General features: G+C 35.8%; 1 long non-coding RNA gene across 1 annotated transcript; it reads left to right on the top strand.

Moving 5' to 3' along the window:
* The first annotated feature begins 23,965 nt into the window (after positions 1–23,965).
* On the top strand, positions 23,966–35,242 carry LOC122689899. Its single transcript, XR_006339942.1, has 2 exons — positions 23,966–24,015; positions 35,106–35,242. It is a non-coding gene; the product is annotated as an uncharacterized LOC122689899 (long non-coding RNA).
* Positions 35,243–72,089: the final 36,847 nt, after the last annotated feature.

Here is a 72,089-nt window from a genome sequence, read left to right as displayed (position 1 = left end):
TGTACATCTGTGTCTCTTTTTCTGTTTTGCATATAGGGTTATCATTACCATCTTTCTAAATTCCATGTATATGCATTAGTATACTGTATTGATGTTTTTCTTTCTGGCTTACTTCACTCTGTATAATGGGCTCTAGTTTCATCCATCTCGTTGGAACTGATTCAAATAAATTCTTTTTAATGGCTGAGTAATATTCCATGGTGTATATGTACCACAGCTTCCTTATCCATTCATCTGCTGATGGGCATCTAGGTTGCTTCCATGTCCTGGCTATTATAAACAGTGCTGCGATGAACATTGGGGTGCACGTGTCTCTTTCAGATCTGGTTTCCTTGGTGTGTATGCCCAGGAGTGGGATTGTTGGGTCATATGGCCATTCTATTTCCAGTGTTTTAAGGAATCTCCACACTGTTTTCCATAGTGACTGTACTAGTTTGCATTTCCACCAACAGTGTAAGAGGGTTCCCTTTTCTCCACACCCTCTCCAGCATTTATTGCTTGTGGACTTTTGGATAGCAGCCATCCTGACTGGTGTGTAATGGTACCTCATTGAGGTTTTGATTTACATTTCTCTGATAATGAGTGATGTTGAGCATCTTTTCATGTGTTTGTTAGCCATTTGTATGTCTTCTTTGGAGAGATGTCTGTTTAGTTCTTCGGCCCATTTTTTGATTGGGTCATTTATTCTTCTGGAATTGAGCTGCAGGTGTTGCTTGTATATTTTTGAGATTAATCCTTTGTCTGTTGCTTCATTTGCTATTATGTTCTCCCAATCTGACGGCTGTCTTTTCACCTTGCTTATAGTTTCCTTTGTTGTGCAAAAGCTTTTAAGTTTCATTAGGTCCCATTTGTTTATTTTTGCTTTTGTTTCTAATATTCTGGGATGTGGGTCTTAGACTTCATCTCCAATTTTTTGGAATAGTTTGAGAAGGATAGGTGTTAACTCTTCTCTAGATGTTTGGTATAATTCACTTGTGAAGCCACAGAGAGAACACTCTTTGATATAAATTTCAGCAAGATCTTTTTTATCCACCTCTGAGAGTAATGAAAATAAAAACAAAAATAAATTGGACCAAATTAAACTTAAAAACTTTTGTACAGCAGATGAAACCATCAACAAAATGAAAATAAAGCACATAAAGTAGCAGAAAATAATTGCAAATGAAGTGACCAACAAGGGATTAATTTTCAAAATACACAAACAGTGCATGCAGCTCAATATAAAAAAAAATCCAATCAAAAAATAGGCAGAAGATCTAACTAGACATTTCTCCAAGGAAGCCATTCAGATGGCCAAGAGGTCATTGAAAATATGTTCAACATCATTAATGATTATAAAAATGGAAATCAAAACTAAAATGAGGTATAACCTTATGTTAGCTAGAATGGCTGGCATCAAAAAAATCTACAATGAATGTCAGAGAGGGTGTAGATAAAGGGAACCTTTCTATACTGTTAGTGGGAATATACTTTGGTATAGCCACTATGGAGAACAGTATGAGGATTCCTCAAAAAACTAAAAATAGATTTACAATATTTCCTAGAAACCCCTCTCCTGGGCATATACCCAGAGAAAACCATAATTAGAAAGGATATATGCACCCAAATGTTTACTGCAGAACTGTTTACAATAGCCAGGACATGGAAGCAACCTAAATGTCCATCAATGGAAGAATGGATAAAGAAGATATGGTACATATATACAACGTAATATTACTCAGCTATAAAAAAAGAGAATAAAATAATGCCATTTGCAGAGACATGGACGGCCTTAGAGATTGTCATACTAAGTTAAGTAAGTCAGAGAGAGAATGATAGGTATCATGTGATATTGCTTATATGTGTAATCTAAAAAAAATCATAAAAATGAAATTACTATAATAATAAAACAGAAATTAAGTCACAAATCTAGAAAACAAACTTACATACACAAAAGGGGAAAGGGAAGGAGGGATAAATTGCGAGATTGTGATTGATATATACACACCACTGTATATAAAATAGATAAATATTAAGTACCTACTGTGTAGCACAAGAAACTCTATTCAATATTCTATAATGACTTGTAGGGAAATAGAATCTAAAAAAGAGTGTTTATATATGTATATGTATACGTATATATATATATATATATATTTATAGCTGACTCACTTTTCTATACAACAAAAATTAGCACTATATTGTAAATCAACTATAGTCCAAATTAAAAATTAATTTAAAAATAATCTGATCAAAAAAACTATGCAAAATACCCAAGTAGTCATGACAGTTTCCCAAAGAAAACATACAGATGACCAACAAGCGCAAGAAAACATGCTCAAAATCTGTAGTCATGATAGAAAAGCAAATCAATACCACAATGAGACGTAATGTCACAAATGTCAGAATAATTGTCATCAAAAAGACTAGAGACAACAAATGTTGGTGAGGATGTGGAGAAAAAGGAACACTTTGTACACTGTTGGAGGGAACATACATTGGTGTAGCCACTGTGGAAAACAGTATAGAGGTTCCTCAAAAAACTAAAAACAGAACTATTGTATGATCTAGGCACAGTATATAGCCAAAGAAAATGAAAACACTAATTCGAAATGTTACATGCTTCCCAATGTTCACAGCAGAATATTTACAATTGCCAAGATATGGAAGCAACCATAGTGTTTAGCAACAGATGAATGGATAAAGAAAATGAAAAACATGTACACACACGTACAGATACACATTCAGTGGACTATCACTCAGCACACACACACAAAAAAAAAAGGAATGAAATTTTGCCATTTGCAACAACATGGGTGAACTTGAAGGGTATTATGCTTAGTGAAATAAATCAGACAGAGAAAGACAAATACTCTTATGTTTTCACTTATATGTGAAATCTAAAATATAAAACAAACTAATGAATATAACAAAAATAAATAGGCTCACAGATATAGAAAACTAACTAGCAGTTACCAGTGAGGAGAGGGAGGGGCAAGATAGTGGTAGAGGATTAAGAGGTGCAAGCTATTATGGGTAAAATAAATAAGCTACAAGTATGCACTGTAGAGCACAAGAAATATAGTCAATATTTTTAATAACTATAAAAGGAGTTTAATCCATAAAGAAATGTGAATCACTGTATTGTATGTATGAAATATATACTATTTAAAATCAATAACTTGGAGAGTTCTCTATATATTACTTAAGTGAAATTAATAGTTAAAAGCCTTTCCACATAGAAAACTCCATGCCCAGATAGCTTTTTTGTTGGATACTATAAAATATTCATAGAAGAAATAATAGCAATTCTATACAAAATCTCCAAGAAAAATGAGGAAGACTTTATGCTTCCAACTCATTCAACAAGGCCAGCATTATCCTGATATCAGAAACGGTCAAAGACATCACAAGAAAACAGAACTTTGGACTAGTATTCCTTTTGAAAACAGATACAAAATTCTCAAAATTTATCAAACCAAATCCAACAATATATAAAAATGGTAATATATTATGACCAATGGGGCTCATCCAAGGAAAGCATAGATGGCTTAACATTAAAAAATCAATATAATTTGTCATATTAATATATGTTTTAAAAGAACATAAGATCATTTCAATAGATGCAGACAAATCACTAGACAAAATTTAGTATCTATTCCTGATTTAAAAAAAAATAAAAGCTCTCAGGAAGGTAGAAGGAACTTCTTCAACCTATAAAAAAAATCTAAACTAACATCAATTTAATGGTAAAAGAGATTTCTTTCCCCACAAAACCATTGCACTACTGTTATATTCACCAGTATACTAAAATTATTACCCTGTTCAATCAAAATAGAAAAAAAATAGTAAGAGGCATTCAATTTGGAAATGATGGAATACAACTGCCTTTATTTGTGTACGATATTCATCTATGAAGAAAATTTGATAAAATTCACACATAAAAGAGAGTAGAACTAATAAATTTAACACAAGATGCAGGATGCTAGAGTAATATATAAATTCAATTATATTTCTATAAAGTAGAAACAAGCAATCAAAAATTGAAATAAAACATTGCAATTTAATATAGCATTAAACAGTCAAAATATTTATCATTAAAATATGAAAAAAATACATCAAAACTGTGAAACACATGCCGATAATTGCAAAATATCAGAGATATTTTGAAAAAGACCTAAACAAGAGAATGTACTGGCCATATAAACACCCTCTTCCTACAACAAAAGAAGCAAATCTATACATGGACAAAACCAGATGGTCAATACCAAAATCAGGTTGATTATATTCTTTGCAGCCAAAGAAGGAGAAGCTCTATACAGTCAGCAAAAACAAGACCGGGAGCTGACTGTAGATCAGATCATGAACTCCTTATTGTGAAATTCAGACTTAATTTGAAGGAAATAGAGAAAACCACTAGATCATTCAGGTATGACCTAAATCACCTCCCTTACAGTGGAAGTGACAAATAGATTCAAGAGATTAGATCTGATAGTCAGAGTGCCTGAAGAACTTTGGGCAGAGGTTTCTGACATTGTGTAGGAGGCAGTGATCAAGAACATCCTCAAAAAAAAGAAATGCACAAAGGCAAAATGGCTGCTGATGAGGCCTTACAAAAAGCTGAGAAGAGAAGCTAAAGGCAAAGGAGAAAAGGAAAGATATACCCATCTGAATGCAGAGTTCCAGAAAATAGCAAGGAGAGATAAGAAAGCCTTCCTCAGTGATCAGTGCAAAGAAATAGAGTAAAACAATAGAATGGGAAAGACTAGAGATATCGTCAAGAAAATCAGAGATACCAAAGGAACATTTCATGAAAAGATGGGCACAATAAAGGACAAAAATGGTATGGACCTAACAGAAACAGAAGATATTAAGAAAAGGTGGCAAGAATACATGCAAGAACTATACATAAAAGATCTTAATGATGCAGATAACCACGATGGTGTGATAACTCACCTAGAGCCAGACATCCTAGAGTGCAAGGTCAAGTGGGCCTTAGGTATGTGCTGTGCTGTGATTGTCGTTCAGCCATGGCCAACTCTTTGTGATCCCATGGACTGTAGCCCATCAGTCTTCTCTGTACTTGGGGATTCTCCAGGCAAGAATATTGGAGTGGGTTGCCATGCCCTCCTCCAGGGGATTGTCTCAACACATGCTTTCCACAGTGCAGGCAGATTTTTTACCCACTGAGCCACCAGGGATTTCCAATATTATGAACTAAAACATATGAATAGAACATGTAAATCAAGAGAGAATTCTGGGGTGAGGCTCTGTGAAAGTAAGAGTCTCAAAAGCACCCGTGTATACCAGTTAGGATGGCTACTGGAAAAGAAAGTAAGTGTTGCCAAGTGTGTGGAGAAGCTCAAAACCTCTGTGTATTGCTGGGAGTCTAAAATGGTGAACTTGTTGTGGAAAATAGTATGATAGCACCTCAAATAAGTAAACAGTAATGGTATGATTCAGCGATTTTGATTCTATGTATATATCCAACTTTTTAAGTAGGAATTTGAACAGATATTTGTACACCAGTGCTCACAGTAACATTATTCACAATAGCCGAACAGTGGAACCATCCAAACATCCATTGACAGATGAATGGATACATACAATGTATTCTATACATAGAATAAAATGTTATTCAGCCTTAAACGGGAATAAAATTATGATAAATACTACAACATGGATGAACCTTGAAGTCATTACACTAAGTAAAACAAGCCACACAAAAAAAGGACAAATATTGAACCATTTCACTTATACAGCAAGGAGAGTTAACTTCATAGAGACAGAAAGTAGCCTCATTGGTACCAGGGGCTGGAGAAGGGAGTAATGAGTTGTTTACTTGGTTGTCATTGTTGTTCAGTCACTCAGTCATGTCTGACTCTTTGTGACCCCATGGACTGCAGCACACAAGACTTCCCTGTCCTTCTCAATCTCCTGGAGCTTGTTCAAATTCATGTCCATTGAGTCAGTGATGCCATCCAACCATCTCATCTTCTGCTGTCCCCTTCTTCTCCTGCCTTCAAACATTCCCAGCATCAGGGTCTTTTCCAATAAGTAGGCTCTTCACATCAGGTGGCCAAAATACTGGAGCTTCAGCTTCAGCACCAGTCCTCCCAATGAATATGTAGGGTTGATTTCCTTTAGGATTGACTGGTTTGATCTCCTTGCAATCCAAGGTACTCTCAAGAGTTTTCTCCAACACCACAGTTGAAAAGCATCAATTCTTCAGTGCTTAGCCTTCTTTATGGTCCAAGACTCACATCCATACATGGCTCCTGGAAAAACCATAGCTTTGCCTAGATGGACGTTTGTTGGCAAAATAATATCTCTGCTTTTTAATATGCTGTCTATGTTGGTCATAGCTTTTCTTCCAAGGAGCAAGAGCTTTTTAATCATAGATTCAAGGGATTAGATCTGATAGAAAGAGTGCCTGAAGAACTATGGACAGAGGTTCATAACATTGTACAAGAGGCAGTGATCAAAATCATCCTCAAGAAAAAGAAATTCAAAAAGGAAAATGGTGGCCAGAGGAGGTCTTATAAACAGCAGAGAAAAGAAGAGATGCAACAAAGGCATACCCATCTGAATGCAGAGTTCCAAAGAATAGCAAGAAAAGATAAGGAAACCTTCATAAGTGTACTTCGTAGAGAGTTTTAGTTTTGGATGATGAAAATGTTCTGGAGATGGATAGCAGTGATGGCCACACAACAATGAGAATGTACTTGATGCCACTGAACTTTACACTTAAAAAGGATTAAAACTGTAAATTTTATGTTCTGTACATTTTAACACAATAAAAATTTAAAAACATCAGTTAGCAGTGCATCAGATACTAAAGCAAAAGGGAAAACATTCAGAGAAAAACAAGTCACAGAAGATTATGTGCATTCATACATTACACTTCAACTTATTTAAAATTTAAGAATTGGTAATAATAAAAATGTTCTATATAGAAACAAATACATCATGGGTTCAACTATAAAGAAAACCAAGATAAAAATTAATAAGAAAAATAAGGCAGTTAACTCTGGAGAAAGGGAATGCAACGCAATTGAAGTACATAAGAACTTTGTTTCTAAGGAAAAATTAAAATATTGTTTCTAAACCTATGTGTTAAATAGACAAATATTTGTTTTTCATTATTCTTAAACTGTACATGTGTGTCTGATTCATACTATTATGATATAGTTCACAAGAAAGAGATGAGGAGAAACGTTGAGGAACAACATTAGTTCTGCAATGTGTAGGGAAGATTTTCCATCTAAAATCACCCAACATTGCCTAGTACAGGAAGAAAATGCTTATTGAGAGACCATCTCTAACATAAAACACTGACACTTTCTTCAATTTCTCTTTAGTTAATATCTTACTTTGGAATTAATTAAAAAAAGGCTGTGCCTCAAAACCTAGCTAACACAGGACTCACTTTATGTACATTCCAAAATCAGTAATAGTGAGCTCAATTTTCTACTAAAAAAATACTTATTACACTTAGGTCAGATCTTCTACAACAAGCGCTTTAGTCACTGATACTAGATTTGGTTTTTGTCATCTGAAACATTCAGAATTCTTTTTTCACTAAATGGAAAAAATGTAGAAAATATAGCTGGTGGGGGAGAGCAGAAAGAAAAAAATTTAGATTTCTGTCATTAACACTGCTTTGGACTTTATTTGTAATACAAGCTGTTGTTGTTATTTTTCAGTTGCTAAGTCATGTCTGACTCTGTGACCTCATGAACTGCAGCATTCCAGGCTTACCTGTCCTTCACTATCTCCCGGAGTTTGCTCATGCTTATGTCCATTGAGTCAGTGATGCCATCCAACCACCTCATCCTATGTCTATCCCTTTTCCTTTTGCCTTCAATCTTTCCCAACATGAGGATCTTTTTCAATGAGTCGGCTCTTCACATCAGCTGGCCAAAGTATTGAAGCTTCAGCTTCAACATCAGCCCTTCCAATGAATATTCAAGGTTGATTTCCTTTAGGATTGACTGGTTTGATCACCCTGTTGTCCAAGAGACTCTCAGCCTTTTCCAGCACCACAGATTGAAAGCCTCAATTCTTTGGCACTCAGCCTCTTGATGGTCCAACTTTCACATCCAAACATAACTACTGGAAAAACCATAGCTTTGACTAGATGGACCTTTGTTGGAAAGTGATATCATTGATTTTTAATATGCTGTCTAAGTTTGCCATAGCTTTTCTTCCAAGGAGCAAGTGTCTTTTAACTTAATGGCTGCAGTCACCCCCCACAGTGATTTTGGAGCCCAAGAAAATAAAATTTGGCACTGTTTCCACTTTTTCCCCATCTATTTGCCATGAAGTGATTGGACCAGATGCCATGATCTTCATTTTTTGAATTTTGAGTTTTAAGTCAGCTTTTTCACTCTCCTGTTTCACTTTCATCAAGAGGTTCTTTAGTTCCTCTTCACTTTCTGCCATTAAAACAGTATAATCTGTATATCTGAGGTTGTTGATATTTCTCCTGGCAGTCTTGATTCCAGGATGTGATTTGAAAATAAGTCTGATAGCAATTCTCTACTTCCATAAATACTGAATGACTTAATAAATAATCGTGAAGGAGTTTTATGTCCAATGTGTCTCTATTAATATATTAATACTGATGTTCTACATAATACAAACTCTTAGTTTTTGTGCCATTTTCTATAATCACCATAGTCTTACCACCAACTGGGAAATGAATTGATAATTTATTCTTTTAAAACATACCTATTTCTTTTAAAACATAACTGACCTCACTTAGCATCATTTTATAAAGTTCAAAGGAAAAACAAATTATGTTAAATCATAGCTATATAATCCTAGCTAAGTTTCAGTAGATGTTTCTGAGTCTGCAAAGTAGGAAGGAATGACAGAAATAATAGTAGAATTTTCACAGAATCTTTTAAATAAGATCCATACCTTTTAATTATGTATAATAGCTTTCTTCTAGAATATAGAAATCTAAATTCATATACTGAAAGAATGAGGCAGCTGAGAAATAATGTGTGATGGTCCTCAGTTAAACAAACGAGTTAACAGCAATAAACAAAAATTGAAAAAATGCTCAAATTTTATAAGATTTCAAAAACATATAAATCTAGAGACAAATTCCATGTCTCAATTTAACAGAGGAAAATACTTCATATTTGTAGAGCACTTTACATACAAACTACTTCCACATACTTATCTTACTCTATACTCATAACAATCTTATAAGTTAATGTATTTCACAGCTTATAAAACATCTCAGAGAGGTTTGTGGCTTATCTGATATCACACAGCTAATGAATCAGAACACCATATTTCAGGCCAGATCTTTTTGACCTTAATAGTTTATTATCAGATTCCACACCTTGAAGGGAACAACAAGTCCAGATACTTCATATAGGAGAGAAACCATTCATTCATTCAGAAAAAAGTGTTGTGATGAGGACCCAGTTTGATTAGCCAGATGGTTACTAACACCGCTAGATATAATTTAACAGTGATTGCTTTTGAATTCATTGAATGACTAGATTTTTCAGAAAAGGATCTTGGTTTTGTAACCAAATTTTAATGAAAAATTTAGAGAGGCAACTATTAGCAACCTAATAATATGCAAAGGGAAAAATAATTAAAAATGATTGAACCATTTCTTCTCTTCTCTTCTTATAGGATTAACTACCTGTCTTATAATAAAAGAACATTTAGTATGTGAGAGCATGCACAATCATGTATGTGTGTGTGTGTGTGTTTGTATAAGGCAGAGATACTTTGTATACAGTATTAACATGTCATTTTATGATGCATTCTAACTATCGTCTATCTATCCATCCTTGGCAAGAATGATAAATATCTTTAAACAAATAATACAACTTTCTAATCATATATTCCCATTCTGAGTAATAATATCCAATACCTATATTATAGCCTATGTGCTGGGAAAAGCACACTTCAAAATGGTATGTACTTAGGGATCAATCAATTAGAAATACCCGAATTTTTCATGTATCTTTCAGTTTGAGCCTTCAAAGAATTGCTTCCCAGGAACAATTACATCCAATAATTCAACATCAGTAGTAGTCCAGAATTAAAGCTTCTAATTTTATTTAAATAACTTTGACTATGGTTGAGAGTACAAATATTATTCTATTTGACTAACATAAAATACCTAAATGTCTTTTTAATCCTTTGTTTTTGTGTTTTTTTCCCTTTGGCTGTGGTGTTTCCTTGGGAATACTGAATGAAAGTCAAGAGAAACATTCTCATATGGACATGGGGAAGTGATCAGAAGGGGACATTATTGCTCAAAGGCAGTAAGAAATGTATGTGTGCACATACACATGCATTTTCACAAAAAATGCTTACAGTTTAGAAGTAAATATATGGGATTTGGAAGAATGAAATGAGAGCTTATCTTTTCATGGAAAAGACAATGGTTGTTAAGAGTACACTGGCCCAGTTTCCCGTTCCGCACATGAGAAGATTAGAAGTCATCACTTCATCCTAACAACAAGTAAAAAGCTTAATGGACTAATAAATCCAGCAATTATTTTTGGACCCTAAGACAAAGGAGGATATCAGGCAAACCAGTACCGTCAATATCAGAGAGACCTAAAGCAAATACAGGGAGTCACCATGTACCAGAGCAGACTTAGTAGTGGAAACCACCACAAGAACCCATGCTTGGTAGGAAAACCTTAGGTGTAATTGATGAATCTCTGGAGGCTCAGTGTTCACAATTCATAGAGGTAAAATTTCTAAGGCAGTTCAGTCGTAAGAGGTCACCTATAATATCATGTTTACCTCTGTACGTTTGACCAGGTCTTTACACTAAATATTGGATAAAAATCTCCCTTTGCTTCTGGAAGAGGAAGGGAAAGAGAATCACTTTGAAATATACCAGAATACTCTATTCTTATTAACAAAAAAAGATAGTAAATATCTAATCAGACCTTAATGGAAAAGGCAATGGCAACCTACTACAGTACTCTTGCCTGGAGAATCCCATGGATGGAGGAGCCTGGTAGGCTTCAGTCCATGGGGTCACTGAGAGTCGGACACGACTGAACGACTTCACTTTTCACTTTCATTCATTGGAGAAGGAAATGGCAACCCACTCCAGTGTTCTTGCCTGGAGAAGCCCAGAAACGGGGGAGCCTAGTGGGCTGCCTTCTATGGGGTCGCACAGAGTTGAACACGACTGAAGCGACTTAGCAGCAGCAGCAGCAGACTCTAAACAGCTGGGGTGTTGTCAGAGACTAAGTGGGGAAAGGGAAACATTCAGTTCTTGTTACCTCTATCCTTACATTTGGCCAAAGGGAACTATCTACCTCCAGTTCACTTTGTTCATGTTAATGTCCTACTTGCTGTTAAGATATGTCTGGTAATGATTCTTGCTATATTCCTTCAAATTGTGTGTGTGTGTTTTGTCTTTTGGTAGGCTTTGTTGACTGAGACCTAATCATAGGGCTACAAGATGTTTTATCTTCCCTACTGACACACATTAATACATTAGTGAGGTACATTTATGGCAGTTCCTTTTACCAGTGTATTATGTACTGCTATCAAGAAAAAAATTACAAAGCCTACCAAAAGACAAAACACACACACACACACACAATTTGAAGGAATATAGCAAGAATCATGACCAGACATATCAGGATACTGGAACTATCTGTCAGGGAATTTAAAGCAACTATTATTAATATGCTAGGAGCTCTAACAGATAAAGTAGAATGCAAGAACAGATAGGCAATATTAGCTGGAATATGGAAATCCTAAGAAAGAACCAAAAAAAAAAAAAATTCTAGAGACAAAAAGCACTGTAATGTAAATGAAGAATGCCTTTGATATGCTAATTAACAGACTTGACATAATTGAGAAAAGACTTTCTGAGCTTGAGAATGCCCCAATAGAAACCTCCAAAACTGAAAAGCAAAGAGAACAAACACTGAGTTTGCTGAATGAAGGTAGTTGAATGAAATATTTAAAAGGAAAGAAAAAGCACCAACCTCGAAGTCTGTAGTCTGTGAAATTATCCTCCAAGGATGAAAGAGAAATAAAGACTTTCTTAGACAAACAAAAAAATTAAGCATTTTTTTGCCAGTAGACATGCTTTTAAAGAAAATGTTAAAAGAAGTTCTTTAGAGAGATGGAAATTATAGGTCAGAAATTGATCTATATAAAGTAAGGAAGAGCATCAAAGAAGGAATAAGTTAAGGTAAAATAAAAACATTCATTTTTCTTATTTTAACTAACCTAAGAGATAACATTTGTTCAAGGTAATAATGCCAACAATGGATTCAATTATGCATGATTGTATATGGTTATGTACACTTAACTGTAAGTGGAATAAATGATAGCATTAATACAAGGGACAGGAAGAAGGAATTAGGAAATATTGTTATTATAAGGTACTTGTGCTACCATGGAATGGTATAAGATTATTTGAAAGTAGACTGGCATTAGCTGTAACTATATATTTAATATATATTGCAAACTCTAGGAAAACCACTAAAAAATAAATATAACTGATATGCTCAGAAAGGAGAGAAATGGGAATCACAAAATATGCAATTAAAACTGAAAAAAGAATAGAGATGAACACAGGAGGAAAGAAGAGGGGCAACAAATAAAGCAATAATTATAGCAACAATTTCAATGGTTACTGTAAACATTAATGGTCTAACTGTGACAATTAAAAAGCAGCAATTGTCAAGGTAGATAGACAAAAAAGCAAGACCCAACTATAGGTTGTCTACAGGAAATCCACTTTAAATATAAAGGCACACTTAGATCAAAGTAAATAGAGGGCAAAAATATACCATGGTAACATTTATCAAAATTAAGTGGAAGTAGGCATATCAATTTCAGACCAAGCATACACAAAGCTAGGAAAATTATCAATGAGACATAAAGGTATTGAATGAGAATAAAGGGGTCACTTCTACAGGAAGATATAATAATCTTTCATTTATACACACCTAACAATAGCATATCAAATTACATGAGGCAAAAAGTAATAGCATTTCAAACATAATATATGACTCCACTCTTATAATTGGAGATATCAACTATAACATATATAAGATATCTTTATATAAGATATAAAGAGACTGCTTTATAGAAATGGACAGATCAAGCAGGAGGAGAATCAGTAGGGGTATAGCTGAATTCAACAACATGAATCACTGGATGTAATCTCTACCTATATACTACTTTATCCAACAAGACCAGAATACATGAATACACATTCTTTTCAATTCCACATGTAACATTCACCAAGATAGATTGCATTTCGGGTCACAAAACAAATTCAGAAATTTTAATATGATAGAAATCATACAAAGTCTGTCCTCAGACTACGATGGAATTAAACTAGAAATTAATAACATAAAGATAACTGGAAAATTGCCAAATGCATACAGGGATTAAATAATATCCTTCTAAATAGCACATGGAGCAAAGAAGAAATCTCAAGAAAAATTTAAAAATATTTTTAACTGAATGAAAATTAAAACACAATTTATCAAATGTGTGAGATGTAGTAAAAAACAGTACTTAGCAGGAAAATAATAGCATTTAATGCATATATTAGAAAAGAAGAAACATCTAAAATCAATAATCTAATTTTGCATTTTAGGAAATTAGACAAAGAAGAGCAAATAAATTCAAGTTAAGCAGAAGAAAATAAGTAAGTATTGTATTAGAAATCAATGAAAACAAAATAGGAATTCAATAGAGAAATCAATGAAACCAAAAGCTGGTTATCTGCGATTAATTGCTACATCTCTATTCAGGATAATAATAAAAAGAGAGAGAACACAAATTACTAGTATCAGAAATAAAAGAGGAGATGGTATTATGGACATTGAAAGGGTGGTGGTGTTTTAGTTGCTAAGTCATATCTGACTCTTGCGACCCCACAGACTACAGTCCGCCAGGTTCCTCTGTTCATGGGAATTCTCCAAGCAAAAATATTGGAGTGGGTTCCCATGCCCTCCTCCAAGGGATCTTCCCAACATAGGGATCAAACCCAGGTCTCTGCATTGCAGGCGTATACTTTACCGTCTGAGTCACAAAGAAGCCCATGAATTCAGGAGTGGATAGCCTATCCCTTCTCCAGCAGATCTTTACAATATTGTAAAGCAATCATCCTCCAACTAAAAATAAATACATTTATTTAAAAAAAAAGAAAAGAAAGTCATTGACTTTTGTATATCAAACTTCTATTCTGCAACCTTGCATCATGGAGAAGAGAATGACTACTCTGGTAGCTTAGTTGGTAAAGAATCCACCAGCAATGCAGGAGACCTCAGTTTGATTCCTAGGTCAGTAATATCCGCTGGAAAAGGGATAAGCTACCCACTCCAGTATTCATGGGCTTCCTTGTGCCTCATATGGTAAAGAATATGCCTGCAATGTGGAGACCTGGGTTCGATCCCTGGGTTTGGAAGATCCCCTGGAGAAGGGCATGGCAACCCATTCCACTTGCTCCTTGAAAGAAAAGCTATGACCAACCTAGACAGCAGATTAAAAAGCAGAGACATTACTTTGCCAACAAAGGTCCACCTAGTCAAAGCTATGGTTTTTCCAGTAGTCATCTATGGATGTCAGATTTGGACTATAAAGAAAGCTGAGCGCCGAAGAATTGATGCTTTTGAGCTGTGGTGTTGAAGAAGACTGTTGAGAGTCCACTGAACTGAAAGGAGATCCAACCAGTCCATCCTAAAGGAGATCAGTCCTGAATATGCATTGGAAGTACTGATGCTGAAGCTGAAACTCCAATACTTTGGCCACCTGATGCAAAAAGCTGACTTGTTGGAAAAGACTCTGATGCTGGGAAAGATTGAAGGCGGGAAGAGAAGGGGACAACAGAAGATGAGATGGTTGGATGGAATCACCAACTCGATGGACACGAGTTTGAACAAACTTCAGGAGTTGGGGATGAACAAGGAAGCCTGGCATGCTGCAGTCCATGGAGTCCCAAAGAGTCAGACACGGCTGAGTGGCTGAACTGAACTGAACTGTATTGTGTTCGTTTCTGCCATACATCAACATGAGTCAGCCATAGGACATATGTCCCCTCCCCTGCCTCTTGGACCTCCCTCCCACATCCCATTCCATCTCATCCCTCTAGATTGTCACAGAGCACTGGGTTTGAACTTCTTGCATCATACAGCAAATTCCCACAGACCATCTATTTTACATGTGGTAAATATAGCATAATTTATGAAACATAATTACATATGTTTCAATGTTACTCTCTCAATTCAAACCTCCCTTTCCATCCCCCGCTGTGTCCACAAGCCTGTTCTCTATGTCTGTATCTCCACTGCCACCTTGAAAATAGTACCATCTTTCTAGATTCCATATATATACATTAATATATGATATTTGTTTTTCTCTTTCTGACTTACTTTGTATAATAGGCTCTAGGTTCATCTATCATATTAGAACTGACTCAAATGTGTTTTTTTATGGCTGAGTAATATTCCATTCTTTATATGTACCACACTTCTTTATCCATTCATCTCTCAATGGGCATAAGGTTACTTCCACGTTCTATCTATGGTAAATACTGCTGCAATGAAGATGTGTTCTTCTCAATTATGGTTTCCTTAGAATATATGCCCAGTAATGGCATTGTTGGGTCATATGGTAGTTTTATTCTTAGTTTTTTAAAGGAATCTCCATACTGTTCTCCATAGTGGCTGTATCAATTTACAATTCCACCAACAGTCCAAGAGGGTTTCCTTTTCTCCACACCCTCTCCAGTATTTACTGTTTGTAGATTTTTTGATGATGGCCATTCTGACTGGTGTGAGGTGATACCTCTTTGCAGTTTTGATTTGTATGTCTCTAATAATGAGCAATGTTAAACATCTTTTAATGTGTTTATTAGCCATCTGTATGTCTTCTTTGGAGAAATGCCTATTTAGGTCTTCTACCCACTTTTTTATTGGGTTGTTTGTTTTTCTGGCATTGAGCTGCATAAGCTGCTTGTACATTTTGGAGGTTAATCCTTTGCCAGTTGTTCCTTTTGCGATTATATTCTCCCATTCTGAGGGCTGTCTTTTCACCTTGTTTATGGTTTCCTTTGTTGTGCACAAACTTTTAAATTTAATTAGGTCCCACTTGTTTATTTTTATTTCCATTTTTCTAAGAGGTATGCCATAGAGGCTCTTGTTGTGATTTATGTCAGAGTGTACTACCTATGTTTTCCTCTAGAAGCTTTATAGTTTTTGGCCTTACATTTAAGTCTTTAATTAATTTTAACTTTATTTTGGTGTGTGGTGTTAGGTGTTCTAGTTTAATTCTTTTACACATAGCTGTCCAGTTTTCCCAGAACCACTTATTGAAGAGGCTGTCTTTTCTCCATCGGATATTCTTGCCTCTTTTGCCAAAGATAAAGTGCCCATAGTTGTGTGGGTTTATCTGTGGGCTTTCTATCTTGTTCTATTGGTCTATATTTTAGTTTTTATGCCAGTACCATACTGTCTTAATGACTATAGCTTTAATAAATAATTAAGTCAGAGTTTGATTCCTCCAGCTCCATTTTTTCTTTCTCAAGATTGCTTTGGCTATTCGAGGTCTTTTGTGTTTCCACACAAATTTTGAAAATTTTTGTTCTAGTTCTGTCAATGATACCATTGATAGCTTGATAGGGATTGCATTGAATCTATAGATTGTTTTGCGTAGTATAGTCATTTTCACAACATTGATTCTTCCAATCCATGTACATGGTATACCTCTCCATATGTTTGTGTTCTCTTTGATTTCTTTCATCAGTGTCTTATAGTTTTCTGCATATAGGTCTTTTTGTCTCTTTAGGTAGATTTATTCCTATATATTCTGTTCTTTATGTTGCAATGGTGAATGGGATTGTTTCCTTAATTTCTCATTATAATTTTTTATTGTTAGTGTATAGGAATGAAAGTTATTTCTGTGTATTAATTTTATATCCTTCACCTTTACTATATTCACTGATTAGCTCTAGCAATTTTCTGGTGGCATCTTTAGGGTTTTCTATGTATAGAATCATGCAATCTGCAAACAGTGAGAGTTTTACTTATTTTTTCAGTCTGGATTCCTTTTATTTCTTTTTCTTCTCTGATTGTTGTGTCAAAAACTTCCAAAGCTATGTTGAATAATAGTGGCAAGAGTGGACACCTTTGTCTTCTTCCTGATCTTAGAGGAAATGCTTTTAGTTTTTCACTTTGAGAATTAATCACTTTCTTATATACTATCAGTTAACTAGCAGAATTTGCAATTAAAAGTAGAATATGATTTATATTAGTACCCCCAAAATAAAATACTTAAGTATAAACATTTTTAATGTACATAGTATATAAGAAGAACACTATCATACTCAGATGAATAGAGTCAAATAAGAACTAAATCAATGGAAAGACATTCTATGTACATGAATAAGAATACTCAGCGTTATATCAAAATATCAGCCCTTCCCAACTTGCAATCTGATTTGAAATCCCAGGAAGTCGCTTAGTAAGTATGGACAAAGTGATTCTAAAATGTTTATGGAGAGGCAAAAGAAAGAATGTCCAACAAATGAAGGAGAAGAAAAAGTTAAAGGACTGACCCCACTTGATTTCACTATAAAGATGCAGTGATCAACATAATGTTACATTGGTGAAAGAATAGACAAGTAGATAAATGGAAACAAATGGATAGCCTACAAATAAAGCCACATAAATATAGGCAACTAATCTTTGACCAAAGGCAATACAGTGGAGACAAGACAGTCTTTTCATAATTGTTGCTGAAAGAACTAGACATACACATGCAAAAGAATGAATCTAAATATAAATCTTTCCCTTTCACATATGTTAACTCAAATGAATTATAGACCTATAATTAAAATGCAAAAGTATAAAACTTTAGAAAATAACATAGGAGAAAACCTAGATGATGGCCATGACATTTCAGATATAATACCAAAGACACATGCTTCCCAGGTTGCACTAGTGGTAAACAACCTTCCTGCCAATGCAGGAGACATGGGCAATGTAAGAGACATGGGCTCAATCCCTGAGTCAGGAAGATCCCCTGGAGAAGGGAATGACAACCCACTTCAGTATTCTTGCCTGGAGAATCCCACATACAGAGGAGTCTGGCAGGCTACATTCCACTGTGCTGCAAAGAGTCAGACACAACTGAAGCAATTTACCATGTACACACACACCAAAGACACAATCCATGAAAGAAATAATGGTTAAGTTGGACTTTATTAAAATTTAAAACTTCTGGTCTGCAATAAATAATATCAAAAGAATTAGAAGACAATACCCAGATTGGAAGAAAATATTTACAAAAGATACATCTGATAAGGAGCTGCTATCCAAAATATTAAAAAGGACTATTAATACTCAGTAATAAGAACACAAACATCCAAATTTAAATACGGGTCAAAGACCTTAACAGACACCTCACCAAAGAAGATATAAAGATTGAGGATAATCATATGAAAAAATTCTCCACATGTCATCAAGAAATTGTAAAACAAAATAACAATGAGCTACCACTATACACTTTTCAGAATGGCCAAAACCTGAACTGTGAAATAACAAGTGCTAGTAAAGATGTGGAGCAACAGGAATAGATGATAGGAATGCATATTGTACATTCACTATGCAATTAATTACTGGTGGCAATGTATAATGATGCAATCACTTTGGAAGACAGTTTGGAGGTTACTTACAAAGTTAAACATAATCTTACTATTCAATCCAGTCATCATACTACTTGGTATTTATCTGAAGGGTTTGAAAACTTATGTAAACAAAAATCTACATGTGAATGTTTAATTGGCAAAACACAGAATCATCTAAGATGTACATCAGCAGGTGAATGGATAAACAAACTGTGGCACATCCAGACAATGAAACATTATTTAATGCTAAAAAGGAGCTTTCAAACCATGAAAAGATATGCAATGAACTACACTACTAAATGAAGTAAGCAAATGTGAAAAGGCTACATATTCCAATCACAGGACATTCTTGAAAAGGCAAAACTGTGGAGAAAGTAGAAAGATCCATGGTTTCCAGATGGGAAGATGTATAGGCAGAGCAAAGAGGGGTTTTAGAGCAGTACAAATGCTCTATATATTATCATAATAATGAAAATATGCCATTATACATTTGTCCAAACCCATAGAATGTACAACATCTAGTAAACCATATTGGAAACTATGGATTTTGTGTGTTAAAATGTGTTAATATAGACTCATCAACTGTTATGAATGTACCATTCTGGTGGGAGATGTTGCTAATGGAGGAGACTATGCATGGGGTGGGGGTGGGGGGATGGGGGTGGAGCAGGAGCTATATTAGAACTCTCTGTATCTTCCCCTCAATTTTGCTGCGAAATTTAAACTGCTCAAAAGATTAAAGTCTTTAAAAAAGGTACTCTGATCTTTCTATCTAAAATGATGCCAATAATATTTGCATTATAGATAAAGACTCAATGCCTAGTTTTCAACTCAACTCCACTCCCTAGTTTATAATTGAGTAATAAGTGGGCATACCGTCTTGCCTCTGCTTTTGTTATTGAATGAAGAGCTAGTTTTCCCCTCCATATCTCTTCTCCTTTGCCACGTTTTCTTGAGACATCCATAGAATTGCCTGTAAATTTATCTCTTCTCCTTAATACCACTGTGCTCAGATTATTATTATAGCCAGATCCCCACTCCTGTCATCTACCTGATTTTGCTTCTTCAATCATAGACCCCAAGAGGTACTGTAAACTCGCAATTAATGGTATATCTTAAATGGTCCCTAAAGATAAGAATTGCAGGGCTATTATTCAAAGTTCTAAGGCAGAACAGGAGTTAGAGCCCTAGAAACAAGACAACTTCACCTTTCTTAAAGAACACATTGCATTTAATCAATTAACCTGAGGAAAATCATCACAAGATATGATAGAATAGACTGGTTTATATAATAATCATTTTTAAAAACCACAATTGCTTAAAAAGAAATGGCTTGATGCATGACCTGTTTAATATGTTGTTGGATTCTGTGTGCTAGAATTTTGTTAAGGATTTTTGCGTCTATATTCATCAGTGATATTGGCCTGTAGTTTGTTTGTTTGTTTTCTTTGGCATCTTTGTCTGGTTTTGGTATTAGGGTGGTGGTGGCCTCATAAAATGAGTTTGTGGGCTTTATCGCAGGAATGCAAGAATTCTTTAATATCCAAAAATCAATCAATGTAATACACCACATTAACAAATTGAAAGATAAAAACCATACGATTATCTCAATAGATGCAGAAAAAGCCTTTGACAAAATTCAACATCCATTTATGATAAAAAAACTCTCCAGAAAGCAGGAATAGAAGGAACATAACTCAACATAATAAAAGCTATATATGACAAACCCACAGCAAGCATTATCCTCAATGGTGAAAAATTGAAAGCATTTCCCTAAAGTCAGGAACAAGACAAGGGTTTCCACTCTCACCACTACTATTCAACATAGTTTTGGAAGTGCTGGCCACAGCAATCAGAGCAGAAAAAAAAAAAAAATAAAGGGAATCCAGTTAGGAAAAGAAGAAATAAATCTCTCACTGTTTGCAGACGACATGATCCTCTACATAGAAAACCCCAAAGACTCTACCAGAAAATTACTACAGCTAATCAATGAATATAGTAAAGTTGCAGGATATAAAATTAACACACAAAAATCCCTTGCATTCCTATACACTAACAATGAAAAAACAGAAAGAGAAATTAAGGAAACAATACCATTCACCATTGCAAAAAAAGAATAAAATACTTAGGAGTATATCTACCTAAAGAAACAAAAGACCTATACATAGAAAACTATAAAACACTGATGAAAGAAATCAAAGAGGACACAAACAGATGGAGAAACATACCGTGTTCATGGATTGGAAGAATCAATATTGTCAAAATGGCTATTCTACCCAAAGTAATCTATAGATTTAATGCAAACCCTATCAAGCTACCAATGGTATTTTTGAGAGAACTAGAACAAATAATTTCACAATTCGTATGGAAATACAAAAAACCTCGAATAGCCAAAGCAATCTTGAGAAAGAAGAATGGAACTGGAGGAATTAACCTGTCTGACTTCAGGCTCTACTACAAAGCCACAGTCATCAAGACAGTATGGTACTGGCACAAAGACAGAAATATAGATCAATGGAACGAAATAGAAAGCCCAGAGATAAACCCAGGTACCTATGGACACATTACCTTTGACAAAGGAGACAAGGATACACAATGGAAAAAAGACAACCTCTTTAACAAGTAGTGCTGGGAAAACTGGTCAACCACTTGTAAAAGAATGAAACTAGAACACTTTCTAACATCATACACAAAAATAAACTCAAAATGGATTAAAGATCTAAATGTAAGACCAGAAACCATAAAACTCCTAGGGGAGAACATAGGCAAGACACTCTCTGACATAAATCACAGCAGGATCCTCTATGACCCACCTCCCAGAATACTGGAAATAAAAGAAACCAGATTTGAAAGAGACACATGCACCCCAATGTTCATCGCAGCACTGTTTATAATAGCCAGGACATGGAAGCAACCTAGATGCCCATCAGCAGATGAATGGATAAGGAAGCTGTGGTACATATACACCATGGAATATTACTCAGCCATTAAAAAGAATTCATTTGAATCAGTTCTAATGAGATGGATGAAACTGGAGCCCATTATACAGAGTGAAGTAAGCCAGAAAGATAAAGAACATTACAGCATACTAACACATATATATGGAATTTAGAAAGATGGTAATGATTACTCTATATGCAGGACAGAAAAAGAGACACAGATATACAGAATAGACTTTTGGACTCTGTGGGAGAAGGCGAGGGTGGGATGATCTGAGAGAATAGCATTGAAACATGTATATTATCAAGTGTGAAACAGATCACCAGCCCAGGTTGGATGCATGAGACAAGTGCTCAGGGCTGGTGAACTGGGAAGATCCAAAGGGATGAGATGGGAAGGGAGGTGGGTGGGGGGATCAGGATGGGGCACACATGTAAATCCATGGCTGATTCATGTCAGTGTATGGCAAAAACCACTACAATATTGTAAAGTAATTAGCGTCCAACTAATAAAATAAATGAAATAAATAAATAAATGGCCGAGGGGTGGTGGAAAAAAAAAAAGAAATGGTTGACCTTTAGGGTATACCATTAAGAACCATAATCTAGTTTCATTTCCCCTCAATTGGTTGATTTTTACTGTGTAGTACATACACAGAAATTGTGTCTTACATATATTCTCATTAAATCTATCTGTTGAAGAAGGCAGTGAGAAGGACTTTCCTATATGCAATTACACTGAAAGCTGACCAAATTCATAAAGTAGACAAGATATAATCTCTTTCACATTTGAAAAAAATGTTTTCAAATTAAATAAAATTCACTGTTTTCAAGTGTGTTTTTTTTTAAATATATATAATTCATTCATTCAGGCTGTTTCTACACAAGCACAAGGTAACCAGTGTGACTGATAGTTGATTCAATTATTGAAATGCTATTGAAAGTGACTGATAATCCCAGTCAAACCAGTGAAACTAGATCAGTTCAGTTCAGTCACTCAGTCGTATTGGACTCTTTGCGACCCCATGAATTGCAGCAGACCAGGCCTCCCTGTCCATCACCAACTCCAGGAGTCTACCCAAACCCAAGTCCATTGATTCGGTGATGCCATCCAACCATCTCATCCACTGTCGTCCCCTTCTCCTCCTGCCTTCAAACTTTCCCAGCATCAGGGTCTTTTCAAATGAGTCAGCTCTTTGCATCAGGTGGCCAAAGTATTGGAGTTTCAGCTTCAACATCAGTCCTTCCAATGAACACCCAGGACTGATCTCCTTTAGGATGGACTGGTTGGATCTCCTTGCAGTCCAAGGGACTCTCAAGAGTCTTCTCCAACACCACAGTTCAAAAGCATCATTTCGTTGGCACTCAGCTTTCTTTATAGTCCAACACTCACATCCATACTTGACCGCTGGAAAAACCATAGCCTTGATTGGATGAACCTTCGTTGACAAAGTAATGCCTCTGATTTTTAATATGCTGTCTAGGTTGGTCATGACTTTCTTTCCAAGCAGTAAGCGTCTTTTAATTTCAAGGCTGCAATCACCATCTGCAGTAATTTTGGAGCCCGGAAAAATAAAGTCTGAACTGTTTCCCCATCTATTTGCCATAAAGTGATGGGACCCAATGCCATGATCTTAGTTTTCTGAATGCTGAGCTTTAAGCCAAAATTTTCAATTTCCTCTTTCACTTTCATCAAGAGGTTCTTTAGTTCTTCACTTTCTGCCATAACGGTGGTGTCATCTGCATATCTGAGTTTATTATTTCCCCCGGCAATCTTGATTCCAGCTTGTGCTTCCTCCAGCACAGCGTTTCTCATGATATACTTTGCGTATAATTTAAATAAGCAACGTGACAATATACAGCCTTGTACTCCTTTTCCTATTCAGAACCAGTCTGTTGTTACATGTCCAGCTCTAACGGTTGCTTCCTGACGTGCATACAGGTTTCTCAAGAGGCAGGTCACTTGGTCTGGTATGCCCATCTCCTTCCGGATTTTCCACAGTTTATTGTGATCCACACAGCCAAAGGCTTTGGCATAGTCAATAAAGCAGAAATAGATGTTTTCCTGGAACTCTCTTACTTTTTCGATGATCCAGCAGATGTTGGCAATTTGATATCTGGTTCCCCTGCCTTTTCTAAACAGAGTGAAGTAAGCCAGAAAGAAAAACACCAATACAGTATACTAAAGCATATATATGGAATTAAAAAAGATGGTAACAATAACCCTATATGCAAGACAGAAAAAGAGTCGCAGATGTATAGAACAGACTTTTGGACTCTGTGGGAGAAGGCGAAGGTGGGATGATCTGAGAGAATAGCATTGAAACATGTATATCATCAATTGTGAAACAGATCGCCAATCCAGGTTTGATGCATGAGACAAGTGCTCAGGGCTGGGGCACTAGGTTTACCCAGAGGGATGGGATGGGGAGGGAGGTGGGAGGGGGATTCAGGATGGGGAACACATGTAAATCCATGGCTGATTCATATCAATGTATGGCAAAAACCACTACAATATTGTAAAGTAAAAAATAAATAAATAAACTAATAATAAAGCCAGCTTGAACATCTGGAAGTCCACGGTTCACGTATTGCTGAAGCCTGAAACTAGATATATCCCCTTAAAACTCCGTTTTACAAAACTAACACTTTTCCACCGTTCTATACAGCATTCCCACTAGATGGCAAACTTCAGTCATAAATACAGAAGCCATTTTAAAACCATTATGATTTTTTTGTTATAATGCGACAAAAATGGCTAGCAAGATGTTAACATTAATTTTTGTCATAGACATCAATTTATCATGCTTAAGATAAAAAGATTAACAAGATATTTGGAGAAGTAGCTCTAAAATACTAAATTTGAAAAGGCAAAAGAAGATAATCTCCAAAGTAAGGCATAAAATAAAAGGTGTGGCAATACCAAGAAAGCTTTCAAATCCTTGCTAAATCTAGCATTGCTGAACCCCTCTTCAGAGGAAAGATTGATCTTACACAGACTAGAAAGAAAACTATAAAAGAAATTATTTTACTAATTTGAATACAATTTCCATGATGCTTGTTATAATTTTCATATTGGTAACATTTGATTGCAGAAACACAAATAGTTGATAACAGATTTTAAAAAGACAAAATATGGTAAAGGAAAGCTTCATGTGAAGTGTGAGTTCTAAATAAGAGAACTTAATTTTCTGGTGAATTTTAAATTTAGAGATACTTGAAAGATTTTGTTTGGTTGCTTGTTTGTTTTCATTTTATATGATACTATTCAATGCAATTATAACCAGATAAATCTTTGAAAAACCATATGGCCACACATCTGAAAATCTAGCTGAATTTTTTATTTACATTCAGTAATACTAATACAAAGATTTTGAAAGGTTTTCAAGTAGAGATTTTCTATCAGTTCAAATGCTAAATCAAGAAAGAGAACATTTATGTGTTTGAAAATCATATACTGATTTTGCACATGATTACCTATACAAATATTAGAATATTTTCCTAGAAGACTGTCTTACTGATTGGAAGTTAACATTCTGTTTTTAGATGAATTTTCATTGATTACTGTTATGCAAATATGAACAAGATAAATGGAAAAGGCAACCCAGATTGTTACTTAGAAATGTCCACTGACATAGTCGCTGGCTGCTAGTTCATTATATTTTCACTGGAAAGTAATTTAACCTCTGATTTTGCAGCTTTAAAGCAATTGTGCTACCTAATCAACCACTACCATCCACAGTTCTCCATTCAGCAGATGCTGAAATTATTAATGAGAGAATATGTAATGGAATTATAGAAACTCACTCTTGCAGTTAGGTACAAAAGTATTTAATGGTTATAATTCACAAGAAGATTGACATTTTATGGCTTTTTATAACATGCAATGTATTTTATAGGATGCTGTACATTGATGTGTATGCCCAAGAGTGATATAAAGTCATCGGTGTTCCTGGATTCTGCTTAGGACCTCAGAGATTGCATTGTCCAGAAGAACAGTTCCAAAAGGGAAGCACACTTCTATAATCAAACACATAAACACACACACACACACACACACACACACACACACAGAAAAAAGGTAGAATTATAGCAATCTGTGTTACATTTTTTTGGTATTTTTATATAATGAGTTTAGTTTAAAATGTTAAATTCTGCAATGCTTTTTAAGTGTGTTACATCATAGGAGAGAAAGCAGTTGGCTATTAAATAGAAGAATTTTGCATCAGTTCAGTTCAGTTCAGTCACTCAGTCGCATCTGACTCTTTGCGACCCCATGGACTGCAGCACTCCAGGCCTCCCTGTCCATTTCCAACTCCTGGAGTTTACTCAAACTCATGTCCCACTTTCAGGAAAACTCATATATTGTCATTTTTGAAAATACAAAAGACTCAAAGTATAATGTAAATGTCCATAGATCACAGCAGGTCAGAATATGTTTATGTCTGTTTATATGACTCTCTTCACACTCCATCTCAAACACACGGGAAAAAAAAAAAAGGTAGTAAAAGAATCTCAAAATGAGTAACCTAAATAGATTGCTGCACAGCCAAAATAGCAGGTAGAGTTTCCTTTTGGCTGCTAAGAAGAAACTGAGTTAATCCTACAGTACCAGGTTCAAATCAATTTTAACCCATTTTAACCATCTCTCTAATACATGCATGTATTTTCCTACTTGTAAATATAATCCAAGAAAAATCAGTGAGGTGTCTCTGAGTTATAAAATATAAACTCAATATCATATGTATTGGTGCCACTAATCCTTACTGATAAAGCATCATGTGACGAGAAAAGAGAACTGGGACTATAGGAATGAAAGTTAATTTTATAGTTTGATATGATATATGCAAACTGATCAGAATATTGGCTAATAATTTATTCCCATTGAGTTGTTGTGATTTTATGTGGTAAACCATAAACATACAAGATATTAGAGAGAGTTCATGTCCCCAAGGGCCCAGTCATTTTTTCTTAGTGCGACCATTATGTTATCCCCCTTTTCTATTTCTTCTTCTTCATGGGACAAAAGGATAATATCTGACTCCCAATTCACTCACTATCAGTTCTATTGGTAAAATTCATTTTGAGAAATGGGAAATAAGCATACCTCCTGATTTTTAATGCTGAAACAAATTAATGCCCAAAATTCATTAAAGCCCATGAAGATTTCTCTATTTACCTTTAAAGCAGAAATTAAAGGGTCATTTATAAGATGAAGCTCAAAATATACAAATCAGGCACATTATAACACTGAACGTGGAAAAGAAATCAAGACTACTCAGTGGAATAAAATAGACTGAAAGATGCTGCCTCACTTTTCTGTCAGTTTGAAACAGCAAGGATTCTCCTGAAAGCACAGCTCTCACAGAAATACATCCACCTTTGTTTACCTCTAATTAAAATTGGAGGAGCAGAAGAGAGGGCATCTCAGCTGATCCTAATTACTAGGCAGATGTAAAGAAGCACTTGGAAATAGCATCAGATCCATATACTATGGTTTAAAGCAATGAATAAACACCTGTATGCTGGAAAGAAAAGGCATAATCACACCCTCTTAGGCTGTCTCAGGCGGACCTATCAAGTGGCCTTTGAGGATGGGGTCAGTCTGCTGCTATCCTGTCTATTAGATTGTGTAGATTGCTTGAAAGACACAAGAGAAATTGTTGTAACATTCATCTTAATACCATTGGGTGACAGCTCTCCATAGCTGCCACTTGGAAGTCAAATAGCAGCTGTAAAACTCAGAATATTCTGAGATGGTGAGCTTCCATGCCAAGGAGTAAACTAGGCACTTGAACTGAGGGAGCACAAATCAGGGCTGTCATGGGCACCTGATGTTCCTCTTCTCGGAATGACACCTGTTTGGGGATTATGCTTAGGTCAGGATTACTGAGAACTTTTAAATGCATGAAACCCTAAGCGATATTTATTTTGTTAACCCACTCATACTTTGAATACTGTTAAATTTCAGTTAGAAGCAAATCCTTGAGATTAAAATTGGTCATTTTCACACTGTAAATAAGGTGTTCTTATCAATTTTTGGTTCACAGTCCTCTGAATATCTCATGAAAATTTTGACTTTTTCTCTAGCAGTTTCATATATTCATAAAATGTTGAATGCAAATACAAATACTTGCTGTAATCTCTTAGGTCTGAGACAGGCTGGGGCCTGCAAACTCTACTACAGTCCTTGCACATGGACAAACATCTCTTCCAGCAACATAATATGAAGAAACTATAAGGGACTAAAAATAATTGCACATGTGTGCAGTTGGGACAAATTATGAACAACAAGATGCAAACAAAGGCCAAAACCCAACCACCCCTTCTGTGGTGCAAGGAACAAAAGCAGGATACCATGCATGATCCCTGCACACAGCACCACCAAGAAGGCGTACAGATCACCTAAGTCACCCATACAGGCCAACCTACTGATTTGCCCCACCCTCATCCCATTTAAGGAACCAGCTGGCCCCCCTCACCACCATGAGGGACCAAGCAAGGGAACCTATTACTTACTTTTGCTGCCTCTTGCTGCAGCACAAGTCCCAATAAAGCCTTGCCTGAGTTCCTTCTCTGTCCTCATACTAATTGCTATTGATTAAAGAATTCAAGAACCCAGGTCAGTAATAGGCCCATGGACCTACATTAACAACTGCTGATCCTCAATAGCAAGTGTGGAAATAAAGCATTCAAATTTCAAGGAAAATAATTTAAAATCATTGGCTTTCTTTGGCCAAACTATTCTGAGAAGATGATTTTGACAATGCTAAAATAGCTGAAGTAAAGTGCCTGTATAATTCCATGATTCAAACCATATAAATCGATAAATTCTTTGGAGAACATATTGATTGAGTGACAAATCTTATGCTAACAAGCTGAGGATGTCCAACCATTGACCTGAATAAAAAAACAACTAGTGAAGATAAGCAATTATGGTCTGGTTCAGAGAATGAGCCCTATGTTCCCAAGGTGTACTTTACATGCATAATTACATGCAGTGTGAAACTTACTTCCTAAGAGTATTTGAATTAGGAGAGAGTATAATTAAATGCATAGTACTAGTTGTTACCTTGGAAATTTAAGCTGCAACTTAACAAAATGATTCTCTTCATCTTGTATTCCTCAGAAGATTCTAGTTTCAAGTTCCCTCAAGCACTTCAATCTGCATGATGATGATAAAGGTTTGAATTCCTGAGGTTTTAAAAATAATTAACTCCGCTCAGTTTTACCAGTTGTAAAATTAAAAATTATGGCCTCAACCAAGTCCTTACTTGGATAGAATATTTTACTGTGAACCATATTATAGCACTAAACTAGAAGTTTGATTTAAAGTTTTCTTTTAAACCTGTGCTTAATCCCAGTGCCCACAGGAGTATCTTATTCAGAAATGCATATAGTTCCATAGAATATGGGACAATGTATCTCCCTTTTGATAGCACCTTTGTAATAAAACTCTATGGTCAAGTGTTCTCTGCTTTCTACTTTCAAAACCTACCCTCTATCTAGCTGACATAATTTTTATATTGTCTTTAGTTATTTTAAATAAGTGAAACAATTCACCACATCCAACCCTACTTTTATCTGAATCTTTCCTTGGTTAATACAACACACTCAGCTATGACCTCAAGAAATCAAACATGACTGGTTACTTAATTGAACCACTGAAGAACTCCGATTATATATTTTTTCAGTGATTATGTCTGAAACTGATATTCTTCTATGTAATACTTATTTAACATTTAACAGGAAGTTACTGCTCTGTATAATTCATCCCTTATTAAAGTGATGAATTCTTGTAAGGCATGAGATGGTAAGAGAATTGAAATGAGATTCAAACCAAAGTATTTTCTTATACTTTATTTTGGGGGGTGTTTATGCAGAGAGTTGAGAAGTCTATGTTAAGTGGAATGAAAGCAAGCCCTATTAGTTTCTTAGCAATTTCCAAAGAACATAGTTCAACTCTTCTCAGCTTGAATCCTGATGCCTATGTCAAGCAAGCTTGATGAAAAATCCAAAATAATAGAAGCCTGACAATTTTAATTGTCCTGTACCTCTGACCTCTAAACATAATAGTGGCTGAATAAAAATTGGGTATTCATAAACTGAGGAAATATGCACACTCACTATCCAGTTCTGCCACCTTTAATTATATTGGCACTCATTTGGATTCTTCTTTGTTTTCATACTACAGCACTTGCTTTCTGGATGGATCACTTTTCTATTAGGCTTATTAATTGACTAAACTTGGTTTTTGCTTTCAATGACATTCCTTTGGGTTTGATGAACATTGTTTCATAAAACAGCACCACAGCTGTGCAGTGGCTAAGAGAAGCCTCATTGTACTGTTGATTCTTTGGTTATCACCTAGCCCAGAAACTCCTCTCACTTAACTGAAAAACCAAAGTAATTTATAGTGAAATTTTCCTTGCTACCACAGACGTGGGTTCTTGTGTCTCTGGCATAAACACTCACATCTTGCTTACTATAATCTGAATGTTCATGTCTCCCTCTGTGAACAAAGAACAAAAAGCATGCTCACCAACCAGTTTTGTAAAGGTTAAGTCATAACACACTACATTCACTGACCAAAGTGCACACTGAGTGGAAATTAAGATAGTAACAGGAAGAGACACTCTGTGCTTTGGATAATCATGCCCCTCACATAGTTTGATGTATATCAGAGAAAGAATATTAATAACTCCAGATTTTCACATGTTCTCATATGTAGAAACACACTAAAATCATTAAATTGAATCATTAAATTGATTCCTTGTGATTTGCAGTAATCTTTTACCACTGTGTATACTTGAGTGCACATATTTCTTAGCCAAAAATCATATATAAACTGGCTTTTTCTCACCTCTTCACAAGTGTTTCATCAAAGCTAACTGAGCAGCTGTCCCTGGCTATAGTTCTCAGCATAAACAAATAATTTATGAATTATCTGAATAAAACTTAAACTCACATTTCTTGTGTTGTATGTTTTTCTTTAAGCTGACACACCCAAATTTGTATTTTGAAATCCTGACCCCTAAAAGTGATGTTATTAGGAGGCCTGGCCTTTACGAGGTCATGAGGGCTTGGTCCTCAAACATGAGGCTAGTACCATTATGAAACAGGACTAAGAGAAATCTCTCCCCACTTCCACCACGTGAGGATACAGGAAGAAGGTGAACCAGGGTGAAAGAACTAATCAGACACTGGGTTTGCCAGAATTTTGGTTTTATGCCGGAGCCTGCCGGCAAACGAACTGGTCAAGAACGCAATCACCAGAGTACCTAGGAAAAAGAAGACTCAGAAAGAAGACTCAGAAAGAGAAAGATGGGGTTGAGAGGGACGGAGTCCGCTTGCGTCTGACTCCGCCAACTTTATTGAAGAATACCACACCTATATATATGCTAACAGGAGTTACTAAGAATAGATTGAGGGTTTGCATACGTGCAGAGCTACAGATGTTTTAAATTCCCACACTCAAGATCAGTAAAGCATTAATTACCCTAGCGCCCAACATGATTAAGATCATTAGAACATTAGATAGAAAACAGGCTTCATCAATAGAACATTAGATGGAAAACAGGTTTCAGGCATGATGAGCTTATCAGCACCAGAAAAACAGGCAAAAAGGTCACCGGTGTGTTTTTTCCCTGAAGGAGACAAATGCCAGTCTATACTTTAACAAGAAGGGGTGGCAGGACAAAGAGAGACCTTTTGATCTCTCTTAGGGCCGTAAGGGGCCTGTACATTCAGGCCGGCTCCCTGCAACTCCCCCTTTTCTTTAAACTATTGGCAAATATGTCTCCCTCAGGGGAACCCGTTGTGCCTGTAAATGAGAAAACATATCATCTCAGATATACATTGACAAATGCAGTGGCCAAAGGTTATTTCCACAAACCCATCGGGTATTGTTAGGAGCTACTCATCTTATACCAGGATTATTGTTCCTAGTCTAACCTAGGCCACACAAAGGACTTATTAGTATTCAAACGTCACATCTATCACAATTTTACATTTGTAGGTAGGTAAGAGTTCCATATGTTTCATCAGGTTTCCTGGGAGTGTTCCGTCTTCAAATGTTGGTATATGAGTCTTTTGCTCCCAGCAAATGTCGGCAGGGGTCAGTAGCTGTCTTTTTTCAGGGGTCATCCAGAAATATTCGTCCCAAACTTGACAATAATCTCCTTCAAATCAATCAGGAGCACTGGGGGAAAGCTTGACCAATTACTGCACATGCCAATGCAAGAACAATATAGGCCAGAGCAGATCGGGGTTCAGCAGTGTCAGCGGCCATCCTTCTTGCTTGTAAGATGAACTCATGCATCTGCTGAGCTGTCGGGAATGCATTTCTCTGCTGTAGAGACAGCCGACTCACTTGCTGGTTCAGTGATCTTCTCCGTCTGGCGTACCAGCCTTTCCGGGAGCCAGCGCGGTGTTTCGGCATCCTGTGGAAAAACACATACATAACCCCTCCCCCAAATTAATACTGGATCCGGACCATGCCATGAATTGTCTAATGGGTCTTTCCATAATACCATTGGTTTCTTACTAGAGATTTGAGGGTCCCAAAATCTCTGGGCAGCTGAGTGTCCTTCTTTATCTAAAATTAAAAAATTTAAAATATATAAAGCATGATTAAGATAATTTCGAGGTAAAAGAGGGTAGAGCTCCCCCTTTTGTATTTTTTGTAGCTGCAATTTCAAGATCTGATTGGCGCGCTCGACGATGCCTTGGCCCTGGGGATTATATGGAATTCCTGTTTTTAAGGTAATAGAAAAGGAGGAACAAAAAGTCTTAAAAGCAGAGGAAATGTAACCGGGGCCATTGTCAGTTTTTATAATTTTTGGTGTACCTAAAATAGAGAAGGCATACAGACAATGTGAAATGGAATGTTTTGCAGCTTCGCCAGTTTGTAGGGAAGCCACGATATAACCTGAAAATGTGTCAATAGATACATGAACATATTTTAAGCGACCAAAGGAAGGAACATGAGTGACATCCATCTGCCAAAGGTGATTAGGTAAGAGTCCACGAGGATTGACACCTAGATGAGGGACTGGAAGAAACTGAGGACAAACAGAACAAGATTTACGTCAGAAGAGCCAAAACCATCAGTCTTTCGTTCTCGTTTAGAAGCAGTTTTCCCCTCTAAATGAAGAGGTAGCAAAACCAATTGTGCTATTCGTTGATTGGTGGGAATGCTAATTATATTTGAAGGTGCATGGGCCATAATTTTAAGTTCCCCCGTGTAGTCTGCATCAATCACCCCTGGGGACACTGACAACCCTTTCATAGTCCAACTACTTCTACCAATAATTAGTCCTACAGTTCCTTTTGGTAACGGCCCGAAAACTCCAGTTGGAATGGCTTGCATTCCCATATCAGGTGTTAATACTGTGTGGGTGGTGGCACACAAGTCCAATCCTGCGCTGCCTGGGGTGGCTCGGAAAAGGCTTTTAATGCCGGGTCGATTAGATTTGACTGAGGCTCGGTCTGAAGTGCCCCATAACATTGTTTTGGGGCCTGGGGCCAGCCCCTCACCCAGTTTCCCGACTGTGGAGGAAGAGGTTTGCCTTCTATATTCATTTTTGATCTACAGTCCCTGGCCCAATGTCGTCCTTTTTTGCATCTGGGACATACATCAGGATTCTTTGTACTATCTAAATTATTTTTCTTAGGACATTGGGCCATACGATGTCCCAGTTGTCCACACGAAAAGCAACTACAGGGAGGCCCTCCCTTTTTCACACCACCCTTGTTCTTAATCTGTTGATATAAAATTTCCTTGATAGTTTTTCCCTGGATAGCAGCAGCCATAGATAATCCCTGAAGATAGGAAGGGCCAATATCAGCACAAATTCTTATATAATCTGTTAAACCCCCCTTTCTTCTATAAGGTCTCAAAGCAGCCTAGCAAGCAGCATTTGCGTTTTCATATGCCATCTGTTTAGTTACAAGACTGCCAGCTTCTTCATCTCCAATAATTTTAGACACAGCATCAAGTAACCGAGCGACGAAATCCTGATAAGGTTCGTCAGGTCCTTGCCTAATTTTTGATAAATCTTCAGTCTTTCTATTTGAGGCAGGGAGTTTTTTCCACGCTTTTAGCACTGCTTCATTAATCTGTGGGTAGGCTTGTTCAGGATAGTTTAACTGTTGATTAAGATCTCTAAATGCTCTTTCCTCCATTAACATGTCCAAAGGTAACAAGTCTAGTTGTTCTATGCTCTGAGATATGGATGTTAACATATCTTTAAGTTCAGGAAAAGGGGAGCCTTTATCTTTATTTTTGTGTTTAGTTACTATAAAGGCATCCCAATTTTTTTTATTGTACTCAAAAGCCTGCTCATCTAAGTCGTCCCGGTCTTCAGGGTAAAGTTCTGAATCAGAATCTTGCTCGGGAACAACAGTCTCATCATTATTTTTTCTAGGACCTGGGATTATTGGGGAATCATATATGTGCTCCGCTACCCTCTGGGGAGTATTCAAACATTTGGGTATTATAAGTTTTTCCGTTTAGACACTGAAACTCCTCTAGCTTTTAACATAGTTTTTAGAGTAGAAGCAAAGAACTGTCTACTATTATTTTGCCCCATGAGTTTTACTCTCAACTATACCCTCTCCACCCGTAATCATCCACAATACCTGTACTCGTAGATACTTTTTTACCTCATATATACCTTTCTACTTCCCGCGGGACAACTTTTTTTCTTCGGGTGGCTGTACGCTGGAATCCGTTCCTGTCCCTGTTCGGGCGCCACTATGCCGGAGCCTGCCGGCAAACGAACTGGTCAAGAACGCAATCACCAGAGTACCTAGGAAAAAGAAGACTCAGAAAGAAGACTCAGAAAGAGAAAGATGGGGTTGAGAGGGACGGAGTCCGCTTGCGTCTGACTCCGCCAACTTTATTGAAGAATACCACACCTATATATATGCTAACAGGAGTTACTAAGAATAGATTGAGGGTTTGCATACGTGCAGAGCTACAGATGTTTTAAATTCCCACACTCAAGATCAGTAAAGCATTAATTACCCTAGCGCCCAACATGATTAAGATCATTAGAACATTAGATAGAAAACAGGCTTCATCAATAGAACATTAGATGGAAAACAGGTTTCAGGCATGATGAGCTTATCAGCACCAGAAAAACAGGCAAAAAGGTCACCGGTGTGTTTTTTCCCTGAAGGAGACAAATGCCAGTCTATACTTTAACAAGAAGGGGTGGCAGGACAAAGAGAGACCTTTTGATCTCTCTTAGGGCCGTAAGGGGCCTGTACATTCAGGCCGGCTCCCTGCAGTTTTAGACTTCCCAAGAACTTGAGAAATAAATCTCTGTTGCTTATAAATTACCCAGCCTACAATGTTTTGTTATAGTAGCCGAAATGAACAAAGACATTCTTCCATGTTCAGACCACACGATTGGGATTCTGCCTCAATTCAACCTGACTTACACTCTAATACTCTATAGGAACCAAGTTGTGGTTTACCAGACCATTTCCAGTTGTTTTTAAAATACATGGGAAAGGAGGTGGGAGGGGGGTTCAGGACGGGGAGCACATGTAAACCCATGACTGATTAATGTCAATGGGAAAAATCACTACAATATTGTAAAGTAATTAGCCTCCAATTAAAATAAATAAATAAAATAAAATAAAATACACTAGGGAAGTGTTGTGGTCCTTTAACGGACCAGAACCTGGTGGTCTGGAGTTGACGATGAGAGAGTGAAAGAGAGAAAAAAGCTAATATCCCCTGTGTTACGCAGAGAAACAATAAAGCCCTAGGACAGGGCTTGTACTACTCACGGAGGCACAAGATGCCCTCTCAAAGAGGTCTTGAAAGCCCAGGCAGGAGAATGAGCTTGGCAGATTTCCAAGTTCCAGAGAATTAGCAGGAGGGGGAGGGAGGGAGGAAGCGGGGGAGAGACAGAGAGAGACAGAGAGAGAGAGAGACAGGGACCCAAGTCTCTGGTGGAGCAAGGGTGTTTTAATGATCTTTCTGTGAGCATATATAGGCAGTTGTACAAGGAATTTCTTTCCACAATGATAAAGATCAGAAAACCAAATGTACAGCAACGGTTATCAAGGGAACCAGGAATTAACAATAGTCATAAGGTCAGAAGACAATACATATCTCAAGGGTCATGACTAAGCAGTTTTGTCTTAAGGAGAATTTTTACTGAAGGAAATCCATGCATGTGTTTCATCCTATGATCCCAGTCCTGGGAGCAGCATGCTGCTCCACTCGTTTCTGTTACCATTAACTGATAAGGAACAGAGAATTTATGAGAGACAGAAAACAGCAAACAGGAATCCTACTGTTAAAGGTTCCCTGACAAGGAAGGGATATGAAGATCAATTGCACTGTTTGTCTCCCTTGTCAGTTGAAGGGACAACACTGTAAATATGCTGGGTACTCATTCAAGTAATGTCTATCTCTTACAATCCCAACACCACATCCTTTTCACCACATTAGATTCCCTTGGACACTGATGCCTGTATTTGCCAAATTCTATTTTGAAAATGTATCATGGGACACTAGGCCAGTCCTCCTCAGCCCTTCTCTGAGAAAGCCTCTCCCCATGTCTCAGAAGCATAGGTATCAAAAATTCTCAACACGTTTTATGTAGGAACTCATCTCTATTATTCCACAGGTGATATTCTACTGCCACACATCTTCCTTCCATTCAGTTTCTAACAGTATCCTAGCTGGGCTCAGGCTCATTGTCTGTGTTAATCTATCCGCACTCTAGCTCCTATCCTTTCCCTCCACAAGCTTTCCTTGTATCCCTTCAGAGAATTGATCTTGCAAGTTTAATTGGGCATTCCCAAAACATAAGAAATTCATAAAATGCCCCTGTATGTTTGAGTCTGATTATCTATAAGAATTAGTTCAGGTATATAAAGTTAAGCTATGGAATTCAAACTCTACAGGCTCCCTCATTACTTTAGAAAAAAAAAATATTTTACTACAAAGATCTATTTAACAAAATCCAAAGATCATGGTAAGCAGTGTAACAGTAATGTAGCTAAAAATCTATGTTTTGAAAGTCTGTATTGAAAGAAATGGTGATAGTGTATAGATAGATATTGTGTTTATTTTTCTCTAATTGTACAGTGATAACTGACATTTTTTGTTTTGTAAGGGTACTAAACCAGATGGATCTTGAAAATATTTGATTAATTTTTATTATTTTACTAAAGGTTATTAAAAGTAGAGCACAGGGTTTTAAAAATTCATGTCATAATAAGAGATTTACCTTTCAGACTCCCTTTCAAAAACACAAGGTCAGGGCCTTAATCCACGTAGCAAATTTGTGATTCATCAATATCTCATGAATCATCTGATCTTCAAGGTTGTGTCTAGGTTCTACTAAAAGCACTATACTTCATTTGCATTTACCTCTACAGAACAAATAATGTTGTATTGCCCCATCCAACTTGATTCTAAAGAGGCTAAATGCAATGATGATTATAAAAAATTGCCATGATGTGTTTTACTGACTTCATACCCACAGCACTGTTAATTTTATCCCCACTCTCTGTTTCCTTGATTTTATTTTTACTTATTTCTGTAACATGTTTCACTCTATCATCTCTTATATAACAATGGCAGTATGGATATCAAAGTCTTGAGTCCTGAGCTTAAAAAAATATCCTTTCTTAAATTTAGGGGAAGAGGTATATAGGTATGCAGTATTTATAATACAACATACTCTAGTTCAGCATAATAACATATTAATCCAATAATAATTTATTAAGCCCTTTATATATTTTGTTCTGTAATATTTTTCTTTGTTATTTGAGATATTTTAGAAATTGCAAGTATTCTTGGAAAATTTTATGGAAACAATAGTGAGACAGAGAGAGAAAAAAATTTAAAAAGTAAGTGGGGAGAGACAATTGAGATCACTATTCAGAGTGACAAAATAAGTGTTCCGTTTCCATGGCTTGTTCTGTCTCTGGCTTAGCTTTTGTACTAATTAGTATAATTTGTGATGTGAACACCAAATCACCAAGAGTTGCATTGATTGACATCAGTGAGTGAGTGGTAGTCGCTCAGTCATAACTGACTAAACTTCTTGTTCATATATTCATCATCTAGCAAATTCTTGAGCAAACTTATGATACCAAAACATTTTTCAGTGTCATTTTCACTGTGTAGAGATACTCGAGGCTGCCTAGGGGTTCTATTGATTACTTAGGAGAAAATATGACATGTCTACAAAATTTGTTGCTCAGCCACAAAGTCATGTCCAACTCTTTGCAACCCCATGTACTGTAGCAAGCCAGCCTTCCCTGTCTTTCACAATCTCCCTGAATTTGCTCAAACTCAGGTCCATTGTGTCAATGATGCCATCCAAGCCCCTCATCCTCTGTCACTCCCTTCTCCTCATGTCCTCAATCTTTCCCACCATCAAGGTCTTTTCCAGTGAGTCAGCTCTTTGTATAAGGTGGCCAAAGTGTTGTAGCTTCAGCATCAGTCCTCCCAGTGAATATTCAGAGTTGATTTCCTATCACATTGATTGGTTTGATTGCCTTATTATCCAAGTGACTCTCAAGAGTCTTCTTCAGTACCACAATTTGAAGCTATCAATTCTTTGGTGTGCAGCCTTCTTTATGGTCCATCTCTCACATCCTAGAAAAAACAGTTTTGACTATATGGACCTTTGTTGGTAAAGTGATGTCTCTGCTTTTTAATATGCTGTCTAGTTTTGTCATAGCTTTCCTTCCAAGGAGCAAGCATCTTTTAATTTTGTGGCTATAGTCACCGACTGCAGTGATTTTGGAGACCAAGAAAATAAAATCTGCCACTGTTTCCACCTTTTCCTCTTGTATTTTCCATGAACTGACCTTAAGTTTTTTAACTTTGAGTTTCAAGCCAGCTTTTTCACACTCCTCTTTCACCCTCATCAAGGGGCTCTTTAGTTTCTCTTCACTTTCTGCTGTCAGAGTGGTATCATTTGCATATCTGAGGCTATTGATATTTCTCCTGGCAATCTTGATTCCAGGTTTGGATTTATCCAGCCTAGTATTTCATATGATGTACTCCACATATAAGTTAAATAAGAAGGCTGACAATACACAGCCTTAACATAATCCTTTCCCAATTTTGAATCAGTCTATTGTTCCATGTTTGTCCAGTTCTAACAGTTGCTTCTTGACCTACATACAGGTTTCTCAGGAGACAGGCAAAGTGGTCTGATATGCCGATCTCTTTAAGAATTGTCCACAGTTTGTTGTGATATACACAAAGTGCTTTACTGTAGTCAGTAACACAGAAGTAGATTTTTTTTTCTAATTCCCTTGCTTTTACTATGTTCCAGCATATGCTGGCGATTTGATTTCTGGTTCCTCTGCCTTTTCTAAATCCATCTTGTACATCTGAAAGTTCTTGGTTCATGTACTGCTGAAGCCTAGCTTAAAGGATTTTGAGCATTACCTTGCTAGCATGTTTAGTAAGTGCAAATGTATGGTAGTTGGAACATTCTTTGGCATTGCTCTTCTTTGAGATTGGAATGAAAACTGATACTTTCCTGTCCTGTGGCCACTGCTGAGTTTTCCAAATTTGCTGGCATATTGAGTGCAGCACTTTAACAGCATAATCTTTTAGTTTTTGAAATAGCCCAGCTATTTCAAAAGGATGGTGGAATTCCATCACACCCATGTCTCCTGCATTGGCCGACAGATTCTTTACCACTGAGCTACCAAGGAAGCCCTCTTCTCTGTATTCTTGCCACCTCTTCTTAATCTCTTCTGCTTTTGTTAGGTCTTTGCCCTTCTGTCTTTTTCGTGTCCATCCTTGCATGAAGTGTTCTCTTGGCATCTCCAATTTTCTTGAAGAGATCTCTAGTCTTTTTCATTCTAACACTTTCCTCTATTTCTTTGCACTGTTCACATAAGAAGGCTTTTCCTTCTTTCTTTTTTTTTTTTTTTTTTTAATCTCTCCTTGTTATTCTCTGGAACTCTGCATTCAATTGGGTATATCTTTCCCTTTTTCCTTTGCTTTTTGCTTTTTTTATTTCTCTCTTTTACAGTAGTCTACAAAACTACCGGGAAATAATTATCAGTGGGCTATAAACAGGCAGAAATAACTTATTTCTAGCTGGAAATAGTTTTGCAACCCAAGTTGGGGGGGGGGAGGTCTTGTGCATACCAATAATAATGGGTAAATTTTTTCTTTATTTGGCATTAAGAATAATTTACTTAATCTAGATAGGAAGCATATAGTCTGTTTTTTGCTCCACCATAAGTTCTCACAGAGATATTAAGTTAAGCTACTGATCAACATTTTGCTCCTAAATAAAATATATAGGAAAAGAATTGAGACAGAAGTTTCATTATTCTAATCCACAAGTATCAAAGGTTATAACTCTCTTTATGGTTTCACATGATACTACTCATGCTGCCATGCAAAATACAAGCTAGTTAGAGTCCAGCCACTTAAGCCAAATTATTATATAATTTATACTAAAGAATGAAAATCTGGAATGTCATGCTGGTTTTAATTTTTTCTAATACAGAAAAAGGATTCCTAATAAAATAAGTGCGTATAGATGAATGACCATCTTCACAAGCTGGAAATTTGCAATAATTATGATTTATGTTATACTGAGTAATATTTATGCTTAGTAAATGTGCTAACACAAGGCCACTGTGCTCATACAATTATTGCTATGCTAAAAGTATTGAAAATATTTTCTATATAAGAAATGATGCACAATGTCAAGATGTATAGGCCCTGTTCTTAGAAGATGGGAGTTCAAAATCTGGCACTATCTACTTGCAGGTTGTGTGTGTGATCCTGTGTGCTGTCACTTCAGTCACGTCTGACTCTCTGTGATCCCAAGGACTGTAGTCCACCAGGCTCCTCTGTCCATGAAATTTTCCACACAAAAATGCTGGAGTAGGTTTCCATTTCCTCCTCCAGGGGATTTCCCAACCCATGGATCAAGCCCATGACTCCTGTGTCTCCTGCATTGCAGGCAGATTCTTCACCTGCTGAGCCATCGAGGAAACCCTGTGTGATCCTAGGAAAGCTTTTGAAACTCTCTGTTTCTTGGTTCCATCATTCAAAAATAAAAGAAGATAATATCTATCTCATAAGGTTATTTTGAACATTATGTAAGATAATCCATGCAAGTGCTCAGAAGAATGCTTAACATAATAAATCCCAATAACTGTTATATATAATTAATATTGTTATTATTATTAATGTGCTTTCATTGATAGCTACTGTGAGTTATCTAGCTAGGATTCAATGACTGATAAAAAACAATTCTATAAATGTTTTTTATTGTAATTTGTCCAGATACACTTTTTCATTTCAGGTAAAAGATCTCTGAGAAGGTCAGTAGTCCAAAAGAAAACACTGAGAAAAGAGCAATATGAGAAAATCAAGGACAATAGATTGAGTCAAGATAGTTTTGGAGGAGATCCAGGTGTAGCAACAAGACTTTTTAAAGTCAAGAGATAAGCTTTATGCCAGTTATATCAATCATTCTAATGTAGGATATAGTAAATATAGAGTCATTCATGGTTGATTCTAGAGAAACGTGTTTTCAGCATCCCTTACTTCTCTATTTGAATTTTTTTTCCCCCAAACTGCAAGGTCCCTTTGCACAGATGTCTAATAATCTCACAGATTGATTACTACTCTTAAAGAAATTGAACTGAGGAACTCATTTAAATATACGGGTAGTTTAAAGTGTGAATCATCCCAGGAATATTAAATGCTAAAATAAGAATGTCAGGCGGAGAAAATGCTTGATATAAAGAATTGTCAAGGATGGCATTTGACTTCAGGTGGGGATGTATTTTGGGTAGAGTGCTTTCCTAGTATGAATGAGGCATGCACATTCCCTTCCACAGTGATTTAAAAAGCAAGACTTCAGCCAAGGACACTAAGCTCTCTTTCTATTGTGTTGTTTATTCCATGAAGAGGTCATTTCTGTATGTTAAGTCTCAATTTCTAAAATTTAAGGCAAGGGAGGTATTCTGGATTCAAAGGAATAATGTTTTACATAGATATATTTTATTTCATTTTTAAATTATTAAAATAAGAATGTGAATTTGGAAAAAAATGTAAAAATTATTCCATCTAAGAAAATCACTAAAAATGAAACAAATATTGAAAATATATCAACTCCAAAAAAAGGGAAAAATGGTAATTCTATCTTTAAAAGTCTCCTCATTTTTAAAAGGCTCAAAATGCCCTAATTCTAAATTTCCAATTCTAAGTTGCAAGATAGCCAAGAATGTGTGACTAGTTGATAATAACCATTAAAATTAATAGAAACATTTTTATTTTTTACCTGTGAGTAGAATTGAATATATAGGACTTTTTGAATCAGAAAATATCAAACCTCCTAGGAATACTTGTAGTTAATAAGGATGCTTTACAGAAACAGAATCTACAAATTGCATTCCATTCAAATCCTCTATGGGATTTACCCAGCACTAGTTGTCAGCTGTCTGTTTACACTGTATTATAAAACATATTTTGTCTAACAGACACAACTTCCCCTTAGTCTTTTCTTCCAAACTACTTAACTGCACATTTACCAAGTACTAGTTATTCTTATAATATCTTTAATACCTTTGAAGAAGGAGCTTACAATGTATTAATGAAATGCAAACTTTAGGGTTCTTCATTTTCTTGGGTCCTTTACACACTCTATTGGGGAGACAAGCAAATTTATAATCATAACTTTGTATCATTTTTCTTAAACAGCACTCAAAAAAAAAAAACTGTATAACCTTCAATCCTATAAATCCTTGATTTCCCCCTACTTTAAAAATGAATTAGTTTATCAGTTGCCACTCTTGGCACCATGAAAATTAGCGAATGCATGAAAGAAGTGTTAAAAAGATGATTTCCTCCTCATTCGCTTTTATTAAAATTGAGGTACAATTAACATGCAACATTGTATTAGTTTTATGTGTGCAGCATAGTGATTTGATATATGTATATACTGCAATAACTACCACAATAAGTTTAGTTAACATTATTACCACGTATAGTTACATTTCTTGCTTGTATGAGAACATTCAAGATCTACTCATAGCAACTCTTAAATATAAAATACAGCATTGTTAACTATATTCACTATGCTGTACATTACATCCCTACAGCATATTTATTTTACAGCTGGAAGCTCTTACCTTAAGACCACCTTCACCCATTTTGCCCACCTCTTATTGCCACCTTTCTCCTCTGGCAACCACCAATCTGTTTTTTGTATCTATGTGTGCAATTCTTTTTTTTTTTTTTTACCCTCATAAAAGTGAGATCATACAGTATTTGTCTTTGTCTGACTTATTTCACTTAGCATTAATGCCCTGAAATTTCACTCATGCTGTTTCAAATGACAGGAACACCTTATTTCATGGCTAAATCATATTCTGTTGTGGATATATAGTTCTTCTCTAATACATTCATCTGTTGACAGACACAAGATTATTTCCATATCTTGAGTATCTTAAATAATGCTGCAGTGAATGTGGAGGTGCAGATATCACCTTGGAATAACATTTATGTTCTCTTCATATATATACCCAGAAGTGGAATTGCTGCATCACATAGAAGTTTGATTTGTAATCTTTTGAGAAACCTCCATAGTGGCTGCAGCAATTTACATTCCCACTAACCGTGTACAATGGTTCCTTTTTTCCACACTCTCTCCAACACTTCAGAACAACAGACTGGTTCCAATTCGGAAAAGGAGTACGTCAAGGCTGTATACTGTCACCCTGCTTATTTAACTTAAATGCAGAGTATATCATGCAAAATGCCGGGCTGGATGAAGCACAAGCTGAAATCAAGATTGCTGGGAGGAATAGCAATAAACTCAGGTATGCAGATGTCACCATCCTTATGTCAGAAAGCAGAGAACTAAAGAACCTTTTGATGAAAGTGAAAGAGGAGAGTGAAAAAGTTGGTTTAAAACTCTACATTCAGAAAACTAAGATCATGACATCTGGTCCCATCACTTCATGGCAAATAGATGGGGAAACAATGGAAACAGTGACAGACTTTATTTTCTTGGGCTCCAAAATCACTGCAGTTGGTGACTGCAGCCATGAAATTAAAAGAAGCTTGCTCCTTGGAAGAAAATCTATGACCAACCTAGACAGCATATTAAAAAGCAGAGACATTACTTTGCCAACAAAGGTCTAGTCAAAGCTATGGTTTTTCCAGTAGTCATGTATGACTGTGAGAGTTGGACCAAAAGGAAAGCTGAGCGCTGAATAATTGATGCTTTTGAGCTATGGTGTTGAAGAAGACTCTTGAGAGTCCCTTGGACTGCAAGGAGATCCAACCAGTCAATCCTAAAGGAGATCAGTCCTGAATATTCATTGGAAGGACTGATGCTGAAACTGAAACCCCAATATTTTGGCCACCTGATGCAAAAAACTGACTCACTGGAAAATACCCTGATTCTATGAAAGATTGAAGGCAGGAGGAGAAGGGGATGACAGAGCATGAGATGGTTGGATGGCTTAACCAACTTGACGGACTTGAGCAAGCCCCGGGAGTTGGTGAAAGACAGGGAAGCCTGGCATGGTGTAGTTCACGGTGTCGCAAAGAGTTGAAGACTGAGCAACTGAACTGAACTGAACTCCAACACTTCTCTCTTCCCTTGCATTTCCTTGATGATTATTGATGTTAAATATCTTTTCATGTATTAATTGTCCGTTTGTATGTCTTTTTTGGAAAATTTTCTCTTCAGTTTCCTTGCCTGCATTTAATCTGATTCCTTTTTGGAGATTGAGTTCTATGAGTTCTTTATATATTTTAAATATCAATCCCTTATTAGATAAAATTTGCAAATAGCTTCTCCTACCCTATAGATTATGTTTAATTTTGTTGATAGTTTCCTTTGCTGTATAGAATTTTTTTCTTTTTCTTTTTTTTTTAGTTTGATGTAGTTGCACTTGTTTATCTTTTTTGTTGTTGTTGTTGTTGCCTTTGATTTTGGAGTCAAACATGAAATTTATTATCAAAGCCAATGTCAAGGAACTTTTTTTTCCTATATTTCTTTCTAGGCATTTTATGGTTTCCAATCTTACATTCAAGTCTTTTATTAATTTTGAGTTTATTTTTGTGTGTGATATAAGTGAGTGTCTCAGTTTTTATCTTTTGCATGTCTGTCCAGTTTTTTCAACACCATTTGTTGAAGAAATGCAAAGTAACTTCCTCTTAACCTTGTCTACTAAATTAGTACATTTCACTTTTATGAAAAGTACTAATTTTAAATTGCTGAAGTTTGCACATGCAAAATTGACAAGATCACAGTCTGACCTAATGCCTTTGGGATCTTTATCTGAGGATGGCCAGTGACCATATTACTTTATGCTTTTAAAACTACTGCCATTCAACTAGAAGTCATGGTTCTGTATTTACTTTTCTTTCCAATAAAGGTACTGTTTATCATATGAAGATATTATGTGATAACTCATCACTCTCCTTGGAAACCTTTTTGCTCAACATGGGATATTCTAAGGTGAAACAGCCTCTTTGAATAGCTAAGTGGTCTTTAACATTTCCTGGAAGTTAAGGTGACATGTTCATGGAAGTTTAAAGGAAAATATATCTCACATGTTAGTATGTCTGTGAGAAAAACGGTCTCAAAAGTGAGAAACTGCAACTCCTTTATGAATGTTCAGTGTTATGAACAATGTAGAAGTAGTTTTCATACTGGTTACATTTTCAACTGTTTTATCTGCATTGATTAATTACTCAATATGCAATGAACAATTGAATAAGATGTCCATTGATTACTATAAGTTGCTCAAATTAAGGACAAAATTAAAACTAAATAGAGACTTGATTACAAGTTTATGGAATATTTATCATGCATCATTGTGGGATCTTCAAGACACTTGCTTTTTTCCTTTACTTTTACTATCTAGGTTTCCTACCTATGGTAATAGAAAGGAAAAGGCTGTCAGTGGCTTGTTAATAAGGGAAAGATTTTCACTATTTTCTAAACATAAAGCAGGGAAGAAAAGATGAGAATAAATGACTCTAGAAGATAGTCATCTCATTACTACTGTGTTCATAATAATCAGTACCTCTCAGATTGTTTACTGTTTTACAGTGTAGAGACAATTTTCAATAATATATATACACTTCAATAATATATATATATATATATATATATATATATATATATATATATATATATATATATATATATATATATATATATATATATATAATATTTATGTGGCTGATTATAAGTAGGAACTTTGTTTTCTGTTCTGTTTCCTGAATGAGTTAACTACCATAGGCTCACCATGTCCACATAAGAACAGACTAAAACTTGAATTCCACAGTTTGTTATCTGAAGTTGTATTTCCAGTACTTTTCTCTATGAGTTCACCAGACAGATTTGATATCTCTACCATGATCACACAAGAATGTAATACTAGTCTTCTATGACCATGTAATAAATTACCACAAATTTAAATTCCTTTGTGGGAAGTTGATAGAAGTTACATACATGATCTTCAGAATGTAATCTTTATAAAGACAACTAAAATCTGAATTTCCTCATCAGAAGTTTTGGAGAAAATCTATGTTCAGAATTTTCTAAGGATTAAATGAGATACCATGTAAAGTACTTAATGTAATTCCTGGAATATTATTATAATAAATACTATTTATCTTTCCTCCCTCCCTACTTGTTAAAGTTGGGAAGTAAGTTCAGTGGTGCTAAGGCTTCTAGCCAATATTTTCAAGATTGTTATTCTTGAGAGAATGACCAAAAAAGGAAATTTTTGAAATTTATATACAACCACGAAATCTTTGGCTGACATGGTCTTTAAAAACAATGAGTTTTTGCTGCAACCACTGAAGACCATCCACCTAGAGACTGTGCTCCCCAGCAAGAGAAGCCACTGCAATGAGAAGCCCATGAACCACAGCAAAGAATAGCCCCCAATTGCTGCAGTTAGAGAAGGCCCACATGCAGCAATGAACACCCAGTGTAGCAACAATGAAAAACAATGAGCTTCAATAAAAAATGGGCAAAGTACCTTAACAGACATTTTACCTAAGAAAACATAAAAATGGCCAATAAGACCATGCTCAACATCACTAATCTTTCACTTAGTTTCCTTATTTACAAAATTGATAGAAAACTAATGCCTACTTCAACAATTTGTAAGGTCAAATACAATAGTGTATATAAAAGTGCTTTGCAAATTGTGACTGATTGAGGACTCCCAAAATCTCCTGCCAGAATCTGTGTGTTTAAAGATCAAAGAACTAGAACAATTACCTCCATTTTTTTCACCAACAAAATTTATCATTTTTTTTCTAAAAAAATTTTTTCCTGAAAAAAAAAACTATCATAGTATTTCGATGAGTAACTCTGACAGCCAAAATGTTATATAACACTTATAACATGAGAGAGTTAAGCAAAGTTCATTAATGAGATAACCAGTTCCTAGTAATTATTTCAAAAATCATTTTTAGATGAGTTTTTATAGAAGTACTTCTTATGAAGCTTTATTTGATTTTTAAAAACCTACAAAGATCAGAAGAAATAGAAAATAATGGGGAAGAAGCATAGTTTAATCTTCCACCTACCTCTTAATTAGAGCAAAACAAAATATGTTTTGCCATATAGCCTAAGGAAACATCTATGTTGACTGAACACTGTAAGGCTGAAGAACTGATTAAATAGCAGAGTTCTTTGTATCCCCAGCAAACTATGATTTCCACAAGTAAATTAGGAGCAAGGGAGTAATGATGGTAAAATCTATTATACTGAAAGGACAGCATTTGGAATGAATGGGTAAGTATAAAATGATAGGTTAGTTAAAAGTTGCTTGTTAGCACATATTCCATCCACAGTGACCAATTAAGTAAGGAAATATAAACACAATCAAAACAAAAATAAAATCCCCCAAATGTCATATTTACCAATGTGTCCTAAATAAAGACAGAAGTAATATTGTCTAACTACCTCAAATTGATGTTTCAAAACTTGCTCCAGAGATTGCTCCTTCTCCTGTTTTGAAAAGTGTGATGTGAAGGCATGATTTTCTTTATAAATGGACTCATCATGTTTTTTTAATTTAAACCCAATTTTAGTTTACACATTTAATTATTTTTCCAGTTTTATTGAGATATAATTGCCATACAACACTACAACACTGTATTGGTTTAAGGTATACAACATATTGATTTGATAGATGTATATATTATGAAATGATTACCACAAGAAGTTTAGTTAACATCTATCACCGTACAGTTATTCCTTTCTTGTAATGAGAACTATAAAGATCTACTCTCTTAGCAACTCTCAAATATAGAGTATTGTTAACTATGTTTGCCATGCTGTACATTATATTTCCAGAACTTATTTATCTTATACCTGGAAGTTTGTACTTTCTGACCTCCAAAAGGTCTGCTTCACCCATTTCTCCCAACTCTCAACTCTCACATTTGGCAACCGCCAATCTGTTCCCTGTACTTATCTCACTTAGCCTCAAGGTTCACCCATGTGTGGCAAATGGCAGCATCTTATTTGTTTTATGGCTGGATAATATTCCATTGTATGTGTGCATGTGTGTGTGTATAGTATTTTCTTAGTCATTTATCCATCAGTGAACTCAGGTTGTTTCTGTATCTTGGCTATTGTAAATAAGGCTGTAATAATAAATATAAGAGTACAGATAGCTCTTTGAGATAATGATTTCATTCTCTTCAGATATACACCCAGAAGTGGAAACGTTATATCCTGTGGTAGTATTATTTTTAATTTTTTCAGAAACCTCCATAATATTATTCATAGTGGCTGCACCAATATGCCAAATATAACAAAGGTAAAAACTAAAAGAAAAAAAGAAAAAATATATTTTCATGACAGTGTTTAAAGAGCAAAAGTAAAACTCTCCTATTAGAATGAATCTGATTTACTAAAGACACTATTAGGTTGAACTACAAGCCTAATTTTTCTATAAAACATTCACTCAGTCTCTCAATCAGTTGGTGGTTACTAATGTCTAAATTATTTTTATCTGCCTCATTATATATTAGCTGCACAAGTGACCACACGCTAACCTAATTAAAAGAAAAATGTAGAAAATGTATTTCTACCCAAGATAGATTTAGTATCTGTTATGACTACTGTGTTTAAGTTTTTTGAGCCTGATATTTTAAGTTCAGCAGTTTCTATTCATAATTTTGCTAAAAAAGGAAGTGTCTGTTATCCTTAAGATGTATCAAAGTTATGCTACACAGCGGGGGGGAAATGGAATCAACAAGATCAATGCTTAAGTGCCAACAAATCTTTGTGGTTGAAGGACAAAGGGCACAGATTGGAACTTTGCAGTATTTCTCATTAAAAGAGAAGTTTCCAAGTGCATTCTGCATTATTGAAGAAAAGGGTCTTGGTAATTTAAATGCTATCTTTAAAAAAAAAACATGTTTGGAGATTATAAAAATAGTAACTTCATTAGGAATGAAAGCAAAAGTAAATGAGATCTTTAGATATCCAGGAGTACATGGCCACATTACTTACACTTATAGTCATTTCCATTTATAGTTAAGTTCTAAAATGCACCTTTAAAGGAACAGAAGCCTGGCATAGAAGTAGCCAAGTTAAAAAAAAAAAAAAAAGAAGTAGCCAAGTAGTGAGAATGTTATTATCCTAAAAATCATTTGGTAATTGTAGCAAATTAAAGATGACATATCCTTTGACACTCCTCACATTTTGAAGGAATAGTCTATGCCTCTTCACCTTGAATCCTGGACTCTGCAATGGCTTTGACTAAAAGAATAGCAAAACTGACTCAGGGTCAGTTTATATGATCAGATTTTAAAAGACTAATAGCTTTCATTTCTATTTCAACACTCACTCTTGGAGCCTTGAGCTGTCATATAAGAAGGCTGACTACAATGTTGAAGACTGTAGGACTCTGATACTACATTAGGACAGAGAAGAGCCAGCTGTCATCATTAACATGCCCAGGTCTGTGATCAAAGCCATCTTAGACTTTCCAGACCAGATGAGAGCCACTAGAGGAGAATCACTGAATGACCTTGGCCACACCAAGGAAAAACATTTTATTTAACCAACCGAGGCCTATCTGAAATCTTGAAACACAACAATTTTTTTTTCAAAGCTCCTGTCACCTATATTTTATTTTGTTTTACTTCTTCCCAATTATTTTTATTAGTTGGAGGCTAATTACTTTACAATATTGTAGTGATTTTTGCCATACATTGACATGAATCAGCCATGGATTTACATGTGTTCCCCATCCTGATCCCCTCTCCCACCTCCCTCTCCATCCCATCCCTCTAGGTCATCCCAGTGTACCAGCCCCAAGCACTTGTCTCATGCATCCAACTTGGACTGGAAATCTGCTTCACACTTGATAATATACATGTTTCGATCCTGTTCTCTCAGATCATCCCACCCTCGCCTTCTCCCATAGAGTCCAAAAGTCTGTTCAATACATCTGTGTCTCTTTTTCTGTCTTGCATATAGGCTTATTGTTACCATCTTTCTAAATTCCATATATATGCGTTAGTATACTGTATTGGTCTTTATCTTTCTGGCTTACTTCACTCTGTACAATGGGCTCCAGTTTCATCCATCTCACTAGAACTGATTCAAATGTATTATTTTTAATGGCTGAGTAATATTCCATTGTTTATATGTGCCACAGCTTTCTTATCCATTCATCTGCTGATGGGCATCTAGGTTGCTTCCATGTCCTGGCTATTATAAACAGTGCTGTGATGAACATTGGGGTACACATGTCTCTTTCAGATCTGGTTTCCTTGGTGTGTATGCCCAGGAGTGGAATTGCTGGGTCATATGGCAGTTCTATTTCCAGTTTTTTAAGGAATCTCCACACTGTTCTCCATAGTGGCTGTACTAGCTAGCATTTCCACCAATGGTGTAAGAGGGTTCCCTTTTCTCCACACCGTCTTCAGCATTTATTGCTTGTAGACTTTTGGATAGCAGCCATCATCACTGGCATGTAATGGTACCTCATTGAGGTTTTGATTTGCATTTCTCTGATAAGGAGTGATGTTGAGCATCTTTTCATGTGTTTGTTAGCCATCTGTATGTCTTCTTTGAAGAAATGTCTGTTTAGATCTTTGGCCCATTGTTTGATTGGGTCATTTATTCTTCTGGATTTGAGCTGCAGGAGTTGTTTGTATATTTTTGAGATTAATCCTTTGTCTGTTTCTTCATTTGCTATTATTTTCTTCCATTCTGAAGGCTGTCTTTTCACCTTGCTGATGGTTTCCTTTGTTGTGCAAAAGCTTTTAAGTTTCATTAGATCCCATATGTTTATTTTTATTTTTATTTCCAATATTCTGGGAGGTGGGTCATAGAGGATATTGCTGTGATATATGTCGGAGAGTGTTTTGCCTATGTTCTCCTCTAGGAGTTTTATAGTTTCTGGTCTTACATTTAGATCTTTAATCCATTTTGATTTTATTTTTGTGTATGGTGTTAGAAAGTGTTCTAGTTTCATTCTTTTACAAGTGGTTGACAAGTTTTCCCAGCACCACTTGTTAAAGAGGTTGTCTTTTTTCCATTGTATATTCTTGCCTCCTTTGTCGAAGATAAGGTGTCCATAGGTATGTGGATTTATCTCTGGGCTTTCTATTTTGTTCCACTGATCTATTTTTCTGTCTTTGTGCCAGTACCATACTGTCTTGATGACTGTGACTTTGTAGTAGAGCCTGAAGTCAGACAGGTTGATTCCTCCAGTTCTATTCTTGTTTCTCAAGATTGCTTTGGCTGTTCCAGGTTTTTTGTATTTCCATACAAATTGTGAAATTATTTGTTCTATTTCTGTGAAGAATACCGTTGGTAGCTTGATAGGGATTGCATTGAATATATAGATTGTTTTGGGTAGTATACTCATTTTCACAATATTGATTCTTCCAATACATGAACACGGTATATTTCTCCATCTATTTGTGCCCTCTTTGATTTCTTTCATCAGTGTTTTATAGTTTTCTATGTATAGGTCTTTTGTTTCTTTAGGTACATATACTCCTAAGTATTTTATTCTTTTTTTGCAATGGTGAATGGTATTGTTTCCTTAATTTCTCTTTCTGTTTTCTCTTTGTTAGTGTACAGGAATGCAAGGGATTTCTGTGTGTTAATTTTATATCCTGCAACTTTACTATATTCATTGATTAGCTGTAATAATTTTCTGGTAGAGTCTTTAGGGTTTTTTATGTAGAGGATCATTTCATCTGCGAACAGTGAGAGTTTCACTTCTTCTTTTCCTCTCTGGATTCCTTTTACTTCTTTTTCTGCTCTGATTGCTGTGGCCAAGACTTCCAAAATTATGTTTAATAGCAGTGGTGAAAGTGGGCCCCCTTGTCTTGTTCCTGATTTTAGTGGAAATGCTTTGAATTTTTCACCATTGAAGATAATGCTTGCTGTGGGTTTGTCATATATAGCTTTTATTATGTTGAGGTATGCTCCTTCTATTCCTGCTTTCTGGAGAGTTTTTATCACAAATGGATGTTGAATTTTGTCAAAGGCTTTTTCTGCATCTATTGAGATAATTATATGTTTTTTATCTTTCAATGTGTTAATGTGGTGTATTACATTGATTGATTTGCAGATATTAAAGAATCCCTGTATTTCTGGGACAAAGCCCACTTTGTCATGATGTATGATCTTTTTCATTATTTTGTAAAACACAACAACTTTATATTTAATAAAAGGTCTGTTGTTTTAAGCTACTAAAACTAGGGATACTTGTTACACAGTAGTGGATATTATGGCACAGTGCTATTGCATATACTCAGCATTTTACTTCACTGTAATTTCCATATGCATCAGACAAAAAGGTAATGAGATTTATTTTCTAAGATATACTGTGTTAGAGTTTCGAACTTTTAAAACTAGAAATATGTTCACCATCAATAGTTTCTCTGCAAACAAAGGAACTTCAGTGTCCCAGTGTTGGACAACAATAGCCTTACTGGGGACACAATGCTTTGTTAATGAAACATATGTCACCTATAATAATTATAGAAAAATCCTCAAAGTAGTTGTTTAATTTAAAAGGACTTATCTGTTATTACCCATGATTATTTTGGTGAAGTAACATCATGCTTTATGGCTGAAATTACCTTTGCCTGTCATGTGTAGTCATTTATATTCATGCTAAATGGCAAAGGAATTCTACTAAATGAGGGTGTATCTTATCTTCTACTTGTATCTATTGGGAAATTCATTAGTTTCATTTACAAACTAGCCAGAAAGTTCTCAGGAAAGATAAGAGATAAAAAGTAATATCTGCAAAATGAAACTCACAGTATCAACCATATCATACTATTTCTGAAAATAACAGTTCACTTTTGGAGGAATAAGACTGTAAAAGTGAAATATCACATGTGTCATAGAATAGGCAGGCATAGATTTTGAGAACACAAAAAATTAGATAGTAAACCTAGTTTCTTCGTATGTAATGCTGGGCTCTATTATAAGTATATATTATGGAACAAAAGGCTTTTCATTAAGAAGCTTAAATCCCTTGGCAGTATATACTATTAATTTGAACAAGGGGACATGTTTTCTTAGAAAAAGCATATTTTAAAGATTAAAATACTTTTAATTTCAAATAATATTAATTTCATTTCTAATTAAATTAATTTATCAAATTATTTAAATTCATAAATATTAAAAAAGTATTATTTAACTTCAAATTTTAAAAAACTTACGATTTCAGTGTTTAGTAAGTGGAAATTGCATTTAAAATTTTTAGAATCATTTTTATATGGATTCTTCTATGACTGAATAGCAGAAATGACTGCAGAATACTTTGCAGGCTTGCAGAGGTAATACCCTTCTAGATGGTGATTTATTACCAGAAAACGCTCCTTCTGCAATTGTGGTGAAGTGGAAAGAGCTCTGAACTGAGAATTAATAGTCTATTATTTGCCACTAACAAGCACTAAGACCACAAACAAGAGACTTTTTCTCCCTGGCTTTAGTTTCCTTAGTTTTGAAATAGGACATTTTCACAAGATTTCTAAGGTCAATTTCAATAGTAATAGTCTATGACTCAATCTTCCCTGATAGTTCTTGCTAAAATTCCTGTATAATTTGCTCCTTTGGGTTAAAACACTGAGTCCTTTATTAAAAGGCAAATATTATCTGAGAAGAGCACAATAAGCCATTATTCATCATTAAAACCTCAACTTGATTCAGTTTATTAGATTAGCTGACAGAGACCTGAGGAAACAGAACTAACGAAAGGAAAGTTTGACATTAATGGAAAAGGGCAGAAAAAACAATGGAAGGATGCTCCAAGGAACAGAGAGCTTGCAATATAGATATGGGCACTAGCCTAGACAACTTCAATGCTTGCCTAGGAAAGTTCTTAATGATATGTCCATGGGTTTTATGCAATAATATGATGAAATATCTTAATTGGAACCCCTCTAAATATGAAAGAGGGACTATTTTGCATCTTTGGGTCTCAAATATTTTATTTTGTATTTGCTGTCTCCAGGATAACAAGTGATGTGCTATTATTTTTCAGGGCGTCCCTGTTGGCTCTGTCCATAAAGAATCTGCCTGCATATATATGTGTCAGTATGCTGTAATGTTCTTTATCTTTCTGGCTTACTTCACTCTGTATAATATGGAATTTAGAAAGATGGTAACGATAACCCTATATGCAAAACGGAAAAAGAGACACAGAAATACAGAACAGACTTTTGAACTTTGTGGGAGAATGTGAGGGTGGGATATTTCCAAAGAACAGCATGTATACTATTTATGGTGAAACAGATCACCAGCCCAGGTGGGATGCATGAGACAAGTGCTCAGGCCTGGTGCACTGGGAAGACCCAGAGGAATCGGGTGGAGAGGGAGGTGGGAGGGGGGATCGGGATGGGGAATACGTGTAAATCTATGGCTGATTCATATCAATGTATGACAAAAAATAAATAAATAAATTTAAAAAAAAAAAAAAAAAGAATCTGCCTGCAATGCAGGAGACCCAGGTTTCATCCCTGGGTCTGGAAGATCCCCTGGAGAAGGGAATGGCAACCCACTCCAGTAGAAGTGGAGTAAAATGCCTAACTGGAAGAGAAAAATACTGGTGCCCAGCTCCACGATGAAGTGAACTATGGTAAGACTTAATTTTGCTGCTCTGCCACAGGAAACAAATCTTATCCAGAGTGGAGTAGATGTATGCTTCTATGGAAAGTTGTAAGGATTTTCACCAGCCCTAAATCTGCATTCTACTATGAGATAGGGAAATATGAGCTATCTCCTTCCTATTTAATAAGATTTTCCAAAATACTTGCACAAAACATGTGCTTAAATCTAATTGATAAGATGTTAGCCACTTAGCTACATATAACTGCAAGAGATTCAGGAAACAATGCATTTTATTTTGAGAGTCAATGTGTTCTGATAAGAATTAGGATCTGTTTACTCTGGATAAAGAACACGATGTACACTGGAGACCAGCAGCAGTCTTGGCCACTGAATGCACTATCATAGAGTCTGAGATCCCTACATACCTTAATAATTTTTATTAAGGATATTTTCACCTTAAGTTAAAATAAAAATGCAGTTCAAGGAGAAGCCTTAAACTTTGCAATAACACTGCCATAATTATCTAAATGAACAATAATAGCAGACTAGAAACTCCAAAGAATATAAATACTAATATAAAGCCTCTGATGCTAAAAAGCATGGTAAAATAAAAGTAAAAGCAATATGAAACAGCATGTAAAAGTATACTTTCTCTCTTGGATTTTACACAATTATTCCTTTGAAGGACCAGAAAGCATTCCAATTAGAGAATTACTGATTAGACATATCTTTTACTATAATAAACCTTACAGGTCTAGTGTATTAATGTCTGCCAAAATTCAGGAAACAAAATGATTTCCAAGTAATTAAGTATTATAGTAACTCCTACAGGTTTCTATAACATTGCCAATAGTGTCTGTAGACTTTTAAGATCAAAAACATATTTCATATAGGATGAATTATTTTTGTATCTTAATTGAAAAACTAAGTTTTATGTGTCATTTTTACCTATAGAAGAAATGTCAAAGAGAAACATCTCTCAATTGTAAAAGCATAGTTCATACAAAATCAAGAATATTTTATAGTAAGTTGTTAATTTCTTTATTCATTCTATATGCTAACTTAATGAGAAAAGTACACATAAATAATTTAGAGCAGAGGGGGTTGTATTAATGTATTTATTTAAAATAAACATTTTAATAAATAATAAAATATAATAATAAAAATAAAATAAAACCATAAGAACCATGATATGAAAAGCAACAATCAAGAGGCCTCCTAGTGTGCTGCAATCAGAGGTGACTCATTTTAAACAAAGGCTTCACAAAATCTGTGAGGCAAACAGAGACTGAGCCACAGAAGTGACAGCTCTGGGAAAAGGTAACTATAACTGTATAACAAACCAAATGATAAGGTGTCAGAGCAGCAGGTTGCCTACAGAGTGCCATTTCAGGAGTACTAAACAAACATATCTTCCCCACTAGCCAAGACATGGAGCCTGAAATGTCCAGATGAGTGAAATATCATGTGAATTATAGAGGAAAGATATCAGAATGACCCATTATCAGTCACTAATGCTGAAACACAGGTTTATTTATGTCCTAACACCTATCCAGCAGGATTCTAAGTGGAACAGCTCCTGGATAGGTAATGTTGATGTTAAGAAGGTAATTAGGAAAGCTATGAAGAAAAGGAGACTGGCAGAGTTAGATGCAAGACTGGCAAGAATCTGATCACAGGAATATTCTCTAGAGAGCAGGAGATAAGACTTTGGGAAGTTACTAGGATACATAGGATTAACAAGTAAATAAAATATGACCTCAAAATTATGACTGATTATGTTTGCACAATAAATATTGTGATCCATACATATAAAATTAAGTAATAGTTATCTTAAGGCTGTGAAGAAAAATATGAAATGCCTACTAATCAGGCTGTTAATCTACACCTAATTAGGAGTATCAATCCAAATATCAATCTTTATACCAATCAACATGTATTTATTGATTTCCTGGGCTAGCAGGCACTGGAGATCCAAAAACAAAGAAGGGCATATCACTTTGCTGACAAAGGTCCTCATAGTCAAATCTATGATTGTTCTAGTAGACATGTATGGATGTGAAAGTTGGACCATAAAGAAAGTTGAGTGCTGAAGAAAAGTTGAGTGCTGAAGAATTGATGCTTTTGAATTGTGGTGTTGGGGAAGACTCTTGAGAGTCCCTTGGGCAGCAAGGAGATCAAACCAGTCAATTCTAAAGGAAATCAAACCTGAATATTCATTGGAAGGACTGATGCTGAAGCTGAAGCTCCAATACTTTGGTCACCAGATGCAAAAAGCCCACTCACTGGAAAAGACCCTGATTCTGGGAAAGATTGAATGCAGAAGGAGAAGGAGGTGACAGAGGATGAGATGGCATTGACACAGTGGACATGATCTTGAGCAAACTCCAGGAGATAGAGAAGGACAGGAAAGCCTGAGTGTTGCAGTTCATGGGGTCACAAAGAGTTGGACACAACTTAGCGACTGAATGACAACAACAAGGTCACAAAGTAGATTACCTAGGCATTACAAATTCCCATGAAATTGAAAATAGCATTACCATCACATTACTAATGCATTAATTCTTCCACATTTAAAAGCCACTTTCAAACTCTAATTCCACTTTTCTTTCTAGAAGAGATGGTACAGTCACTGTAGATCTCCAAGAAAAAAAATCAAATCCTCAAGCAATATTGATCATAGTGACCCCACTCCCATTGCTGTGTCACTTGGCACAGCATGTAATAGCTGAAACACCATTGGGAAATCCTTCATTACTCAATGCATGTTCTTTTGTAGTCAGTAAATTGTCTTTTGTTCAATAGTAAGCCCTTTAGTCAGCAACATGTCTTTTCTTATATAGTTCTGGGTATACTGCCAGGACTTTGCAAATAACAAAATTATAATAATTAAATAGTTATTCATGAATGAACATACTTAGCCCAAGAGTGTTTTAGTAGAAACAGTAGGAAGAACGAACATATTAGTCAGCAACAAACACCAGCTGGAAGGGTAAGTTTTTAAAATATTATTTGAAACAAAGGGTACAGGGACAGTCTGAGAGACCCAAATTCCTAAATCCAGCTTTCTGGGGCAGAAGCCAGCGAGGAGAAACAAATTTTTTGCACACATATGCTTAATTAAGGTTTAAGTAATGTGCATGAGGTGCTATTTTGTTTTTCCTTATCTCAGGAAAGCAGAGAGCTAAGGGCTCAGTGAAGTGTGTGGTTGATAGCCCTTGACTTAACAGCATACTATGAGACAACCCAAAGTTCATAACCAATAGCTATGTATTTAGTCATTTTTATTATATTGTATTGCATGTTCATTTTAGAAATTTTTCAACATAAAAACATATAACGACAAAAGCACTCAATCCCAATGATCACAACTGTTTACAAAATGTTAGTGAATTCTGCTTAGTGTGTATTTTTATCACTCTCTCTCACACACACATGTGTACACACACACACAATAAAATTATTCTTTACACACAATTTTACATTTCTTTAGGCTTAGCATTATAATATAGTTTCCCTTGTATTATGAATTCTTTGAAAACAGTATTTTTATATATTTTATATTTAGGTCTAATTCACATAAAATGAAATACACAGATCTAGTTGGCAGAGTTCAATGACTTCTGATAGTGAATACACCCATATAATCAACATCTTTATCAAGATTTAGAATATGTTCATCAACTAGGAGACTTCAACACTCCTCTGCTCCCTGTGGTGATTTCTATTCACGAGTCTCTGCTCTAGCAAACTGCAACTCCCTGTATTCACCTGTTTCTCCAATCTTGGAGTCAGCGGATTTGTCCTGTGTCCTCCCTTTCCTTGTGGGTCCTAGAAGAATTGTTCACTTTTCAGTCTTTCAACTTGTTTCCTATTGTTAGGATTTGGGGTGACTTCCAAGCTCCTCACATGTGAAACTGGAAACCAGAAGTCTAGGCTGTCTCTTGGTTGATTTTTCTTTTCTTGTGCAGAAGCCTCTTAGTTTTATATAGTCAAATAAACAATGCATGATAAATAAAACTGAGAATACCTAATTTATTTTTAATATAAGAAATATTTGTAATTGTTTTTCCATAATATGCATCTTTATAATTGATTCTTCAGATAACTATGTAAACTAATTTTCTTTGTGAGAACTGTAGTGACATGTATTGTGTCACATTTATTGATGCATTCCTTCAAACCTCCATGTTGCTCTAATCTGATATGCATATTTTTAGCCAAGAAAATTCCAAATTGGAGAAGACTGTGATTTGGTTAATATATCTTGAAATTCATTTTATTCTAAAACACTCTTACCATTATTTTTTTTAGTAGACAAGCTTTGTTGTTGGAGTTTTATTACTAAGACTATGATAATATGCATATTTAAAATATTTCTAGAAATTTTAGAAATTATTTTCCAGATATTTCACAGAAAATATAAGACTTATTTCTTGATAAGCTCTAGAATAAAGTCCAGGATTTTAAACATAAACTATTAACATTTCCATTATTGTCTCTGCCACATTCTCTAGTCACACCCACCTACCCTCAAATTTGACTGACAATATACACTCCTAATCCAACAAGACTAAACTGCATGCAGCTCAAACACACACACACACACACACACACACACACAAACCACACATCGTGATTCTTCTCATCTCCATGCCTTTGCTCCTTCTTTCCTCTGACAACTTTCCTCTTGGTTTACTCTAGTCTGTTCATTGTCTTCTACTTTATGTATTATATCCTCCAGGATTGTTTATCTGACAGCCCTTTCCACTTCAAGGTAAGTATTGTAATATTCTTTTGTACTCCCTTCTATTCCCTCTTCATATTCATATCATAACAATATGACACAGGAAATAATGACCTTTATGGCTCTTTCTAGGTCATAATACCCTTGAGGTTCCTAATTCGTGTTTATGTCTGAGTGCATCATTCTGTTACTGCTACATATGAGATATTCAATACCTTGTGACTGAATAAATGGATGGATAGATAGGAAGAATTTTGTTCTTCAGTCACTCAGTCCTGTCTGACTCTTTGTGACCCCGTGGACTGCAGCACTCCAGGCTTCCCTGTCCTAAACTATCTACTGGAGTTTGCTCAAAACCATGTCCATTGTGTTGATGATGCCATCCAACCGTCTCATCCTCTGACACTCCCCTTCTCTTCCTGCATTCAATCTTTCTCAGCATCAGGGTCTTTCCCAATGAACTGGTTCTTTGCATCAGGTGGCCAAAGTATTGGAGCTTCAGCTTCAGCATCAGTCTTTCCAGTGAATATTCAGTGTTGATTTCCTTTAGGATTGACTGGTTTGATCTCCTTGCTGTCCAAGGGACTCTCAAGAATCTTCTCCAGAACCACAATTTGAAAGCATCAATTATTCAGTTCTCAGCCTTCTTTATGGCCTAATTTTCATATCTGTACATAACTACTGGAGAAACCATAGCTTTGACCATATGGACCTTTGTTGGAAAAGTGATGTCTTTGCTTTTTAATATGCTGTCTAAGTTTGTCATAGCTTTTCTTCCAAGGAACAAGTGTCTTTTAATTTCATGGCTGCAGTCACCATCCACAATGATTTTGGAGCCCAAGAAAATAAAATGTGTCACTGTTTCCATTCCCCCCCCCCATCTATTTGCCATTAAGTGATGGGACCTGATACCACAATCTTAGTTTTTTTGAATGTTTAGTTTTAAACCAGTTTTTTCACTCTCCTCTTTCACCTTCATCAAGAGGATAGACAGACAGAATGCAGAATAAGCTCATTCAAGGGGGAAAAAATGAGAATTCATCAAGTTGATTGCTGAAGTAAAAACAAACAAACAAAAAACAGGAAGTGGAGGCACTGACTGCAAATATCCAGAATCTTAAGCAAGAATATGCTAGGGAGAAGAAAACTATTTCCCCTATTAACAAGTGAAGAGAGGTTAAAAGGTTACAGAAATCTGCAGATTTGTATAAAGATCAACTTGGACTAGAAATTCAAAAAATTTATGGTGATAAATTGCAGTGTATATTCATGAATATTGACCCTAGGCATCCTGATAGCCCATTTGTGTTTTCCCTGTGCCTAAATGAAGCAAGAGGCTATGAAGAGTCAGATAGTGCTCCTCATCTTGAGTGCTTAGCAGAATTTCAAGAAAAGATAAAGAAGACTAACAATTTTTTGGCTTTTCTTGCCAAAGTTCAGAAAGCTTTTGCTGCTATGGTTTATAATTAATATATAAACAGTATGTAAAAACCATAAAAAAGGAGGATAGGCAGATAGATAGATTAATGTATGACAGTTGCTTAAATTGTGGCCCTAGACAAGTAAGTCATTTATCGAATATCTCTGGGCAAGGTTACTGTAACCTATAAAATGGGGAAGACGAAATGCTTTTTTCCAAGTCAAACTTTTCCATTTTCCTACTATCATATTGCATCTTTATTGTGTCACTTCTTAGAATTCCTAGTTATTCATTGCGTGTGTGCTAAGTCCCTTCAGTTGTGTCTTACTCTTTGCAATCCTATTGACTGTAGCCCACTAGGCCTGTCTTGTCTTTGTGATTCTCCAGGCAAGAAAACTGGAGTGGGTTGCCATGCCCTCTTCCATGGGGATCCTCCCCACCCAGGGATGGAAACTGCATCTCCTGCAGCTTCTGCATTGTAGGTGAATTCTTTACTGCTAAGCTACTGGGGAAGCCAATTATTCATTAGTTCAGTTCAGTCGTTCAGTTGTGTCTGACTCTTTGAGACCCCATGAATCTCAGCATGTCAGGCCTCCCTGTCCATCACCAACTCCGGGGGTTTACTCAAACTCATGTCCATCCAGTCAGTGGTGCCATCCAGCCATCTCATCCTCTGTTGTCCCCTTCTCCTCCTGCCCCCAATCCCTCTGAGCATCAGGGTCTTTCCCAATGAGTCAACTCTTCACATGAGGTGGCCAAAGCACTGGAGTTTCAGCTTCAGCATTAGGTTTATCTAAAAAGTAGAAAATATTTGAACAATAGGCAAAAGTGGTGTTTCATTATTAAAACTGATGGTATGCTATGCAAAGAAATGTTAAGGGCCTGAAAGCTGTTTCATACTGATTTTTGCTTATATACCATGAGCACTTTATAAATAATCAAACAGATATCCATTGATTTGGCACCTGTATCCACTGAGACAAACTTCCTTGTAAAATCCAGCATGGCATGATTTGGGGAACATTAAAATACCCATTCAGATCAAAAATATTCTGAACTTGCATTGTCTTTTCTTTTTGTTTTTAACTTATACCAATTCCACTGTACATGGATAGAGATAGCAAGAGAGAAAAAAACAGTATAAGTTATACTGGTAATTTGCCTGCCAATGCATTCATTGAGAATTAGACTAAGAGTGGACTGTTTTCATCCTTTAGTCAGTGGCCTTGCAAACCATATAGGATGTAAATTTTCTGACATCCTATATGCAAATCTAAGTGTCCAGAAGTATATTATTTTGTAGCCATGATCTTTTACAACAAGTCAATGAATTCTTCTACACACAAGCAAGGAAAACAGTGATATATTCCATATACTAGCAGATAAAGTAGTCATATAGATCTAATTATGGTTTTATTTATTATTTGTAAACATATGTCTTCCTATGGTATTTTGAGAGTAGTTTTGAACATGTACCCCTTTCACTTTATAGGCTGAATTTGTAATCTATTATAAAGTTATTTTTCCTTAGGAAACTTTACTTCCACCTTTCAAAAAGATTTCATATTATATTTGTTTGTTTACACGAAGATACTTTAGTGCTATATTTCAGAAATTTGTAGAAAATATACAAATCCATGATACATACAATGTAACTGGTAACCCCTTTATGTGCAGTGCCCTTGTGAAGTACATAATCTAAACTATACACAGCAGCCTTGATCTCAGGACTTAGGGAAGAAACATCAAAAGGATAAGACAAGAAGAGTAGAAGTAGGGGAGGAACAAAAAATACAAAGAAAAGAAAAAAGCATGGAAGAGCAACAACACAAATTTGTCAACCTTATCAATTTGTCCAAAACCTTCCGCTGGCTCCTGACACAGAATCATGCATTCTGCCCTCCAAGAGATCATCTTCCAGCACAAGATTCTTCATTTTCAGTTTTGTTATGCCCACTGATAAGAAATATCAAGAAGAATTAAAATAACTAATCAAAGATTAAGAAAAATTCAGAATGTTGCTTCTAGCTTCAATACTATGCATATCTAATAAAGTATTTGGTGTATCTCATTAAATCCATTTGGTATAACAGAAATACAGCTGAATTGGCTTTCCAGAAAGATATTAAGTGCCTCATACAAATTAAATTTGTCTTGGACATTTGTAACTTAAACTAGCATATTTCAAACGTATATTTTTCTAGCTACCAGAATTTATAATCTCACTTATCATTTCTTAATCAAAGGACAAAACCAGAAAGTGACAGATAATTAGAGATAATGCTAACACTCATATACCACAAACACAGATATACATACACACAACTACTGGCCTATAGCAATTTTTTCCAGTTCCTTTAAAACTTGCAGAATTTCATATTAGAGCTAATCAATGAATAAAGTCACAGGATATAAAAGTAATACACAGAAATACCTTGCATTCCTATATGCTGATGATGAAAAATCAGAAAGAGAAATTAAGGAAACAATACCATTCACCATCACAATGAAAAGAATAAAATACTTGGAATAAATTTACCTAAAGAAACAAAAAACCTGCATTCAGAAAACTATAGAACACGGATGAAAGAAATCAAAGATGACGCAAATAAATGGAGAAATATACCATGTTCGTGGATTGGAAGAACCAATAAAGTGAAAAGGAATATACTACTCAAAGCAATCTATATATTCCATGCAAACCCTATCAAACTACCAATGGTATTTTTCACAGAACTAGAACAACAATTTCACAGTTTGTATGGAAACACAAAAGATCCCAAATAGCCGAAGCAATCTTAAGAAAGAAGAATGGAACTGGAGGAATCAACTTTCCTGACATCAGACTATACTACAAAGTTACAGTTATCAAGACAGAATGGTAGTGGCACAAAGACAGAAATATAGATCAACAGAACAAAATAGAAAGTCCACAGATAAATCCATACAACTATGGACACCTTATCTTTGACAAAGAGGGAAAAATATAAAATGGAGAAAACATAGTCTCTTCAACAAGTGGTGCTGGGAAAACTGGTCAACTGCGTGTAAAAGAATGAAGCCAGAACACTTTCTAAACCCATACACAAAAATAAACTCAAAATGGATTAAAGACCTAAATGTAAGACCAGAAACTATAAAATTATTAGAGTAAAACAGAGGCAGAACACTCTCCAACATAAATCATAGCAGGATCGTCTATCACCCACTTCCCAGAGTAATGTAACTAAAAGCAAAAAAATAAATAAATAAATAAATGGGACCTAATTAAACTTAAACAGCTTTGCAAAATAAAGGAAAATATAAGCAAGGTGAAAATGCAGCCCTAAGAATAGGAGAAAATAATAGCAAACAAAACAACTGACAAAGAATTAATCTCCACAATATGCAAGCAGCTCGTGTGGCTCAATCCTAGAAAAATGAACAACCCAATCAAAAAGTAGGCAAAAGGCCTAAACAGACATTTCTCCAAAGAAGACACACGTATATATGCAGAGTACATCATGAGAAACGCTGGGCTGGAGGAAACACAAGCTGGAATCAAGATTGCTAGGAGAAATATCAATAATCTCAGATAAGCAGATGATACCACCCTTATGGCAGAAAGTGAAGAGGAACTAAAAAGCCTCTTGATGAAAGTGAAGGAAGAGAGTGAAAAAGTTGACTTAAGGCTCAACATTCAGAAAACTAATATCATGGCATCTGGTCCCATCACTTCATGAGAAATAGATGGGAAAACAGTGGAAACAGTGTCAGACTTTATTTTTGGGGGCTCCAAAATCACTGCAGATGGTGATTGCAGCCATGAAATTAAAAGACACTCACTCCTTGGAAGGAAAGTTATGACCAACCTAGATAGCATATTAAAAAGCAGAGACAATACATTGCCTACAAAGGTCCATCTAGTCAAGGATATGGTTTTTCCAGTGATCATGTATGGATGTGAGAGTTGGACTGTGAAGAAAGCTGAGTGCCAAAGAATTGATGCTTTTGAACTGTGGTGTTGGAGAAGACTCTTGAGAGTCCCTTGGACTGCAAGGAGATCCACCCATTCCCTCCTGAAGGAGATCAGTCCTGGGTGTTCATTGGAGGGACTGATGCTGAAGCTGAAACTCCAATCCTTTGGCCACCTCATGTGAAGAGTTAACTCACTGGAAACGTCCCTAATGCTGGGAGGGATTTGGGGCAGGAGGAGAAGGGGATGACAGAGGATGAGATGGCTGGATGTCATCACCGACTCGATGGACATGATTTTGAGTGAACTCTGGGAGTTAGTGATGGACAGGGAGGCCTGGTGTGCTGTGATTCATGGGGTCGCAAAGACTCAGACACGACTGAGCAACTGAACTGAACTGAACTGAATAAACAGATGAAAAGATGTTCAACATCACTCATTATTAGAGAAATACAAATCAAAACCAAAATGAGGTGTTATCGCACACTGGTCAGGATGACCATCATCAAAAATTGTACAAAAAATAAATGCTGGAGAGGATGTGAAGAAAAGGGAACCCTCTTACACTGTTGGTTGGAATGCAAACTGGCACAGCCACTATGGAGAAGGGTATGGGGATTCCTTCAAAAACTGGGAATAGAACTGCCATATGGTCCAGCAATCCCACTGCTGGTCATATACCCTGGGGAAACCAGAACTGAAAGAGACACAAGTACTCCAGTGTTCACTGAAGCACTATTTACAATAGCTAGGACATGGAAACAACCTAGATGTCCATCAGCAGTTGAATGGATAATGAAGTTGTTGTACTTATACACAATGGAATATTACTCAGCTATAAAAAGGAATGCATTTGAGTCAGTTCTAAGGAGGTGGATGAACCTGGAGCCTGTTATAGAGTGAAGTAAGTCAGAAAGAGAAAGATAAATACTGAATATTAACCCATATACATGAAATTTAGAATTTATGAAATATATGATCCTACATGCAGGGCAGCAAAGGAGATATAGGTAAATAACAGACTTTTGGACTCAGTGGGAGAAGGCGAGGGTGGGATGATTTGAGAGAATAGCATGGAAACATGTACATTACCATATGTAAAATAGATGACCAGTGCATGTTGGATGATGAAGTATGGCACCCAAGCCTGTGCTCTGGACAACCCAGAGGGACAACCCTGGGGTAGGGAGGGAGGTGGGAAGGGGGTTCAGCATGGGAGAGACGCATGTACACTTGTGGCCAATTCATGTTGATGTATGGCAAAAACATAATACCTTCCAATTAAAATTAATTTAAAAAATAAACATTAATAAAAATGCTACAATGTGAAAAAAAATAAAACTTGCAGAATATCAGAAGTGATGCATTGACTGGAATTGAGCTATAGTTACAAGAGAAAATCCAGCAACTGTGTTACAGTGGTATCTTTCTTTTCCATGGAAATTCTTCCTGGTTCCCAGATAAATACATTTGTAGTCTAGCCACAGGATTTTCAGGTCCTATGATATTTAATTTGGCTATTTTAATAATCCAAATCATTATGCCTTAATGGGATGAAGGTTAAAAAAAAAAAAGTTGCTATTCGTCACTTGATGAGGCTGAAACCATATCCAAAATCACTTAAAATTATCTTTCCAGAAGTGGTGATGGTATATGCTGTTATGACTACATTGCTCTTGTTCAAGGCACATTCCCATAAGACATCAGCCTTACATGATGGGGTGCTTTTCTGGTGTCAATGTTCTACATGCAGTAGGATAATGTGATTAAGAGGATAGGTTTGTAATAATACTTCACAACATTACCAAGAAGATTAAATGAGATAATTCACATTAACTGCTTGGCACACAATAAGCACTCAATAAATAAGAGCGATTACTACTGCTGCTGTTTTAGGAGGATCTGGTCTGTGATAGTGGCCTAATTAGCACTATAATATATAGCATTATAATAATTATATTAGCATAGATATATCACTGATTGGAAATGTGAACACAAGTGAACCTTTTGAATGTAGTACTGCCTAGTTACCTTGAAGTCAACCTTAGAAGGACTCTAATAGACCTCCCTCCAAAGAACAGGGCACAATAAAATAATTAGTGACATTAACAGAAATTACTCGACTAGAGGCAACATTCTACTTGCCATAGTACTTTATCCCCTGGAATTAACTCTCTTTTTCACTGTTATCTCCACTCACTGAATTTCATTATCTATTTTTTATAAGATAATTATAGGTGAGACTGAATACATAAAAAGAGAAGTTTTGAATCACGTTATCTATTGATAGGGAGAAGCCTGAGGTCATTCCTCAATGACATAAAAGAGGAGATGATACATTAGGCAATCCAACATAATGACAAGTAAAATTACACACCCTTTCCAAGACAGAGATTTTCTTATTAGAGACTTTGGCACCTTGCATAGATCAGATTGATAAGTTTGAAGGGGGACAAATTCAACTTTCAGGCGCCCAACTCACTGGCTCCTACATTGACTTAAAAGCTATCATTTGTCTAGTGGGGGGAAGTAAGAGATGCAAAAATTCATGGATGAATGCAAGTCTCCCTGAATTTATCTGTCTCTGATTAGATACTTCTCTTTTCTTTCCATAAGGGTTTGGATCATTTTAGCAATGATCTTATAGAGTAACCAAGAAGTGGAGAAGATCAGCCTGCTTGTTAGAGTTAAGCCTCAATAGATGACCAAAATGATCTATTTCCAATAAGAGAATCTGTGTCTGGTAGCCCAGGTTGAGGGGAAAGGTAAATGTCCTATTTGAACCAGGCCACTTTCCTAATACTAAATGATAAGTCCGTTTCAATAAGTCTTGTGTTGTTACTTTATAGAAAATAAAATCTTAAACTAAAATTAATTTCTATCCATTCAATAAACACCAAATAAGCACTGACTAGAACCTAAACTTAAGGTAGCGGGTAACATGTACAGTTATTGGAACAAAAGGCAATGGGTGAAAGAGATAGACAGACTTGAGAGTGATTCCAAATGAAGGATAAATAGGAAGGCCTTTTACAGTAGGTGGACTTGAGCAGTGTCTTTTCATCTTACCTTTAAAAAAAAAAGTTACCTCTTAACAAAAGTTAAAAGTTGTCTTTTAACAAAAAGACATTGTTCCAGTTGCTCCCAAATGCATTGTCCAGAGCTACCTCTAACCAATTAACAATACTGAACTTAGTCTCATGCAACATCTGACATTTCAACTATCCTAAAAACTAATATTGAGGGAAAGATTTATTTAAAGGTAGAAAAAGCACTTGACTTTGGAGCACATACTTCCTTCCTTTGAAACATATAAACAACACCAGAGTGTCCAAAATTGTCAACTCACTCAGAGTTGACATCTTCCAAATGGAGCACGTGCCTAAATTTGAAAAATGAAATGTTGTTTGTTGCTGTTCAGTCGTTAACTTGTGTCTGACTCCTTGTGACCCTATGGACTGCAGCACGCCAGGCTCCTCTTTCCTCCATTGTCTCCTGGAGTTTGCTCAAATTCATGTTTATTGAGTCAGTGATGCCATCCAACCATCTCATTCTCTGTCGTCCCCTTTTCCTGCCCTCAGTCTTTCCCAGCATCAGAGTCTTTTCCTCTTCGTATCAGGTAGCCAAAGTATTGGAGTTTCAGCTTCCGTATCAGTCCTTCCAGTGAATTGTCAGGGTTGATTTCCTTTAGGACTGACTGGCTTGATCTCTTTGCAATCCAAGGGATTCTCAAGAGTCTTCTCCAGCACCACAATTTGAAAGCATCAATTCTTCAGTGCTCACTTTCCTTTATTGTCCAGCTCTCACATCCATACATGACTACTGGAAAAACCATAGCTTTGACTATACAGACCTTTGTTGCCAAAGTGATGTCTCTGCTTTTTAATATTGTCTGCTGTCCAGGTTTGTCATAGCTTTCCTTCCATGGAGCAAGAGTCTTTTAATTTTATGGCTGCAGTCACTATCCACAGTGATTTTGGAGCCCAAGAAAATAAAATCTGTCACTGCTTGCACTTTTTTCCTTCTATTTGCCATTTAGTGATGGGACCGAATGCCATGATCTTAGATTTTTTTAATGCTGAGTTTCAAATCAGCTTGCACACTCTCTTTTTTCACCCTCATCAAGAGACTGTTTAGTTCCTCTTCATTTTCCTGCCATTAGAGTGGTATCATCTGCATATCTGAGGTTGTTGATATTTCTCCCAGCAATCTTGATTTCAGCTAGTGCTTCATCCAGCCTGGTATTTTGTGCGACATACTCTGCATATAAGTTAAATAAGCAGGGTGACAATATACAGCTTAGTCATAGTCCTTTATTCTGCCCATCCTTGCCTGAAACATTTCCTTGATATTTCCAATTTTCTTGAAGAAATCTCTAGTCTTTCCCATTCTATTGTTTTCCTCTTTTTTTTTTTTTTTTCTGTATTGTTCATTTAAGAAGGCCTTCTTATCTATCCTTGCTATTCTCTGGAACTCTGCATTCAGATGGGTATATCTTTCCCTTTCTCCCTTCTCTTTCCCTTCTCTTCTCCCCCTAGCTTTTTGTAAAGCCTCCTCAGACAACCACTTTGCCTTCTCGTCTTTCTTATTCTTTGGTTTTGGTCACTACCTCCTATACAATGTTATGAACCTCCATCCATAGTTCTTCAGGCCCTCTGTCTATCTGATCTAATCCCTTGAATCTATTGGTCACTTCCAGTGTATAATCAATCGTAAGGGATTTGATTTAAGTCATACCTGAATGGACTAGTGGTTTTCCCTATTTTCTTCAATTTAAGTCTGAATTTTGCAATAAGGAGTTCATGATCTCAGCCATAGTCAGCTCCTGGTCTTGTTTTTGCTGACTGTGTAGAACTTCTTCATCTTTGGCTGAAAAGTATATAATCAATCTGATTTCAGTATTGACCATCTGGTGATAGTCATATGTAGAGTCACCACCACCCCCCGTACAATTTCATGAACCTCTGTCCATAGTTCTTTAGTCACTCTGTCTATCAGATCCAATCCCTTGAATCAGGGCCATTAGAGATGGCCCAGCTCTAACTTACATTTGCAGTATTATTGCAATGTATACATATATTGCTAGCTATATATATTGTTTACATAATTTATACCCAAATCATATTAGACTGCTTGTTAAAGTTAACTTACACTCCGCCTCCATTACTTTGCTTAAGTTAATCTTTTTGCCTTGTATGTAATACTATTCATATCCCCCTACTGAAGTTTTATGAACCCTCAAAAAGGGAAAGTTCAAAGGCAATTTCTTCTATAAAGTTCTCCTTGATCTCCCCAAAAGGAATTAATCCCTTCCCTATAGATCTGAGCCACTTGTCTTTGTTTCCATTATGATGTTTATCAAGCTTAATTTATGTTGAAATGGCATGTAATTAGTGATCACTCTCTTACAAGATTTTAAGCACTTTGAGAGAAGGCATTTCTATTTTACTCATTTTGATGAGTTGATATACTAGCTTAACATTGTGACTTAGTCATAGATGCCCAATAAATGAAATGACTTTTAACATAAAAAGATAGAAGGCAAAGAGATTTTAGTTAAATATGAAAATGAGTCTGTGCAGTTGACTTTCAAACCTCAATGACCATATGCACAAACACACAGGGACACAGAAACACACACAATAATAATGGAAGTGTATTGATTTTAGTTGCACCTTAAGGTTAGTTTTGTTGAGACAAATTTCATCATTTCTTTTATATGAATTAATTTATGATACAATTTGTATATGTTTATGATGGTATATGAATATTACATAATACTGATGAGAATAGCAATATAGCTAATAATTACACAATATTTTTATTGTCAATCACTATTTGATTTTACTACACTTCATCCTATTCCTCCTAGGTATAGGAGCCCTCTTTTACTTTCATAACTATTTTCCCACTTCCAATACATGGAGGCTATACTCTTAGGTTTAACTCCGGTATTAGAGTTCTCCAAAGAAACAAAACCAACAGAGAGCGAGAGGTTTGTTTTAAATAAATGACTCAAGTGATTATGTAGGCTGGCAACTCCAAAATCTGAAGGATAAGCTATCAGTCTGGAGGCCCAGTAAAGAGTTAAGGTTGCAGCTTAAATCCAAAAATAGTATGGAAGCCAAATTTCTCCTTTCTGAGAGATTTGCAGTTTGATTTCTCTTAAGGCTTTCAACTGATTGGAAGAGATACACTCACATTATGGATATTAATCTGCTTTCCTCAAAGTCTACTGATTTAAATATTAATCTCATCTAAAAAAATACCTTATGAGTAATATCAGTTGGTGTTTGACCAAACACATGGGTAGCATGGTTTAGCCAGGTTACACATAAAATGAAACAATATACCTCCCTAAGATATTATTTGGCCAAATAAAATGCATTTAGTCTTTTAATCTTTTACGTGCGTCAACCCCATTAGCTTTTAATCATTTGTGTTGCTCTTCTCTGAATTATTCGAATACATCAATGATTGATGCCAATTCATAAAATACCAATTAGCCCTGAATAATGTCTCAGCTATAAATATAAGGCTAAGTGCACAAACCACTGTTCTATTACCAAGAAGTAAGAAAGCTGCAATCTCTGCTCTGTACATTACTTTAGATCTATAACTTTTAAATGAGTTCCTACATTTTCTATGCTTCTCCCATAGCAAAGAATAACCAGCATCTCAGCATAATTCTAGAAATGACCCATGATGTACTTTGATGAATTGCATCCTGTGTGCAAAATCTTGGACTAGAGCCACGAGCTATAGAATAGTATATTGGCATAAATCTATGTCCATTTATGCCAATTAATTTATCATTTTGAATTTGCTTAATATACCCTAGGGTCTAGTGTTGAAAAGGCATGTTTAAAATGAAGAATAAATGACTATTTACAGTTTAAAAATTTCTCAGCTATGTAACAAAAAGTGAATACATCTGCGTATTTTGAGGAAACAAAGAGAAATTACATGCAAGTTTCTAGGTGTTAAAATTGGTCATATTCAAGTTTGCCATCCATAGCTATTTTCCAAGTGTTTAATTCAGGGAAAGATACTGGACATTTAAAGAAAAAAGTCAAGGCTCAAAAGTATTTGTTTTGATTTTTAAGTGGGTTTACTCATTCCAGAGCAATTAACAAGTGCTGAAATGATCTTAGCTCAGTGTATTAGCTCAAATTGGAAATACTTCCTCTAGGTAAAAGCACAGTTCACAGATCCACCCAAATAAATAAATGTTAACTGATATTAAATATATAAGACTGAAGACTTAAGCAT

The sequence above is a fragment of the Cervus elaphus genome, chromosome X (assembly GCF_910594005.1).
Source record: "Cervus elaphus chromosome X, mCerEla1.1, whole genome shotgun sequence".
Classification (NCBI taxonomy): domain Eukaryota; kingdom Metazoa; phylum Chordata; class Mammalia; order Artiodactyla; family Cervidae; genus Cervus; species Cervus elaphus.
This window is presented reverse-complemented; position numbering and strand designations above follow the sequence as displayed.